The following is a 72,089-nucleotide window of genomic DNA, read 5'->3' as shown; positions in this document are numbered from 1 at the left end:
TTTGTTAATTCAAATTGGCTGCTACCAAAAGCATAACGCTTCAATGCAGGAATACCTCCATTTCTGCCAGTTGCTATCAGATAATCTTTCAGTGTTTGGTGCAATGCCTACATTCAGTAAATGTCTTTTTTCCCCACACACAGGATGTGAGATTCAACTATTTTCCTCAGTGGGTTCTCCCTGCAGTTCTGGATATATAAATTCCCATGATATAAATCTCTGAAGCTTGCTAGTCTCCCAAGTGCTGTGTAAACCCACTGAAAACCTTAACAAATGGAGTAAACGGCTTTCTGTGGCTAGCTGATTTTACTGCCACAGTATTCAAATTATTTCCTTTGCCAAAATAAATAACCCTAACACAATCAAAAATGCCAAAATTTTCATGAACATATTAAAAGTATCTCATGTATTATAAATGTTTTACTTCTACATTCAGTTCAATTTCTCTGATGCTAATTATCCCCAGAATATTTCTGAATTTGTTTTTTAATTCACTCTTTGGAGCAGTGGACTGTAACTACATTCTAATTGCTTAGAATATTCTGCCTATATATCTCTGATTGTGCGTATCCAATTTTTTCAACATTGGTGATTGTGGTCTTTTTATAGTCAGTTCAGCAGAAGGAGATTTAAAAAAATCTGGACTCTATGTAGATAATTTGTAATAAAATTGTTTTTCATAAGAAAGCTTTATAGGTTTTTTGGACTCTTTATGTCTCCTACCTCATATTGAGAAAACTGAGTTCAGGGAAATTTGTGTTCTTTTTCACTTGCTTTTAGCAATATCTGAGTAAGCCGTGTTCAGTATCCCAAATGTCCTCAAGAGGGAAGGACTTTACTGAAGGATTTCACTCTCCAGCTATTGGCAGATATTCTGCCTCCCTTGGATTTCATTACAGCAGTCCCCAACCTTTTTGGCACCAGGGACTGGTTTCATGGAAGACAATTTGTCCATGGACACGGGAAGAGGGGGTGGAGGCAGAGCTCAGGTGGCGATGCCAGGGATGGGGAGAGGCTGTAAATACAGAGGAAGCTTTGCTCACTGGTCCCCCCCTCCTGTCCTGCTGTGTGCCCTGCCCCCAAGTTTCATGGAATACAATTGTTCCGCAGACCTGGGACAGGAGGAGGGGTTGGAAGAAGGGAGGTAGCAGAGCTCTGCAGCCCGGTCCCTAAATGGCCACAGACCGGTACCAGTCTGCAGCCTGGGGAGTTGGGGACTGCAGACAAACATTTATTGAAAGTCACCAATTTTTCAGGCATTGCTTCAGCTTGTGGAACTATAAAGAAATTAAACAATATCCTAGTCCTCATGGAGCTTATATTCTAGAAGGGGAGATAGACAATAAACAAATAAATCAATATGCTACACAGTATCAGTAATGATGAATACTGTAAAAAACTCAAACTACGGTAAGGAGCCAGAGAGTGACTATGAAAGGGCTATTTTAGATGGAGTGGTCAGGAAAGGCTTCTTGAAGAGGGTGGCATTTGAGGAGAGACGTCACTTTGTGCTTCAGTTGATCTGTGGCTCTTTCTGGAATGACTCACTAAATCCCACAGCTCTTATTTATTAGCTGATATTCTTGAGTCCTGCTAATGGCTTGTATGCTTTGTAGTTTCAACAGAATAGTGAACATAAGCCTTATATATTCATAGGGGTCTATTAGGCTACTCCATAAAAGGCTTTCTATTACTGAGATCCTATCAGGTTTGCAGCACTATAGGTGAATTGAGAGAGCAACATTTGGTTCCATGGTAATAATTAATATTATAGGATATGATGATTATCCTGTTATATAATAAAACTCACCCTTAAGATAAATTTTTAAAACCTATATGAACACAATTTGTTCTTCTTTTAGTTATGTTAATATGTGCTAAAATTCCACATATTTCCTTATTGCTATTGCTTCTATGAAAGTAAACATTGATAGTGTCCTCAGAGTTTGTTACATGTTGATTATAGTGGAACATGGTAGACCATGCTCATTAACAGCCTGTAATAAATATGGTGGAGAATTTCGTTTGAACCATTTTAGTACAACCTTATTACTTTTTAATAAGTATATCTTTCTCTGCTGGTTCTTTTGAAAGTAGTATTTAGATTGCAAGTGGTCTTGTGTAGGGTAATGACAGTTTTGGCCACAAAGAATAAACTTCAGGATGTAATCTAGAGGTCAATTGTACTCTTATAAGTTTTCTCTGAAGACTTCCGTGAAGTAATAGGGTACCCTAGTTTACAAAGATGTTGGAAGACAAAAGGTAAATATACTATAAATGGTGTAACAACACTTTTATCATTATCTCTGATTCCCCTCTATGATGTTTGTATTCAAAATATATTTACTTAATTATTTTTTGAGCAGGATTATTGATTTCTCATCTTTATTTTTGATTTACCTTGTCCCATGACTGTTCATAATATTTAAATAACTTCAACTAATTGATACAAGTTTTTTCCCTTTTAATTGTGGTAATTATATTGAATAATTGAGTAGTCTCTTTATAGAAACAATAATACTAAATCTAAATTTGGTCATCCATTTCTTTGTTATTTCAAAAAAGAATGTGTGGATAATACTAACTACTCATTAAAGTTAATTTTACTACCTCTTTTGCTAATAAATGTCCTTTTTACTCACTGATCTTTAAGAAAATTAACTTAGTACTACTACTTCAAGTAGTACAAGACCCCAATTATTTTTACTGTGAAAATTTGGCTTATGTGTCAGATAGAGGAATAATCCTTAAAAGAATATTTTCTACCATAACTTTCTGGGCAAAAGATAGAAGATTTTATATTTATTAATGCCAATGTAATAGTTACTGGGCTGAGAACTTCAGCGAGCATGACTACACAGTCTTTCAAGAAAACTGGAGCTGAAAAATCTAGAATCATCAGGTTATAGTTTATAGGGTTAATGGAACTTTCACCATGGATAACCATACGTTGTCTTTATTTTGTGAAGAGAATGTCTTTGAACAATTTTAGTTATGCCAGAAACTATACTTTTTAAAGGTTTATTACAGATAAATGAACTAAATTCTGCTTGAACAGAATAAAAAACATTAATGACTTTTCAACAAGAATTTATTTTTTGGATCCATGAAATAAGACTGAAAACAAAGAAAAGAACACATTGTGGATGGCTGCCAGTTAAATTAGGTGTTAAAAGAACAACTCAGAAAAAGCTGGGCCAAAAACCGAGAATTGAAATAGAAGTTATCAAGGAGTCATACAGCAATAGAATCTTGACAACTCTGAGTTTAAAGAAACACCTTAAAATCCATGAAATAGACAACTTCCTAATACCTTAATTACTACACCTTAATTACAAAATGCCAGGTAAGCAATGTCTTCTAGCCTGTGATTGAACTTATACAAGAAGCAACTCACTCTCACACTTTCATCTTTTATATTTCTATTAACAAGTTCTTTTATTATAATAAACCTAAACTGGCTGATATACATCCTAGCTTTATCCTTGGGAGGTCAAATGGAACCATTCTTATCAGATAGGAGGTATCAACAAACCCACTATTTGAAGACAGCATTGAGCATTGTGGAGCCCACTGAGGCCATCATTTCCCCCTCATTCTAGAATCTAGAAACCATTTCTAATAAGGTGGCTCAGGATGACATTAACCTTTGCAGGTGAACATCATGCAGTTGACACAAAGTGTACTCAAGGACAATTGTGATGTTAAAGTCAGTTTTAGCAAAGTTGTTGCCAAGTCATGTATCTCAATTAAAATGATTTAGAATTTACTTCTGTCTCCTTTTCAGTTTTTAGTTTATCCTCTGTTTTTTCACAAAATCACATCACATATGTAAATGTGTTGATCATATGTTTATAATTTGGTCCAAATTATTAACAAACATATTGGAAAGAAGATGTATAAAGACCTAGGTATTTGACACATCCTTAGGAATGTCTAGAATTATGTTAACTCTTCAATCTGTGTCATTTGGTACAGTCATTTAACCAGTTTGTAATCCAACTAATTATAGTATTAATAGTATTTAGCTATTTCTCCACTTTGGCAAGAAATGTGCTATTGAGATGCCTTTCATATGCCAGTTGATATCCAGATATCCGGTCTGTCTGCTACACATGCCTTATCTTTGAAATTAATAATGCCATCAAAGAAAGAAATAGGATTATTCACTTTTTATTTATTTTCCTCCCTCCTTCCACAATTCAATCACTAAGTACAGCTGATTTTATGCTAAACATATTTACTTAATAGTTTCTTTTTTCATTCTCCCTCTAGCATCTTTGTCCAAGCATATTTCACCTCAATTTCTTGCCTCTTACCAGAGATGGATCTATGTTTGATAAGATCTGAAGCTTACATAATTTGAGGGGTCCTGTTTGAAAAAAAATGTGATATAAAATTATAAAAACAGAATCATGTATGTTGAAAGTGGCCCATGTAAGGAAGGAGATCGAGGCTTATCTTCATGGTAAATCTGTCACTGCACTCCAAAGACATGTATAGAGTCATAATTTTGCCACAGGTTCACTGAGAATATTATTTAAATTGATGCCCCAGCAAAATTACAAACCACCACATGTCATGGATTTAACAATCATTTGTAAGTGGTCAATTTTAAATCCATAAATGCCAAGAGTCTACTGAACTTGATCTGCCTCTTTACAGTTGAGTGTTAAATTGAAGCTTAACCTTTTTTTTCCAATAAGCAGCACAGATATTCTTTTATCAAATACCTAGACAATACTGTAATTTAGATGATGAAAATCCAATGACAATGGACCAAATGCAAATATCAAGCTTTTTTTCTAAATTTCTAGCAGAATGACTGCTTCTATGTATTAGAAATAAAACAATCATTTGTTTTTAATATGTCATAGTGTGGCTAGAACTGTGTATTAGCAACTTTTGCTAGGTTATTTGCATTAAAAAACACCTCCAAAAATCTCAGTGGTTTGTAACAACAAAATGTGTTTCTTATTTGTGTTGAGTCATCTGTGGAGAGCTGCAGCTCTGCTCTATCTTCTCTTCTGGGACCCAGGTCAAGAAGGAGCAATCCCTATCTAGACATGCCGTTGTCATTGCAAGGGAGGGAGAAGTGGCTGAGGCTCACTATAGCTCTTACGCTTCTACCTGGACAACATGTATGTCACGTCTGCTTGCATTCCATTTGGGAAAATAGTTATATGGTTCATCCAGATGTCAGTTTGTCACATAACCACATGCAGTACTGTTCTGTATAATCCTACAAGTTGGGCATCAAATATTTAGACATAAAAGTACAATATAACATATTAGAAACTAAGCTTGCCATTTAGCTCTAAGTAGTTCAGAGAATATGTCCAGATATTTCAGTGATTGATAGAAGACTCCAAAATAAAGAACAAGTTAACTCTTTTTCAAAAAAAATAAATTTTATTGTGTATATTTCAGGCTTACAACATGATGTTATGGGATACGCATAGTAGTAAAATGGCTACTGTAGTGAAACAGATTAACATACCTATCATCTCACTGGGTTACTTTTTTGTATGCCAAGGGTCACTAAAATCTACTTATTTAACAAAAATCTCTATTACAATAAAATTTTATTAACTTTAGTTCTCATGTTGTATGTTAGATCTTTCATCCTATGTATCTGCTATTTTGTATCCTTTGAACTGCATCTCCCAATTTCCTCTCCCTGCACACTGACCAGTGGCAACAGGTTTCATTCTCTCTGTGTATTTGAGCTCCTTAAAAAAATAATAATATATATATGCATATATATATTCCACATATATATATTCCAATTTTTTTCTGTGTCTGGCTTATTTTAATTAGCATAATGTCCTTCAGTTTCAGTCATGTTGTGGCAAATGGCACAATTTCCTTTGTGAGGGCTGAATAATATTCCATTACACACACACACCACATTTTACTAATCTAAGTTTTTCCATATCTTGGCTATGGTGTATGCTGCTGCAATGAACATGAGAATGCAGATATCTTTACAAGGTGGTGACTCTATCTCCTTTGTGTATAGACCAAGAAGAGGGATTGCTGGGTCACATGGTAGTTCTATTTTTAATTTCTTTAGGTACCTCCATACTGTTTTTCATAATGGCTGCACCAACCTACATTCCCACATTTATCTCTTTGCCAACATTTATCTCTTGTCCTTTTGATAATAGCCATCCTTACTGGTGTGAGGTGATATTTCATAGCAACTTTAGGAACAGTAATTTCTTATCTGCCCACTCTGTGTTAGAAAAAAAAGACAAGGCCAAGTGATGAATAAACTGAAGAGGTAAGAGCATTACTAGAGTCCTATTCAGTCCACAGTCGAAAATAGAAATTATTGACCAAGTTCTTTGGTTTCCCATCTGCAATGCAGAATTAGAAAACATTCCATAACCCGTTAGAAATATAAGGATTCATTTTTTTCCAGAGAAGTTAAGTAATTTCCCTCAATGTATTTTCAAGGTACTGCATTCCCTCAGGGGAAAAAAAATGCTCAAAATTCTACATTTATTTTTATTTTTTATTAATGCCATGACATTGTACTTACTCTGGAAATAATACATGAAAACTTAATTTCTGACCTTTGGTAAAACAATTTAAATTGCTTTAAACTTTTTTTTAAACCTTGATAGATTATGTACCCTCTACTATTAAATAAATAGGGCCAAAGACACTTGGTAATAAAATTAACCTTGATCTTCTTTCTAAATTTAATAGAATTATCTTATATACTAGTTTATAATTAATGCTTTGAATAACACATTTTACTCCTCTGGTGTAGTTTTCTACTAACTTATTTTCTACATGTACAGTCACGTGTCACTTAACAGGGTTAGGCGAGTTTATCACTGCACAATGTGCTTACTCAAACCTAGATGGTATAGCCCACTACATACCTACACTGTATGGGGTAGGCTATTGCTCCTGGGCTACGCACTTGTACAGCGTGTTACTGTACTGAACACTGTAGGAAATAGTAACACAATGGTAAGTATAGGTGTATCTAAACATATAAAAGCATAGAAATGGTACAGTATAAGAGATAAAATATAATGCCCGTTAGGGTACTTACCATGAATAAAGCTTGCAGGACTGGAAGTTGCTCTGAGTGAGTTAGTTTGTGAGTACTGAGTGAATGTGAATGCCTAGGACAGTACTGTACACTACTGTAGACTTTACAAAGACTATACATTTAGGCTATACAAAATTTATTTAAAAAATTTTCTTTCTTCAATAACAAATTAAACTTAACTCACTGTAACTTTTATAGTTTATAAACTTAATTTGTTTTAACTTTTTGATTCTTGTAATAACAGTTTAAAACACATATTGTACAGTTGTACAACAATATTTACTTTCTTTATATCCTTATTCTATTAATATAAGCTATTTTGTATTTTTATAATTTTTTATTTTTACTTTTTAAATTCTTTTTGTTGAAAACTAAGACACAAACACAAACATTAACTTAGGCCTACACAGGGTCAGAATCACCAATATCGCTGTTTTCCACCTCCACATCTTGTCCCACTGGAAGGTTTTCAGGGGCAATAACATGCATGGAGCTGAAATTTCCTATGATAAAAATGCCTTTTTCTGGAATACCTACTGAAGGGCCTGCTTGAAGCTGTTTTACAGTTAACTTTTTTTTATGAGTAGAAGGAATATACTCTAAAATAATGATAAGGAATATAGTATAGTAAATATATAAAATCAGTAACATAGCCATTTATTATCAAGTATTATGTCCTGTCCATAATTCTATGTGTTATACTTTTATATGACTGGAAGTACAATAGGTTTGTTTACAACAGCATCACCGCAAACAGGTGAGTAATGCAGTGTGCTATGACATTACGTTATCACTAGACAATAGGAATTTTTCAGCTCTATTGTAATCTGTCATTGACTGAAACATCATTATGAGGCTCATGACTGAATTTTGAAAAAAGTTTACTTACTTAAATTTTTTATTCTTTAAGGAAGAAATTTTTTTTCTTTTCCAGCTTTATTGAGATATAATTGGCAAATAGGAATTGTGTATATATAGAGTACAACTTGATGTTTTGATACAAATATACATATATAGTGAAATGATTACCAAAAGCAAGCTAATTAACACATCTATCATATCATATAGTTATTATTTTCTTTCTTGCATGCATGCATGTGTGTGGGGGGGGGTGTATGTGAATGGTGAGAATGCTTAAGATCTACACTCTTAGCAAATTTATAGTAAAAAGACAATATTGTTAACCATTGTCACCATGTTGTGTATTAAATCTTCAGAATTCATTCACCTTTTGTAACTGGAACTTTGTTCCCTTTGACCAATATCTCCTCATTTCATACCCCTACCCCTACCCCTGGTAATAACAATTCTACTCTCTGCTTCTTTGAGTTTGACTATGAACAGCTAAGGAAGAAATTCTAATTACACTTTTACAATAGGCAGCAGTTGAGCTATCAAGAGTAGAACTATTTTTACGCCAATTCTCTCAGGGGTGTCTGCTGATGAAAGTGGCTTCCAGGACTTGTCATTGGTGGCTGGCTCTTAAGACAATGCAGAGAATTATGATATTGAATTTTTTAATCTAATAATTCCCAAGTACCGAGAACTATGACATAAAACAGAGGGTGCTGTTTACCAGCTGCCACAATAAACAGGATGACTTGTAACTTCCATACCTACGGAAATCCAACACTAATAGTGGGGTGCCCAGATGAATCCAAGTGACAAGTCGGAACAGCTGGGGTCTGGGGTCTGAGACAAGAACCGTGACAATGATTGCTGATGTGATGGGAACAGGCAGAAATGAACCACTTCTTTGAGTGGTACAACACCTGACTAGCTTCAGAAAACAATAATATGACATAGCTGTGATTTATAGGACCTGTATGTATAGTTTCCTTTTTTCTTAAATTATGGTTTTATCATTTTATTATTAATATATGGTACCTGTACCTTCAAAGCCTTTATACTGTCTCATTCTCTCCTCGTAGCCTTTCTGGTCTTATTCAGTTTTCAGATAAAGAAATTACATTTCAAAGAAATTAAGCAACTTCTCCAAAGTCACACATCTAGTTAATGGAAAAATTAGAACTTGAACCCAGGTTCTGCATTTCATATCCTGATACCCTTTATAATAAAGATGGCAGCTTACTACTGAATCTTGTAAAAAATAATCAAATTGGTCTTTCAGTCAATTCAGTTTCCTCACTAAAAGTGTCAAAAGCACTGGATTGCTTATTTTTAATCTCATGTTCTTTATTACATAAAAATGATCTCTACGCCTATTATACACCAGTATTAGAAGTGTTTAAAAATAGTCAGATTTTCTCTTAGACATAGGACCTGCTTATCAGAGCAGCCTTGGTAAATTTCCAGTGTTATGTAAAGTGTTTCCTATATGAACCTTCAGGTTTGAGTCTGCCAAAACATTTTGTTATATATCTGAACAACATCCCCCACAAGTGAGACACCAAATTTGAGCACAGATGATGTATTTATTGTCATCCCTCCCCCATACCTCTCAAAGTTACCTGAATTAGCAGTGAGAAGTTAATTAGGATAAGCAAAGAGATGCATTTTGGAGAACACAGGAGTTGCTAACTTTTTAGTCTATTACTTTCTTTAGGTTGCCTTGCTAGATGTTATGAATGATTCATGGGAAATATAGGACTTGGTCCTTGCTGTAGAGAATATACAATCTAGATGGGGAGATGGGACACATGCATCAAGGAACATAACTAAAATGTATATTAATTCATTCTTTCATCATGTATTTAACAAGTATTTATTGAACACCAAATCTGTGCCTGGCACCGTGCTATATAGGTGATAGGTATACAAAGGAACACAATAGAGGAGATTGTAGTGTAGACATTAAAGTAACATGAATAACACACATTCTTAAACAACAAAACATAAGACTTCAGTGTTGTTTTAGTTTATTCAAGCTGTTAAAACAAAAAAAAAACATAAACTGGTGGCTTATAAATGACAGAAATTTCTTATAGTTCTGGAAGCTTGGAAGTTCAAGATCGAGATGCTGGGAGATTCAGTATCTGGTGAGGGCCCATCTTCTTGCTATAACCTCACATGGCAGAAGGGGAGAACCCTTGTCTCTTTAGCACCTTCTAAGGGCATTAATCCCATTTATGAGAGCTCCACCCTCATGACTTAGTCACTCCCCAAATGCTCCACCTCCTAATGCCATCACATTGGAGATGAGTTTTCAACATGAATTTTGGGGGGATACAAACATGTAGAGCATAGCAATTACAGATGTTGAAGCAGTACACATGCCACACAGCTCTGATAAATGGAGGATTGTCCTGGTGTTTTTATGGAAGGTTGATTGCTGTCCTAAAGAATGAATAGAACCAAGAGAGAAAATATTTTAAATTAGATATGTGTAAAGTTCTAGAAGACGAAACTGAGCATGACATCTGGAAGAGAGTAATGAGTAAAGTATTCTGTCTATGACAAAGGAAGAAATGGGAGAAAGGAATTGGGATGAATCAATGGAAGGATTTGTATTACAAGCTAATAAATTTAGATATCTTGTTGCAATGGAGCATGACTAACATTACCAAACAGAAGAACAGAATGAACAAAACAGCAGTCTGCGGTGATTAATGTGTCTACAGTGTGCAAAACAGACTGTGGTAAAGGAGTTGGAAGAAAATATAAAAAGTAGATAAGGGTTGAGGGCACTGACTGAGAGGGACATCAAGGGAGCCTCTAGAGTGTGGAAAATTATCTATGTTCTGATCTGGTGGTTGGTTACACAAGCATATAAACATACAACAGCAGTTCCCAAACTTTTTGGCACCAGGGACTAGTTTCATGGAAGACAATTTTTCCATGAAAGGGGTGGGGGATGGGGGGTGCAGAGGAGTTCTGCCACCAGTCTCTAACAGGCCACCAACCAGTACTGGTCCATGGCCCAGGGGTTGGGGACTGCAGATATGCAACATGACAACAAGCTGAGCATTTAATATTTGCTTACTTTACTGAATGTTTTACTTCAAAATAAAAAAAAAAATGAAAAGCAAAGAGTGCTTATGGGGGGTGGGAATGGATATTGATTCTTGTTTCCTCATCTCTCATATCCAATCCATCAGTAAACCTAGGTGATTCTGCCTCAAAAAATATATCTTGCGTCCAACTACTCCTTTCCATCTCTACTACTTCCTTCCTAGTCCAAGCAAAGACTACCGCTCAGCTGGAATATTGCAGTGCCTTCCGGTCTTTCTGCATCTACTCCTCTCCCACTCCAGGATGTTCTTGGTGCAAGGGCCAAAGTCAGATCCTTTAGAAAAGACCATGTCACTCCTGCTGAAAATCCCTCAAGGCTTCCATTTTGCTCGGAGCATAACACAACCTCCCAATCCTGTTCTACTGAGCTCCATGTGGCCTGGCCTTTGTCTCCTTCCACAAAACCCCATCCTGCTGTGCTCTGGACATCCTGTCCTTTCTTTGACTCAAATAAGCCAAACTCTTTCTCAATCTAGGGCTTTTGAATTAGCTATTCTTACTCTGGCTGAAATATTTTTCCCTGATATTTCCTAGATTCCTTCTTAAGCATCAATCTCCATCTAAATGTCACCTCTCCAGAAAGTGGCCATTTTTTGACATGCTAGTAACAGGAGACAATAAATAAACGTGTAAATTAATTAAATAAGAAAAATATCAACAGTGATCAGTGCTGAACAGAGAATGATGTGCAGCAGCATGATGTGATAACGTAACTAGGAAGGCGTTTCCAAAGACCTGCTAAATTATCCCTCTGTTCCTCATGTTTATCATATCCCCATTGGGAACACTGTGATATCATAAAGGAAACAGGGCCCTGGAGATCCACAGCATTGGACTGAAATTCCACTTTTTGCTACTTCTCTGCCATGTAACCATTTACATATCACTTAGCTCCTAAGAATTTCACTGTTTGAATCTTTAAAAAGGAAATAATGATAGTTCCTTCCTCACAGATTTGTTGTGAGGTCGGCATGAGATATTCATGAAAATCGTTCAGCATAGTGACTAGCATTTATTAGCAATTGCTAATAACCTAAGTGAAATGGATTTAATAAACATTAGCTATTGTGATGTTATAAAAAGCACCAATGGGCAATTGTGAGGTATTAACATTTTTAGGGTTCCAAGGATGTTCAACTCACATAGGTAACAAATGAGAATTTTGTCCATATCAAAGGCACCATATATCCAAAGACATATTGTATCTCGTGACCAATCTTATTTTTACATCTCAAAGATGTTAGATACAGCATCTCAGAGTCCTTAGATGTAATACTATCTCTTTCCAAAATCACACAATTTTTAGCTTCCCTAACAAAGTTTGCTAGGTCATCCAAATTACCTTGAAGGAAGTTTTATTAAACACAGCTTGTGTTTGTTCACAGGAGTCTGAGAGATTACACTTTATTTTAAATTGCTAAAGTGATTCTGTTAGACAAATTGCAAACCATTATATCTATCCAAAGACAGTAAAAAGGCAAGCAGACAACTCCTTCGTCTTTTTCTCCATCTGTGGAATGAGGTTAATGAGACATTGTAACTTACCAAAACAGTCTTTGTAAAATGGCTTTGGATATAAGCAGAAAAATGCAATGGTTTTGTCTTAAATATGTGCCACATTTATGCATTTTGAATCATCGTAGGCTTCATGGATTGTCTGGGAAAGTTCTGTAGGTTTGTAATGATTGTAACAAATGAAAGCATATGCCATTGTCTAGATCTAGAAACCTGGCCACCAAAATTCAAGACACTGCCCTTAACACGAATCTCAGAGTAATACTGGATTGTTTACAGTATTTTAAAACAAATTTAAACTCATGTAGAGAAAAATGAAGACATCTTTGAGAAAAGTATTATTTGGAAGTCAAAAGGAGCATCACACAGGAATAGATCTCAATTTCTTATGATCAGTTTTCTGCATTAGGTTGCATCCTACTTTCCTATTCACTCAAGAAAACACATTTTAAGGAAATTCCTTTCCTACCACTGCCAAACAATATTAGTGCTAATTTCATAACATCTAATATAACATATCTGATCAAGAACTGCTTTCCTGGTGCTTAATATTATAATGGATTTTTTTCTTACTTAATGTTGATTGTCTTTGCCATGTGTTTATTTTGTGTATTCATACTGCATTGCTGTTAGAATATTTTAATCTTTAGAAAAAAATTGTTTAAGTTTGATTGGGCTTTTTCAAATTCTTTTTGTTGGGTAATGCCACTAATTTTATGACTGTTGCAGCTATGATTCCTTTTCTGGCTTTCATACTTTCATTAATGGATTACTTGCACTGTAAAGAACAATTTTTTTTTTTTTTTATTTCAGCTCATCATGGGGGTACATAAGTTCAGGTCATATACATTGTCCTTGTCCTGCCCATCCCCCCAAGTCAGAGTCCCAAGCGCGTCCGTTCTCATTCTCCAGACAGTGCACCTGGCACTCATCATGTATTCATACCTCCATCCCCTCCCCCCCCACCTCCCTGGGTCTGCACCTTCAAGCATGACCATTCCCCAGAGGGTGCGCAACACACTCGTCATGTAGGCATACACCCATCCCCTTCCCCCACCCCCCCCCATCCCAGTCTGATATCCAATTGGTATCCTTCCCCGATGTACATTTAGGTGATGATCAGGGAAACCAGTTTTCTGGTGAGTACATGTGATGCTTGTTTTTCCATTCTTTGGATACTTCACTTAGTATAATGGGTTCTAGCTCTCTCCAGGAGAACCAAAGAGATGTCGTATCATCGTTATTTCTTATAGCTGAGTAGTACTCCATGGTATACACATACCACAGTTTACTAATCCATTCATGGATTGATGGGCACTTGGGTTGTTTCCACATCTTTGCGATTGTGAATTGTGCTGCTATAAACATTCGGGTACAGGTGTCTTTGTTAAAGAATGACTTTTGTTCTTCTGGGTATATGCCCAATAATGGGATTGCTGGATCAAATGGTAGGTCTACTTGAATCTGTTTAAGGTATCTCCATAATGCTTTCCACAGGGGTTGCACTAGTTTGCATTCCCACCAGCAGTGTATGAGTGTTCCTGTCTCTCTGCATCCACGCCAACATGTGTTGTTTTGGGATTTTTTTGATAAAGGCCATTCTCACCGGAGTTAAGTGGTATCTCATTGTGGTTTTGATTTGCATTTCCCTGATGATTAGGGATGTTGAGCATTTTTTGATATGTTTTTTGGCCATTCTTATGTCTTCTTTTGAAAAATTTCTATTCATGTCCTTTGCCCATTTTTTGATAGGATTGTTTGATTTTTTCTTGCTGATTTTCCTGAGTTCTAAATAGATTCTTGCTATCAGTCTTTTATCTGATGTGTAGTATGCGAAAATTTTTTCCCATTCTGTAGGCTGTCTGTTTATTTTCGTGACTGTTTCTTTGGCTGTGCAGAAGCTTTTTAATTTAATCAGGTCCCATTCGTTTATTTTTGTTGTTGCTGCGATTGCCTTAGGGGTTTTCTTCATAAATTCTTTGCCTAGACCAATGTCTGTGAGAGTCTTTCCTACATTTTCTTCTAGAATTCTAATCGTTTCCCATTTAAGGTTTAAATCTGTTATCCACCGTGATTTGATTTTTGTGAGAGGTGAAATCTGTGGGTCCTGTTTCAGTCTTCTATATGTGGCTATCCAGTTTTCCCAGCACCATTTGTCCCCAGAGTATGTTTTTGTCTATTTTGTCAAAGATTAGATGGTTATATGAGGATGGTTTTATATTTGGGTTTTCTGTTCTGTTCCACTGGTCTGTGTCCCTGCCCTTGTGCCAATACCAAGCAGTTTTAAGCACCACAGCTTTGTAGTATAGTTTGAAGTCTGGCAAATCAATACCTCCCATTTTGTTTTTATTGCTTAAGATTGCTTTTGCTATACGGGGTCTTCTCTGTTTCCATACAAAGTGTATAATTATTTTTTCTAAATCTGTGAAAAATGATGTTGGTAATTTAATAGGAATTGCATTGAATCTATAGATTACTTTGGGTAGTACAGACATTTTAACGATGTTAATTCTTCCAATCCATGAGCATGGTATGGATTTCCACTTATTTACGTGTTCTGCAATTTCCTTCCTTAGCGTTTCATAGATCTCTTTATAGAGGTCCTTTACCTCTTTAGTTAAATATATTCCTAGATATTTTATTTTCTTTGTTGCTATTTTGAAAGGTATTGAGTCCTTAATTTGGTTCTCCGATTGAATGGTATTGACATATATGAATGCCTCTGATTTGTGTGTATTGACTTTGTAACCTGAGACATTACTGAATTCGTTAATTAATTCCAGGAGTCTCTTGGTTGAGTCCTTGGGGTTTTCCAGATACAACATCATATCATCAGCGAAGAGTGAGAGTTTGATCTCTTCTGTCCCTATTTGGACACCTTTGATTCTGCTCTCTTGTCTGATAGCTCTCGCAAGGACTTCCAATACTATGTTGAAAAGTAATGGGGACAGTGGGCAGCCTTGTCTGGTTCCAGTTCTGAGTGGGAATGCTTTCAATTTTTCCCCATTCAGTATGATGTTGGCTGTGGGTTTGTCATATATATATGGCTTGTATCATTTTTAGGTAGGTCCCATTTATGCCTATGTTGTTAAGTGTTTTTATCATAAAAGGGTGTTGAATCTTGTCAAATGCTTTTTCTGCATCTATTGAGAGGATCATATGGTCTTTATTTTTGCTTCTATTTATGTGGTTAATTACATTTATAGATTTTCGTATGTTGAACCACCCCTGCATCTCTGGGATGAAGCCTACTTGGTCGTGATGAATTATTTTTTTAATCAGCATTTGGATACGATTTGCTAGGATTTTATTGAGAATTTTTGCATCTACGTTCATGAGAGAAATTGGTCTGTAGTTTTCTTTTTTTGTTGCATCCTTTCCTGGTTTTGGTATCAATGTTATATTGGCTTGGTAGAATGTGTTGGGGAGAATTCCATCCTTCTCAATATTGAAGAATAGTTTATGTAGGATGGGCACCAGTTCATCTTTGTATGTATGGTAAAATTCAGGTGTGAACCCATCTGGACCAGGGCTTTTCTTTTTGGGAAGGTTTTTTATTGCTGTTTCAATTTCAGTTCTTGATATTGGTCTATTCAGGAATTCTATTTCTTCCTGATTGAGCTTGGGAAGGCTGTGTGTTTCTAAAAATTTGTCCATTTCCTCCTCATTTTCCAATTTGTGTGCAAAAACACTTTAATAGTTGGAGACTTTAACACCCTACTGACAGCACAGGACAGATCCTCCAACCAGAAAATAAGCAAAGACATAGTAGACTTAAACAGAATGCTAGAACAAATGGGCCTGACTGACATCTACAGGACATTCTACCCGAAATCCACTGAATATACATTCTTCTCATCGGCTCACGGAACATTCTCTAAGATTGACCATATCCTAGGCCATAAAGCAAGTCTTAAAAAAATTAAAAAAATAGAAATCATACCCTGCATCCTCTCAGATCACAATGGAATAAAAGTAATAATGAACCCTAACAGGAACTCTCATTCCTACTCAAAGTCATGGAAGCTAAACAACCTTCTTCTGAATAACAATTTTGTAAAGGAAGAAATTAAGTCAGAAATCAAAACATTCTTTGAATTAAATGACAAAGGTGACACAACTTATCAAAATCTATGGGATGCAGCTAAAGCAGTCCTGAGAGGAAAATTCATTTCCATAAATGCCTATTTCAAAAAGACAGACAACTTACAAATAGACAACTTAATGAATAGACTCAAAGAGCTGGAGAAAGAAGAACAGACTGACCCCAAACCCAGCAGAAGGCGAGAAATTGTTAAGATCAAATCAGAATTAAATGAAAAAGACAACAAAAATACTATAAGGGAAATTAATAAAACAAAAAGTTGGTTCTTTGAAAAGATAAATAAAATAGACACACCACTGGCTAGACTAACCAAGAGCAGAAAAGAAAAATCTTTAATAACTTCCATCAGGAACATAAAAGGAGAAATCACAACCGAAGCCACAGAGATCCATGACATTATCCATGAATATTACAAAAATCTTTAAGAACAATATTTTTATTACACTATTGAGGATTTTAATACAAACTCGGGTGATTATTATTGAAAGTGTCAAACTTTTTAAAAGGGAACTCTGAATAATCGTGCAAATTTTCAGATATCTTCAATTTCTAAAAATCAAAAGGGCAATTAAATAGTTGATTTTCAACTGTCTCATTTATAGCAAAAAATGAAAGATGTATTTGTCTTTCATTACTTAAAATATCAAGACTTTTTTTTTTTTTTTTTTTTGAGACAGAGTCTCACTTTGTTGCCCGGGCTAGAGTGCCATGGCATCCGCCTAGCTCACAGCAACCTCAAACTCCTGGGCTTAAGCGATCCTACTGCCTCAGCCTCCCGAGTACCTGGGACTACAGGCAAGTGCCACCGTGCCCGGCTAATTTTTTCTATATATATATTTTAGTTGGCCAGATAATTTCTTTCTATTTTTAGTAGAGACGGGGTCTCGCTCTTGCTCAGGCTGGTCTCAAACTCCTGAGCTCAAACAATCCACCCGCCTCGGCCTCCCAGAGGGCTAGGATTACAGGCGTGAGCCACCGCGCCCGGCCAACATTTTTTAATAATGGAAAATTGTATTGCTAAACTTCCCTTTTTTCCCAAGCATGTTAAAATATTTCATAAAACACTTTTCAGCAAATGTGCATCTTTTTCCAGGAAAGAGAACGTGCCCTTGGGATGAGATCTTAGCCTTATTCAGAAATGGAGAAAAGCAGCTGCAACAGAATTAATATTTAAATTTTGGAAATTATGCTATGATTAAGTTAATATGCTGGAATATTGCTGTGAAAATCAGGATATCAACAGTTAGATTAATGTCATTTTACAACTGACTCATGGATACATGTGGCATGTTTTGACTCAGAAAATATCAATCTACATCTTTAATTTTTATAATACTCATCATAGCAATGACAAATGATTAAATTAAACTCTATCTGTAATGTTGCCATTTGCTTTATTTTCTATTAAAGATAAACTGCATTTTATACAGTTTTTATATGCCAGATACTATGCCAAATGTGTTACATATCTCAGGAACTACAACCCTGTGATGTAAATATGAACTTTATGAGGCTAAATGAAGTAAATGTAAGTAAGCTCTATGAATTGTCTGTTTTGCTCACTGATATACATCTAGTGCTTAGTATTGTCTGCCACATAGTAGAGGTTCAATCAATGTTTGCTGCATTGAATGAATTTTCCCAATGAGGTAAGTGAAAGTTCTATACATTAATGACATAAATGAAAAGTCATATTCTTATCTTCCACCCCTGTGGTACTATGTAGCAGACATTCCTGGAAAAACTTTCTATTTCTTCTAGACAGAGAAAGAACAACTAATAATTGTGTATAATTTTTGAGCTTTCCTTTGTGGGTTAACAACAGCCAGGCCTCCAAGCTGCCGATCAAATAACAATAGAGGATAAAGGGCACAACTGGCTACGGGTTGCAGTGATATTAAAAGTGTAGTTATTTTAGAAGGCTTTGAACTTAGGAAACTGACGTTCTCTTGGGGTCTCTCATTTGTAGGAGGCCTGGGCTGGACTCTGAGGATCCTGATAAAACTGCATCTCTCTTTTCAGACGTTCCTCTATGTCCCCCGAAAGCATCCATTGCCCTTTCTTTAACACAGGTACCACATGTTTTTGAACCATATTCCAAAAACCGGGTAGCTGATGTCTGACAGAATGACTATTAGCAAACTTAAGGAAGACAAATAAGTTAGTGAAATGCTTTAACACTCCCCTGAAAGTGCAATCCCACACACAGTCGTGTTAGTTTGGGGGTTAAAATTTCTGTTGAGAAGCCCCAGTTCTAAATATGCTCCTTACCCTATTTTTAAAATTATCTTATTTGATCTCATTTTATTTTATTGCAGTAAGAATACTTAACATGAAATCTACCCTCTTTACAAGTGGATAAATCAGTATTGTTGACAAAGTTGTAAGCAGGTTTCTAGAACTTATTCACCTTTCTTAACCAAAACTTTATGCCCATCACTTAGTAACTCCCCATTTCTCCCTCCCCTCCAAACCCTGGCAACCGTCACTCTGAATGTATGAATTTGACTACTTCAGATACTTCAAATAAGTGAAATCATGTAGTATTTGTCTTTCTGTGACTGGCTTACTTTTCTTAGAATAAAGCCCTCTAGGTTCATCCCTGTTGTTGCATATTGCAGAAGTTCCTTCCTTTTTAAGACTGAATAGTATGCCAGTGTATGCACATCCCACATTTTCTTTATCAATTCATTTGTTGATGGACATTTAAGTTGTTTTCACATCTTGGCTATCATGAATAATGCCACAATGAACATGAGAATGCTAATATCTCTTTGAGATCCTGATTTAAATTCTTTGGGGTAAATTCCAGAAGTAGAATTGCTAGTTCATATGGCAGTTCTGTTTTTAATAGGAACCCCCATAGTGGTTTCCATAGCAGCTGCATCATTTTACACTCCCACCAAAAGGAAGGTTCCACCAAAGGTTCCAGTTTCTCCATATCCTTGTCAACATTCGTTGCCTTTTGTTTTTCTGGTAATAGCCATTCTGACAGGTATGAGGTAATATCTCAGTGTGGTTTTGATTTGCATTTCCCTGATGATTAGTGACATTGAGGATTTTTTCATATACCTGTTTGCCATTCTTAGTAGATCTCAAGCCAGGAATTTGAACGCACTGAAAAAAATGCAAGAAATTTCCAGGGGAGTATAAATACAAAGGCTATCCATTGAAAAAGTTGTCTCTAAAGGTAGTTAGTTACATTAATATTAAAATGCTGTATCATTTTACCTTGGGGTGACTGAAAGAGAAAGGCAGAAAGCCTCAAATGTTGGTAATGACTTAAATATTCACAGAGGCTTTAAATGAAAAATCAAGCAGCTCTCTAAATGTATTCTTGTAGCTGTTTAATATGATTTGTTGTAAGTTCTTTAGCTTCTTGTTAGAATGCTGATTAGTTATTGCATACACACAGTATGATATTAATATCATTAGTATTTTTGCAAGTCACTTAAAACATCTACATATTACCTCTCCACCTTGTGATCCTTTCCCCAAACTGGTGACAAATTGCAATTGCTTATGGCACAAAGCTAAAGGGAAACTGTAAAAATTATTAGATGACCTTGTGATAAATCAATGATGTCAAAAACATGGTGGAAAAGAAATCATTACCTTTTTAGAGCTTTAACAATAGGCTCTGACTGTCCTGACCTTCCTATTTGAACCTGAGTCTAGGATAAGTAACCACAACTTCCTCATTTGTAAAATGTTTTTTTTTAATCTAAAGATAAGTTTTAGGTTCACAGAACAATTGAGAGGAAGGTATAGAGAGTTCCCATATAACCCCTGCCTTCGCACATGCATAGCCTCACCTCACCCATTTTTAACATTCTGCACCAAAGTGGTACATTTGATGAACCAACATTGACACATTCTTATCACCTGAAATCCATAGTTTACATTAGGGTTCACTCTTTATGTTGTATGTTCTAGGTGTTTGGACAGATGTATAGTGACATGTATCCACCATTACAGTATTATATAGAGTGTTTCACTGCCCTAAAAGTCCTTTCTGCTCTAGTATCCCTTCCTGCTCCCGACAACCCCTGGCAATCACTGACCTTTTATTGTCTCCATAGTTTTGCCTGTCCCAGAATGTCACATAGTTGGAATCATACAGTAGGTAGTCTTTTCAGATTGGCTTCTTTCGCTTAGTAATATGTATTTAAGATTCCTCCATGTCTTTTCATGGCTTTCCATGACTAGATAGCTCATTTCCTCCTAGCATTGAATAATATTTCCTTGTCTGGATATACCACAGTTTATTTATCCATTCACCTACTGAAGAACATCTTGGTTGCTTCTAAGTTTTGGCAATTATTAATAGAGCTGCTTTAAACACCCATGCACAGGTTTTTCTGTGGACATAACTTTCAACACTTTTAGGTAAATACCAGGAGCATAATTGCTAGATCCTATGATAAAAGTATGTTTAGTTTTATAAAAAATTGTCAAGCTGTCTTCCAAAGTGGATGCACCATTTTGCATTCCCACTGACAATGAATGAGAGCTCCTGTTGCTCTACATCCTTGCCGATGTTTGCCATTGTTTTGGATTCCAACCATGCTAATAGATGTGTAGTAGTACCTCATTGATATTTTAATTTGCATTTCCCTGATGACATATTATACAGGCATCTTTTCATATGCTTATTTTCCATCTGTATATCTTCTTTGGTGAGATGTTGACCTTGGAGCTGGGTGTGGTGGCTTAAGCCTGTAATCCCAGTGATTCTGGAGGCTGTGGTGGGAAAATCACTTGAAGCCAGGAGTTCAAGACCAGCCTGGGCAACATAGTGAGATCCATGTCTTTAAAAAAAAAAGGTCTTTGGCCCATAAGATGTACTTTTTTGGTACTAGCCTTTACCTCCCTTATGGGGATTTCCTGAGGAGTCACTAGATTACTAGTAAAACAAAAATAATGTTGGAGAAATTTCAAGAGGGCAGTTCCATGTAATTATTACAGTCATTCTGAATCATATTGTACTTGTTACATGCAATATGAGAAGCAAAACAAACAGGTATCATCTTTATAATAGTAGAGTTTTTTCTGACTTGTGAAACTAGAAAACCGTTTCTACATCCAATAGATGTGATATTTTATAAGTAGTGAACATCTACAGGTGATTTAAAAAAACATGTGAGACTAGTAGCAGATGAATAGTTACTATTAAATAGGGATTTCTAACGAAAATGGGTCTTTATGAATAAGATACTTAAAGTACAATGTAGTTCTAAAACCTAGAACTATTTCTGACACATCATAAGGGATCAATAAATATTTACATAATTAACTGAATTCTACAGATAGGTAAAATGCTATGTATAGTAAGCAAAAAGTAATAGTCTTCTTAGGCCTTTTACTCCATCACATTGAACAGTGGGATCTTCCAGAAAAACTATCTTATCTATTGAATATTATGATTCCTTTATTTACTCCTAAAACATCACAATAATGTAACTGTACATAAGCAAGCCAATAATTAAGTCTCAAAGATGGCATACATAGTATTGCTTCAAACTAAAAGCTTTATTTGAAATTTTTAAAAGTAGAAGCGAATGGATAGTTCAAACATGGGTAAAACTATAATACAAGTTTTAAAATCCAGGATGTTTAGTAAGGAAATCTGTTTTTTAAAAAGTTTGACCATGAATAAGGCATCTGCTATTTTTATTGCTTTTTAGGTAGTAAGATAAAAGCTTGAGGCAAGTATTGAATCTAATGTCATAACCCCAATGCCAAAGCAAGCTTTAAGTAAAAATTTTATACAACATCCTACTACTTAATTTATTTCAATGGATTTTTCAGATAACTAATATGTAAGAATGGGATTTAAGCCCAACGAATACTTTTTTGTTGTTGTTAGCAGCAGTCTTTAGCATTAGATGGATGATTTCTTTTTGCCATAAAGACCCACAGGATTGCACTGTTAACAGGGATAATCCAGATATCATTAGCTATTTTCAAATATCCTCCTTTCACTATTATTTAATGTTGGCTGCTTCAGTACTTATTTAATTCCTATCTCAGGAAAAGAAAAAAATAGAGAAAGGAGATAAAATTAAGAGAAATAATTATGATGAATAGCTCAATAGAGGTCAAAGATTAGAAAGGAAGATTGAAGCTGGTCCTGAAGCAAGAACTCTTGGGGAATCTGAATTTTAGCCAAAAGAATAAATTACATGAATGCTCTGACATATTAGCCCCTTGTATAACATTGCTTTTAGCACTGGGTCTCTGTCTGCTGTCATCTGAAGAGATAGCTTGGCCTAGATTTGAAGATCATGGAGGTGGTAAGAAGGGCTGAAACTAGAGCTTTTCACAATGACATTTATGAATAAATTGTGCAGTTATAATTTTGTAACATCCAGATTTTCTTGCTCAGTTTCAGTCTTATTTTAAATAGAAACAATATACAGTAGTTCACCCTGCCCCTTATCCACAGGGGATATGTTCCAAGACCCCCAGTGGATGCCTGAGACCACAGATAGAACTGGACCCTCTCCGTACTATGTTTTGTCCTATACATACAAACCTATGATAAAGTTTAACTTATAAATTAGGCACAGTAAGAGATTGCCTAATCTCTTACTAATAATAATAACTAATAATAAAATAGAACAATTATAGCAATATGCTGTAATAAAAGTTATGTGAATGTCGTCTCTCTCTCTCTCAAAATATCATATTGTACTGTATTCATCTTTCTTCTTCTTGTAATGATGTGAGATGATAAAATGCCTACATGATGAGATGAGGTGAATGATGTAGGCATTTAAAACTCATGAATTATTTATTTTTGGAATTTTCCATTTAATATTTTCATGCCATGGTCAACTGCAGATAAGTGAAACATCAGAAAGTGAAACCAAGGTTAAGGAGTGACTACCGTACCTATTTATATTTGAAACATATATAAACGTGGAACTTAATGTAATGCCCAAAGAATTGTCCATTTGGCTTCAGCCTTGCTTCTGTATAAACGTTTTCTTGTTTTAGCAAGTAGTATTCTCTGTTTGCAATCAAGAAGCAACTGCTCTGAGATTCAACTCTTTGGTTAGCGTGGAATATGTGAGACTTACTAAAAGGGCATTATCCCAAAAGATGATTGCAAGTACTGAACCTAGACTTCTCAGGCAAATAAGTCCATAAAATTTAATACAATGCTGGGGTGCAAAGTAAATGAAGTGGAAAACTGTCAGAATTATACTGACTTAAATAGGCTTATGATTTGTATATGAAGTTGATTATTTGTCATTGATTTTCAAATCATTGGTTACACAGCTTGATAGGCATAAATAATAGATATATCTTGGTTTGTTTCAGATATTAAAAAATCTATCTCAAAAGTTACACTCATAAAATACACTGAGATACTGAAATCCTAGTGTATATATATTTTATGATGTGTGCATGAATCTGCATATTTAATTTGAGAATCTTAAGGATTTGTATACCAGTCAGTACCACTGGTTAAAATTAAATAATAATGCTAATGAGCTCAATGTCATGGGCTAGAATCTTATGAGGTATAATTCCCCTGGAATTATGTATAATTTTTTCCATGATTGACAACTGTATCCTTTAACTTGGATCTTCTAAAATGTCTTGCTGATCACAAAGGATGGCATAAGAAAGTGACAGTAATTTTCAGTCATGTAAATACAGTGTAAGTAATAAGTATGGTACCTAGAACATACTAACTATTCCATAAATATTAACAATTATTATTGGTACTACTACTTAATAGCACTACTTTAAAGATAGCCAGAGATCATTTCCTACTTATAGTAAGTAATAATATCTTCATAAATGAAAGATCACAGACAATTATAATAATGACTACATTTATATAGATCACAGACAAATATAATAAATGACTACAATTTTATAGGTATAATAAATGTTTGCAGGTACGAACATATGTTCTTTATGTCTGCTAAAACAACTGCCCTCTTCTTGACATCTATAGGAGATTATTCTATTGGATAGTTACCTTGGAGAGTATATTCCATGAGTAATTTTCTTAAGGAAGTATTTAGAATAACAGAGAGGAAAGAATAGAATGTTTACTATTGTCTGATTTCTTGGTAGATGTGCCCATTATGTACCAAGAGATGCTGGTACTCTTAATGCAAATCACACAATTTTCGACATGCATTTCTTCTGGCAAAGTTATTATGATTGGAGTTATATCTATAATTTTTCATTTTAAAATCTTACAAGGGAACTAAACTTCAATCAGTTTACATTCTATTAGACAATCAAAGTGTGTCTAGAAAAAAAGTAAAGATAGTATCAGTGCATGAAGATTGTCTGGCAGGGCAAATGACATAACTTACATCACCCTTTCACTAGAGTGAATGTAGAACAATGAGAGGGAGTCTTCAGGTCAATAGATTTACATAAATCAAAAGTTGAAAAGGTCTTCTGGCTAAGCACTATGAAATAGTAGCTTGTAATATTGACCCAAAAAAGAGATATCATCTAAATTTTAATGTGACAGTTGTCATAAGAACCATGGCCTCCACAGCCAACCTGGAGTAACATCAAATTTTATTGTGATTCCTTATGAATTTGTATAAAATATGATTTATTGATTGTTTCACTTACCTCTTTTCCATCATTCTAAGCCTGCTTATCCAGGGGCACTAAATTTCAAAGAACTTCTTTTCTAATTTTACTAAAATTAAGAGATCTTAAACAATCATTGGTATTTCTTATACAAATTCATATTCCTTATTTCTTTAAGAGACTTGTCTTAGATGAATCTCAAAATTGTAAATCCATCATTAAACTATATATGCTGGAGGAACTGTGTTTAGGTAGAGTAGCTTTCAAAAAAGAAGGTCCAGATGCAATGGCCACTTGAGGCTGGGGGCTCCCTGGCGGAGCGTTGGACCTTGGGGCAGTTCCCCCCAGGTGGCCAATTAGAGCCTCAATGGTGGGGCCACAGGGCTTGCTGGCAGCAGGGGTGCCTCATAGTTGGTTGTGGGAGCCCAGTGACAGTGCTGGAGTTTTGGGGCTCAAGCTGTGGGTCCTGACACCAGCCTTGGAGCATCAGGGGTGGTGCCCTGATTTCAGTGGCAGCAGTGGTGCCTCAGAGGCAGAGATGTGGGGCCTGGCAGCGCTGCTGGCACGTTAGGGGGAGGTGGGGAGCAGGAACAGCGCTGGAGCCTTAGAGCGAGAGCCGCAGCCCGGAGGCAGGGCAGGAGCTATGTGGATGAGGCCACAGGACTGGACAGCAGTGCAGGAACTGCGGAGGTGGAGCCAGTAGCATGGAGGTCATAGAGGTGGAGGTGCAGAGCTGGGGTCACCTGGTGGCTGGGACTCTCCCCTGCCCGGGGCCTGCAAAGGCAGTCCCTGCAAGGCTTCTCAGGTGGTATCTGTAGTGTCTGTGGTGCCCGTTCTGCACAAATCTGCTGTTGAAGGGATGAGGGGGGCACCTGGCTCCCAGTCACAGGGCACAGCACTGGAGAGTCTGCTCTGCCTGCTCCTTCCCTGGCCCAGGAGGTGCAATGCAGAGGCAGCTGCTGCCAAGCCAAGACCCTTGCAGAACTGGCACTCTGCACCTGAGAGCTCAGAATAGTGTCAGTTACAATAACCCGGAAGTGGTAGCCCCCAGTCCCTGCTGTGCCCGCTCTCTGGTGCAATGTCACCACACAGACTCCAAGCAGATCCCTGATCAGACCTGAGGTCTGTGGTGGCATTGGGACCCTGTCATAGCTCAGGCTGCAGTGACTGTGTGGGGTGAGTGAGGAGACCCAGGGCTCTCATCTCCTGTCCTTCCCCACATGTGGATGCCTCCCCCAGGTACCTGCCAGTCTTGAAGAATGAATCGCCCTGTCACATTTTCCTCACTCCGCATACCCTCTGTTACTTCTCCAGTATTTTTCAATGCTCTTTCCAAGAAGCCCCATCCATAGGTGGACATCCACCTGCAACTTTTGATCCTCTGCTTGGGATCAGAGAACACAGGCTGCTTCTAGTCCTCCATCTTGTCCCTCCCCTCCAAAACCATATCAAAATCACATTCCTCTTTTTATTGTTTCATCACCCAACACGTTATTTCTGCAATGATTTATATTTATTGTTATTGATAATAAAATAGAAGCAGAGTTTATAGCTTCATTTCTAAATCTTGGACAGAGTTGCCTGTGAAAGTAATTTATTTTTTGACCCTTATACTAATTAACTGATATGACAGTTATTTTACAAAGATATTCTATATTGTCCCTGCCACTATACTAGAGAAATATTTTGTCAACCTTTCTTCTAAACTTTCACTTGTCCTTGTCATACGTACAAATGCTTCCTCCTTTTGTCCCCTTCTAACTATGTCCACCATTACTCATTGCTTCTCTTTGTAGTTATGTGACCTGACAAGCAAGGTTTATTTGGATTTCCAGTTCAGGCAAACATTTCAATGTAGATTCAACAACGAAATCCAAGAAAAGTAAAAGAGCACTATGTACATTTCATTTACACCTCACTGCCACCTCTACACACTGATTATATAGACCTAAGCACACTGACATTCCTAATTTCTGTATTTCCAAGGCTCTTGTTTTTAAAACAAAAACTCCACTTTTAATGTCTTTGCACATCACAAGACATTTATTGTGTAAATAAAGATGCATGCTCATGATTAAAATCATAAATTGTATCCAGATCCTAGGTAAACAAACATTACGAGTGTGTCATAATGCTGATAGTAGTCGACGTTTTGTCAAACTAGAGGAGGGGGGTACTGTCACCATCCAGTCCTTCCATCTCCCCCACAAAAAGACCAGCAAGTAAATGTCCAAATGCAAATGTGCCAGTATTTCTTTTTATAAAGAAAAAAAATATTTCTCACTCTTTCCTTCGTTATCATTACCCCTGGGCTGTGTCACTATCATATTGTCTACTTATTTGTGAAAACTCACAAGTTGTGGTGCTGACACTCTCGTGTGAAGTCTCTGCAAGGAGATATTTTGGAAATCTGATCCCCAAGGCAGACAGTGGGACGCTGCAGCGTAAGTTCCCCTAATATCACAATGTCAGTCGAGGTCTTCAATTGTCTGTGAAGCTCCTGCTCCAATTTTCCACTCTTTTACTTTATCTCATGTTTTTCACATTTCCTCAGCAATTCCTCATGGAGGTATCATTTGTATGTGTTCTCTACTCTCTAGGATGTGACTAATCCTGGCCAGGAAACTTGGAACACATTTAGAACTGCCAGGTGTTTTCTTAGATTGTTCTACACAATCTTGGACTTCCTTTCCTTCTTAACAATATTTTTTACACTTTTTAGTGCCAATATTATTCATGATAGAGAAGAAAAATCGGAGTGCTAACTAAAAAGACATTTCAGAAGTAAAAAAACAGAAGATTTTACAGACAAATTACGCGCAATGGTTCAGAAAGGCATGGAGCTGAAGAAAATTTCCAGGACTTTAGTTTGGATGGTATATTACAATTCTCCAGAGAAGCAAACCAAGAGGATGGATGGATGGATAGGTAGACAGGTAGATATATGGATGTATGGATAAATATATAGATAGGTAAAGAGACATTTATTATAAGAAATTGGCTTACATGATTATGGAGGCTGAGAAGTCCCAAGATCTGCAGTCAGTAAGCTGGAGACCCAGAGAGCTGACAATATAATTTCAGCCCAAGTCCAAAGCCTGAGAACCAGGAAAGTTGATGGTATAAATTCCAGTCCAAGTATGGGTTCAAAGGCAGGACAAGACTGATGTCTTAGCTCAAAGACAGACAGAGAGAGAAAATTCTTCCTTTCTCAATGTTTTTGATTTAATGGGCTTTCAGTGCATTGGATGAGGCCAGCTCACACTGGGAGGGAAATCTGCTTTACTCAGCATACCAACTGAAATGTTAATTTAATCCGGAAACACTCTCACAAAGCTAGAACATTGTTTAGTCAAATTGGCACCCTGTGGTACAGTCAAGTTGACACCTAAAATTAACCATCATAGGTGGTCAGGTGAATTGTGCTGTTTTCACAAGCAGCAGTAGAAGAAAGATTTGACTTCTAGACATGCACAATATGAAGTGGCCATGGAATATCCAACTGCAAATATTGATAAGAGCCCAGTAAAGATTTTGAGATTCTAGAATTAAATGTGGTGAGAGTTGAAGTCATAGAAATGGATAAAATTGCCCTAGAATAACAAGTAGATTCATTAACTTCATTATTTATTGAACATCTATTATATTAAGTGTAAGTAGTTACTAGAAATATAATAGTGGACAAAATAAAGACACTTCTCACCATAAAGCAATTTAATTCTAGGGAGGAAGAAAAACAAATTATTCCATCAAAAGCATGGTAAATAACAATAAAAAATTTTTTAGCAATCTATAAGGAGATATAGCAAGGGAATCTGACTTAATCTGGAGTAATTGGGACAACTTCCCCAGAAGAGTGACATTTACACAAAAATCTGAAGTTTGTGTAGGCCAAGCAAAAAAACTATGGCATTAGAGAAACTGAGAGGCAACAGTTAGTGGGACAAAATCCCAAACTCTGTAAAATAGTTTAAACAGGTTTATTCTGAACCGAATGTGTGTGACCGGGCATGGCCTCAAGAGGTCCTGAGAAAACATGCCCGTGGTAACTGGCTTGCAGTTTGGTTTTATACCTTCATGGAGATGGGAGTTACATGTAAGGTCCTAAATCAATACTTGGAGAACATACATTGGTTTGGCCTGAAAAGGCAGGACATCTCGAAGGTAGTGGTGGGGGGACTTACAGATTATAGGTGCATTTAAAGATTCTTTGATTTGTAATTGGTTAAAGAAATGAAGCTTTGTCTAAAGGCTTGGAATGTTTTAACTTAAGGTAAGGATGTCTGTTAATCAGAGACAAGCCACCCCACAGGACATTTACCAAAATTCAAGTGATCTGTTACAGTAAATCGATGGCCTGCAGGTGTGGTTTAAGCTTTGCCTTGCATTGTCTGAGGCCTGTTAATGATTTAGTATCTTATTGTTATAAAGAATATCTCCAAAAACAGAGGGGGTGTGATGAAGCATGTCTGACCTCCCTTCCCATGGCTGGCAACTTGGCTTCAAGGTTTTTGTTGCGGGGTTACCCTTGGCCAAGAGGGGGTCCTTCCAATCAGCTGAGGGACTTAACATTTTATATTAATTAACATAGCTTTGTGTCTGCAACCTTGCAAAGAAGAGGAAAAGTGTCAAGACAGGAGATTACAGAGGTAGCTAGGTAACTAAGGTCAGATCATGCAGGGCCTTCTAGATAATGAGAAGGTTTAGCTCATTAAATTATTGGTCACAATTCCTCACTCCGCCGTAGTAGTCTTAGGCACCACGCCTTGTCATGGCTTCATGATAAGCACAGGTTACTTCTTCATCCCTTGATTTTGGGTTGGACCAGGCAATTTGCTTTGGGAAGTGAGATACTAGCAGCCTTAATGTAGCAACAATTTGAAACACTCATGTCTATTTTTCCTCCACTCTCACCCCACAAGCAACACAGAACACTTCTGTGACCAAATGTGTGGGAGTTTTGCCCTCACACACCAAGTGTCTTAGTCTATTTTCTGTTACTTATAACAGAATACCTGAAACTGGGTAATTTATAAAGAAAAGGAATTTATTTTTTACAGTTATGGAGGCTGAGAAGTCCAAGGTCAAGGGGCCACATCTAGTGAGGACCTTCTTGCTAGTGGGGACTCTGCAGAGCCCTGAGGCAGTGCAGGGCATCACCTGGTGAGGGGCTGGGTGTGCTAGCGCAGGTCTCTCTTCTTTGCCACCAGTTCCATTCTTGAGATAACCCCATGAATGGATTCATCCATTCATGAGAGAAGAGTCCTCACAATCCAGTCACCTCTTAAAAGCCCTACCTCTCAAGATTGCCACACTGGGGATTAAGTTTCAACCTGAGTTTTGGAAGTGACAAACATTCAAACCTAGCACCAAGCAATCAATTCTACAGCAGACATTGGCTGGGTGTCCTCTAATTCGGTTCACTTCTGAAGCTATCTACCTAGAAATAGCAAGCCACAGGTTGTTTTGCCTGTGCTTTTGACTGACCAGCTATAAATCAGATTCTCACAACCTCCTCCTTGGGCTCAGTGAATTTGCTAGAGCAGCTCCCAGAACTCAGGGAAACACTAACTTGACATTTACCAGTTTATTACAAAGGATATTTTAAAGGATGCAAGTAAACAGCCAGCTGAAGAGATACACAAGGAGAGGTCTGGAAGGGTCCCAAGCACAGGAGCTTCTGTCCTTGTGGAGTTGGGGTGCACTACCCTCCTGGCATATGGATATTTAAGCACCCAAGTGTTTGGGTATCTGTAAGCTCTCTGAACCCAGTCCTTTGTGTTTTTATGGAAGCTTCATTACATAGGCATGACTGATTAAATTCATTGGCCATTAGTGATCAACTCAACCTTCAGCCCCCGTACCTTCCTCAGAAATTGGGGTGTGGGGCTGAGTCATCCCTCAATCCTGTCTAAATCTTTTCAGTGACCAGCCCCCATGCTGAAGCTATCTAGGGGCTGTCAGCCATTAGTCAGCTCATTAGCAAAAAAAAAAAAAAGACACATAATTTTGATGATTCCAAAGATTTTAGGAGTTATGGCAGAAAATGGGAAGGAAGACCAAATATATATTTCACAACATCATAGCATGCATGAATGGTTGGGCTTACCCTTTTGCACTCTTGCTACCACCACAAAAATAATATGCCACAGTCAGAGTACTGGTCAAAGGAGGACGAGAAACTTAAGGAACAGATCTGGAGACAACCTGCATCTGGAATGAAACCCAATTGAAGGAACTCTGTCTAGATGACCTCGGCCAACTTGCAGACATGACAACTTGTAGAATAAACCATTGTTGTTCTATATCACTGAGCTTTGGGGTGTGTTTTTTTTTTTTACATGGCAAAAAATAACTAATACAGTGGCTTTGAGGAAAAATAACATTTAAGGGGTGAGCTAAGGAAAAGGAACCAGGGGCAGGGGGGAACTAAGAAGGAAAAATCACAGAGGTAGAAGGAAAATAATGAGGGAACAGTGTTGAGGAAACCAGGATAGGAAAAATTTCCAGGCAGAAATGGTCAAATTCACGGACAGATCATAAAGGATGTGAAGTAAAAATGTTAAACCACTCGCTTTGTAAATTAGGTATACAATCTTTATTGACTGTTTCCAAAGCAGCTTCAGTTAGTTTGGTAAAAGCAGAAATTATATTGCAGTGGGTTAAAGAATAAGTGGAAAGGAAGAAAGCAGGGATTGGACATGTAGACCACATACGTTTGAGTGTTGTAATGAAATGGAAGAAGGCAAGTGTCAAGGAATAATACAAAGACCACCAGAGAGAAATTAGAGTTGAATTTGTTTCCTGGAACAGGCAGAGGAGAACCAAGTCACTCAGGAAGAGTTCAGGGGGTCTCCATAAGCTGAAAGAAGAAGAAGATATGAGGCCAAAGAGGGAGTTCATCCCGTATAAGAAAGGATGCTATGCATTAAATTTTAATTTATTAAGAAAAGGATTATAAATTATTTCTTAGAATTAATCATTATTTTGCTTTATGTCACAAAACTGTGACAAGATGTTTAAGAGTCCCAGAAAGGCTGTGTTAGGCTAAAGATTGTGTAGTGGGCATTTTCATATGCTTGGAACTTGGCACATTTTTCTTTTCCCCTAGGTGCAGAATTGAAGAGAAGGCATCATCAAGGGAACTGCTGTTAGAATGAAGATATTTTGAACAGGTTTCTAGATTTAAAAGAAGCATTTGATAAAGACAGAGTAAAAGAGTGACAGTGCTATGAAATAGAGTTTGACCAAGAGCTTTAGAAAAAAGTAGAGGTCCCTCTTCCTCTGATTCAGTAAGTAATGTGGTATGGAAATGAGGCTGCCAGGTAGGGACTGAAGGCTGAAAGCCTTCACGCCTGTGGACTTCTACTTTCTCCAAGAAGGTGAAGGGACAGTGGATGTATCCCTGCTGTGATCACCTTCCTGTTCCAAATACAATTTTAAGGGCAAAGTTTTTCCCATAGTAACTTTTACATGTCTCAAACTATTTTATGTTTTAACTTTCATGACAGCCCCTCCTAATTTAATCTAAAGTTCATGAATATATACGGAGTATAAATTGATACAAATATGGAAAACAATATGCAGTTGATGTAAAAAATGTTAAATATGCATTCACTTTGATTCAGTAATCCCACTTCTAGGAATTTATGGAAATTGGAAAATGATGCATAAGACTGGTAATTGAAGAATTATTTATATTAGTAAAAAATGGATAAAACCTAAATATATATTAAGAAGAATTTTTCAAAGTAAACTGTAAGTATACACACAGTAAAATTCTATGCAAAAATAAAAATTATAATCCAAATCTGTACTTATGTCTATAACAATGTGTTTGTATTATGTATGTGTGTAGGTATACAAATATGAATACAGACCAAAATGTTAATGGTACTTATCTATGAGTTGAAAGATATGGAGTCATTTTTACTTTCTTCTTTTTATTTTTGTGTTATTTGAATTTTAAATTTTTAAATTTATTTTTTATGTTATTTGAGTTTTATGATAAATGGAAGCCATTTATCATAACTGTTATATAAATGAGCCAAAGATTTCCTCTGTGCATAGGCCAGTTTGTTCGTTTCTTCACTGTAGGCTGAGACCCATCAGCTCAAAAACCCACCAGCACTAAAGTCAAATTCTGACACATGCAATTGTTTTAAAAATAACCCAAGCAAACAGATTTCTAGCTATTTAGAGCCTGGTTGCTTTGCATACTATGTCAAATCTTACCTGGCAGCTGTTACTCATTGACAAGATAGAGCCTTGTGGTAATAAGACCAAAATGCTATGGCCTTTTGAAGCTTTCTGACCCAGGGTCCTCTGCAGGGCTGCTGAGTGACACCACCTACATAAATAAGCCCCTTTTCTGATCTTGCTCTCACCCAGCAGTTCCCTTGCCCTCCTCCTGTCCTAGATGGTGGCTCTTCCCCTTAAGTCTCTGGATGGTCTCATGCTGTGGGGAACGTCTCTGTCGTGCAACCTAGTGGAAGAAGTGCTCAGTAAAGCTTGTTGGGTGTTACTGCCTTTCACATCAGCCCCCAAATCCCTTGAACCTGCTTACAGCAGGCGTTTATAATAGCGCATAAAAATAACAAAGCAGTGTTTTTAAATTAGTTTTCTTAAGAATTTAAATGAGCCCCTAGCCTGTGCCAAAGGAAACTGGGCAGGATCAAGCTTCCAAGAAAAGGCACTTGCAAAGCCTGGACCCAGGGAGGCTTAAGCCTCTGGTCAGAGGTTCTCGGTATTGACAACCAAGATCAGACAGAAACTATCTTGCTAAGTCTCAGTCATAACCATAAAATCACATTGTCCTGGGTTGTGATCTCAAATACTCTTTGTTTTTAATATTACCCAGCCTCCATGATTGGTATGTAGGCAGCGGATATTCTAAGAGTTATTTCAGGCCAGTTTTCCAGTTCTTTGTTCATATGAGTCATCAGGGACCTCCCAAAACTTCCTCTTTCCTTTCCTGTGATACTTGTTCCTTCTGTAGAAGTTAGTTTCATGGATTCATCTGGGTGTTCTCCTTCGTCCTCCCCAGGCAGATTGCAGGGCAGCAAGTTTCCATGCTTCTCCTCTCATGGAATGCTCCTCTTCCTTTGGAAAGTGTTCTCATCTCAGTATCTTCAACTGTGTTTCAGAATCCAAATGCAGTTTATTGATACCATCTGCATTTTTCAGGTCTTTCCCCATTTGGAGGATAGAGAGCTGCTGTTTAATAACAATCTAACTCCACTCCCCAAATGATCTTTACTAATTAGGAAAAGCTTGGTTACTAACTAGGAAATGATCACCAATTAATACTGGACTTTAAGCATACTATATTTATATATCTATATCCATATTTCTATCTTCCAGACTCTGTTGCAAATTTGCAAATTCAGCAGACTATTGTTAATTTGACATACAAAGCTACTAGTACAGCTACTATATATTAAATCTTTATTTACTTTGAATAGATGAGATAGGTAGTGAGAAAGATTCTCATTTTACATTGGGGAACCTGAATCATCTTTGAGAAAGCAGGAGAGACTTAGCCACAGAGTTAGAGGAAGGATAGTTACTTTCCTGAATGCCAATTTCATGTTCTTTAGAGATCTTCCTTGATAATCTTTGTCCCCTTTCTCCTCATCTAAAAAGTACTTAGCATTAGTATTCCTCATGTGAGACACTTTGTGATTTAGCCAATGATGGGAAGTGGAAAATCATACTCAAAGTTCTATTTTTGTATACTTCCAAGAAAACTATAAGAAAAGAAGATCTAAAGAGGGACTTGAAGTGAATTTCAGTCCATGTAAGCTTTCCAATTTCTCTCTGCTAGCCCTATTGCAAAAGTGATTGCTAGGTGAATGTGCCTTTGTAGCATGTCACTATAAATCATTTTGATAGAATTATATGTTCCTTTTCACCTAAGATCCTCCTTTCCCTTAAACCTTTTGTTCCTGTCCTTGTCTCTAATTCTCATTCTTCATTGGAAGTGATTTACTCAGGATACAAAAGTCACTCTGCTTCTTTCCCAATGTCAATCCTCAGAACTTTCTTATGCACTCTTAGAGCCATATCAGGGATAAAAAAAAGACTCCCAAACCAGGCTTTAATTACAATCGCCACCTAGGACACATCAGCCTTTCAATAATGACTAAGTTAACAGTGTTCAAAGTACAATTCAAAGTATAGTACACCCCAGTGCCCCAGAATTTTCAGGAACTAAATGGTCTCATCATTTCCTTAGTTTCCTTTTTTTTTTCCCCCTCAACTAGGAGTGTGTTTCAAAGAATAAATTTAAATACTTCAGTTTTTACACTTGGTTCACTGTTGCATATAATTAACACATTCTTGTTCTCTTGTCCACTTAATTTAGAACAACATTAAATTTCCATGCAGTTCACAAAAGTATATGTGGATTATTGGAATATGGTCAAGAAACCCAATAGGTTGGGTAAAAGCTTCATCCAGAAACATCTGGCACCTAATTTTCCAGGAATGGGTCTATGCCAACTTGTGAAGAAGGCAGTTTAGCACATCTCCCTTCTGGTTTGGTGTATTGGTTCCCCTCTAAGCACTTTCCTTGACACCTCATCACTGTCCTTGGCTCCCCCAGGGATGAGCAGCTTCCCTTACAGGAAGCATGTCTCCCAACACTCACACTGTAAGGGACCACCAGGCAACTTGATAAACTATATACCGTATTAAAGCAGCCCATTTTTGCAATGGCTTCCTGAACATAATGCCTCTCCCTTGTCATCTAGCCCCATTAGTGATTCTCCTGGAAGGAATTTTAGTTTGGGAGACAAGAATATCTTTCTACTAGCTGCCCATTAAATATTGCTCAGTATTAAAAAAAAAAAGGCCAATAAAAATAACAACAATAATAAACAATAGCAATAAAAAACACTCATAGGGCACTTATTTTTTTCCAAAACAGTGTCCTAAGTTCTTTCCACATGTTTTAACTCATTTAATCATCCATCGTAAAACTCCTATGAGGTTGATACCATTATTATCATCATTTTACAGATCATTTTTTGAAGATGTGGAGATTTCCTTACTACTGACCTAGAAGACTTTTCTCCTGCTTAGGATTCTATAATGGCATGGAACTCTTTTTAAAACAGTTAAGTAGTGCATATCTTGGGTATGCATTTCCATATTTCATATTGCTGGTGTCAATATATGCTACAGCAAAATCTCTGACAAGAGAGGATAAAAGGAGTCAGCTCATAGTGGATGAAGAGCAGAACTAGATGGAAGTTCAGATAGACTTTGTTTGGGGGATCGGTGGGTCTAATAGGAAAACGAGATGACTCAGGAAGGATTTCTTTGTTCCTTACAGTTTAGAATGCCATCTAATGGTGGGAATATTCTAAGAGACCCACTAGATATATACTTTGAGAAATAATGAGTGACACAAATTCTAGGAAGGTATAGCATAGATTTCTCATTGCTGTTCAAACATCCATTTACCCTTCCTTTATTAGTAGGAGAGCTCCAATTTTATTCAGGATGCCAATGAACCTAGTTAAAATAATGTATTTCCCAGCTTCTCTTGGTACTAAAGTGGTCATTTAACTGAGCTATGAACAGTGAGATATAAATAAAAGCTATTAGGTGGAGGAGACAGACAGCTTGGATGTGTCACTTTCCCCCTCTACCCCCACCAGCTTTCTGGAATCCAGATTTGATGGATGGCGCTCCAAACACCATATTGGACTATTGTGGTGATCTTGCAGATGAAAGTCAGATATTATTAATAAGAATGGAAGAGCAGAAATAGAAATGGAGGGTGGGTCCTGGATGACCATGAAGCCACCACATTTGTCCCAGACTACACACCTCTGAATTTATTTTATGCAGGATAAAATACATCTTCACAAATTTAACTCATTGTTATCTCTCACATTTTGTTATATGCAGCTGAACATGATTCTAACTGGATGCCTAAAGTTAGCTGGAGGCTTTATGGACAGCAGAACATTTCAATTTTTTATAAGGAGAGAAAACTCAAAAGACACCCATCTATCAATAGACAGCAATGATCCTGTGGAGAGAGGCCAAATGAAGCAAACCAAGCCAGGAATTTCTCAAGTTTTTGAATAAGAGAATTGACTTCTCTGCTTCTCAGTTCTCTCATTTACAAAATAAGAAAGCTGCATTTGATCATTAAGGTTCTCTTCCAGGTAGAAAATTCTGCAATTTTACAATTAAGAGAGAATAAGACACACACCAGAGTTGTTCAAGCCCTGATGAAAGGGTATTAGAATGTACTGTTATTTTCTCCTGCTAGAGAAGGGTAACTGTCAATTAGACTCAACTGAAACCCAGTCTGAGGCTGTGCAGCCATTAGAAGATTTTCCTTGATAGACAGTAGCTACTATTTTTGTTTAGGTCATGGGTGTCATAATCAGGAACAATTTGATTGGAATAAATAGAGGCTCATTTAAACAGGCTTAGCATTCCTTATACAAGTGATACAGGGGTATCTTACTGAATGAAAGAGAAAACCAGGACAGGAAGTCCAACAAGGAAACTGGGAACTGGAAAGTCAAGAATGCCCTCTCTGGTCAAAGAGGTATGTCATCTTGGCTTTCCTCTTCTGTTTCTCATCTCTGTCCAGCTGTCCTGCTGCAGCGCTTGTGTGGTAGAAACAAGAAAATGGCTTTCCCAGATCTACACAATCTCCCTTTCAATCTAGCATATACGTCACACTGATTTAGGCTCCATGTCATTCAAATTTTTAATTGTGTCTGATTGGATTGCCTTTAATTAGCAATGGCCCTGAGTGAGTGTAAGGTCACAGGGTACAGACAGGGCAGGCGGGGCTTGGGGGCTGGCTCTCTGGGAAGGGATGATTTTCATCTTCACAGTAATAGCAAGGATGTCTTCCAGTGTTCCTCTTTAAGAAAGAGGGGATGCATTTCTTTACAGTCTAAGAGCTCCATCCATGGCACTCTGCTGAAGTGGCCAGCAGGAGTATCCAAGGATTACATCAAGATATCAAGTTGTGCCTCCTAATCTACCTGAAGTAGTAAAAATATGTCACTGTTTTGAATTTGTAACACTTACTACAGAAGTGCTATATGATGTGTGTATAGGCACTTGGAATGATTACAGTAATGTGAAATAAAATTGTTGTGAAATATTTTTTGAGAATCTAACAGCATCCCTCAGATAATTAAAGTGTCAGAAACAGGATTGAAAACTGTTAATTTAACTTCTCTTTTATCTGCTGCTCTAGCTTCTGTTATATCTCTTTCCACTTTGTGCAGAACTTGTGTGTGTTATCAGAACTTTCTAATTACCACTTTGACCAGTTTCAAACTCCCTTATTTGTAGATCATCTTAATAATTAACTGAATGTGTTTATATTTTAATTGGATAGAATTCATCATTTTATAGTATATTTACAATTATTTTAGTGTTAAAGTCATTTCAGTAATGGATGTTTTTGATTTTTTAGTATTTTTATTTATTTATGATTTGGCTCAAGATAATAGTTTCTATGACATCTTCCACATTCCACATTAATAATTATTTTGCCCTCAAGAACACAAGAGATTTGGTGTCTTAGTGAAATTTTCTGTTTTCTTAAACTTAATTTTTTTTCAGTCTTAGATGAAATATAGTACAGAAAGAACACACTAATATAGAAATATTGAGCTCTGGATTTAAATTTACTAGCTCTGATACCTTAGGTCATTTAATCCTCTGAACTTCAGTTTTCATTTAGTAAAGTGGCCAAAACAGTATTAGAATCTACTCCATGTAATTTTTAAGTTTATCAAATAAAATAATGGCTATGAAAATAACTTATAAAATGTAAAGATGTGCAACATCATTAGATACTATCAACAAGAAACTTACCCACCCTTCCGTGTCCTGCAAGATGATGAATTACTGTTGTCAGAGTAAAAGTAGCTGAAGCATAAATAAATCAGGTCACCTGGGTTTATATTGTTGAACAGCACAAGAGTAAACAGACCTCTCTGTGTTAAATTTAAGTGAAACATCATGATTAGGGGCAAATTGATCTACTATTTCATCAAGACAGTATTCCTACACAACATAACAGAAGGGCTTTTAGAAGAGAACTTTTATATTTAAATGTGATGCTTGCTAATCACTCACCATTTTTTTTATCATGTAAACTGCCAGACCACTGATTTGACAAGAATCTCATGAATTAGTTTAAATGCATTCCTGATGTGTAATCAATATTTCCAGCAGGATTCAAGAATGCATTTCAGTGTGTTACGTCCTCATTAGACATATCAAAGTGAAACTCACCTGAAGCTAATATCACTAAATCACTCAAGAGCTTAATTCTGGCTCAGTAATCGACTTCTATAAAATTGTCACTGGAGAGGATGAAGGGACAGCCTAATAGAGTATGGAATTGAAGGCTTGCTTTCCTCTTCTTTCTCAAAATGTACTAGAGCAGATCTAGTTAGACATACGAAAAATACCATGAGTATCACATGCCATCTGTAAATGAATTTCATATTCTGAGATCAGAAATTATTTAGGAATGGGCTAGATCAGAAATCAAATCAAATAATATTTGACACACTTTTCTTGAAAGTCTTTTGCTTGTAAGCTTGGTTGTGTTCATCCCTGGCTCGCTGGGATGGATTATGATATATCGTTTTCCTCCTAAACATGACACTGATTTTTTTCAGGATCCCATATAAAATGGTGATCCAGACTGACCCCTCTTTATCAGGAGCCCAGCTCTCACCCTAGTAAGGCAGTCCCATCAGACCAGGAGAGAATTACAGTGAGTTATCCTACAGCAGAGAGTTAAAGAGAAGGAAGTGTTCCTATTCCTGACTTTACACGTGGAAAAGAGAAGACAATGTGATGTCCTCAAAGAATTACTCACAGCAAAAGAGAAATGATAGCAAAGTCCAGTCTAATGTAGATAGACTTTAATAATATATGGTTAAGGGGAGGGAAACAAACCAGCATGTGTAAACTCAGGAAAAAGACCAGAGAGAGAGAGACGCGCACTGAAAAATTGACAATAGTGGCCCCTGCATGCTAGAAAGGGGCAACCTTTTATTTATTTACTTATTCTTTTTTTTTTTTTTTGGCTTACCTATAAGTTTAAAATTCTCTACAGTGAACATGTATTTCTTTTGTAATAAGAAAAAAAATTATAAAAAAAGAGAAAGAAAAAACCTATCCTATGGTTATGACATTGCAAAAAATAATCTATGTTCACAATATTCATGCAGTCAAGTGACATTGTCATTTTCATGTCAAAGGCAAGGATGAGATACGATGGAGGAAGACGCTGGATTTTAAGACTCAGGTCGGCATTGTTTTATTTTTTCAGAACACATTAATCTCTTAAAAATCACTATATACTTATCAACATTTACAATGAATATTACCAAGACAAGTTTTTGTCACATTTGAATAAATCTCGTGGTAGAATGTATTGCTTGTTAGCCTCACATTGAGCAATGTTTCCCCCTACACTTACAGGTTGAAACTTTTAGGGTTATTGGTCAAATGAAGGGGGAAAAAAAGGAAAATATGAGGAGATTTACATGAATATAAATTTATTTATTTATTTTTTACCTAGAAAAAAACTTTATTGAGGTATAATTGACACGCAACAAACAGCTCATATTTAAAATGAACATTTCCATCATATTTTCCAAATTTTCCTTTGTTTTTTAAGAATTATGATGATAAAACACATACATGTGTGGACACACAAAGAGTGTTAATCCTCATTATTCATGGATTTTGTATTTATGAATTCACCTACTCACTAAAATTTATTTCTAACTCCCAAATCAAAAAATCAGTACTTGTTACACTTTTATGGTCATTTGTGGACATGCACAGAGCAGTAAAATATTTGAATCATCTAATGGGCACATTCTCAGCTGAGGTCAAACAAGGCAATGCTCTGCCTTCTTGCTTCAGCTTTCATACTGTTAACAAATGTCCTTTTGGTAGTCCACTTAGTGCCATATTCTTTGCATTTTTGTGGGGGTTTTTGCTGAGGATTTTCCTATTTAAAATTGGCCCCCCAAGCATAGTTTTCAAGTGCTGTCTCGTGTTCTGAAACACAAGAAGACTGTAATACCCCTTATGAAGAAAATGCATGTGTTAGATGAGCTTTGTTCAGGCATGAGTTATAGTGCTGTTGGCCACGAGATCAATGTTAATGAATCAATGATATATGTTTAAAAGGTGTCTTTATATCAAACACACATAAAACAAGATTATGTGGTTTGTTGTCATTTTTATTGGCTTCGAAAGAGGGATGTGGGGAGATGTTTGTCAAAAGGTACAAAGTTACAGTAATGCAGGATGAATAAGCTCTGGAGACCTAATGTACAGCACAGTGACCATCGTTAACTATACTTTAATTATACTTGACACTTGCTAAGAGGTATATCTTAAGTGTTCTCACAAAAAAAGAAAAAGGCAGGAAAGAAGGAAGGAAGGGAGGGAGGGAGGCAGGAAGGAAGGAGAAAATGGTAACAAGTTTATGTATTGATTGACAAAAAATGTTGTGACCAGAGGGCTCACAAGGCATGTAACCGTGTAATTCCCCTAGGAGCAATGGTTCAGTATTTTCTAAGTCAGTGTCCAAGGAAACATTATAGAACATAACTATCACAAATAACTATGTACGTAGGTAATGTGAATATATATATTTATATATATATAGTTTTTAATGTTGCTATCTGATAAATGGCAAAGTCAGTTATACCTTGTTCTTTCTCACAAATTCCTATTTTGAATATCACATCCATAAAAATGTCAAAGCCTGAACTTACCTTTATTCATTCAGAAATTATTTATTGAATATCTTTTTCCTCTACTAGGTTTTGCTGAGGAAATAATAGTGAAGAAGAGAGTGAGTACCTGCTCTTCTGGAACACATATCCTAGGGAAGATGGAGTACCCCCCGCCATGCATATGCGTACACAAAGACAAGTAAATATATGAATAAAATGACTTTACATGGTAATCCATGTTACAAAAGAACCAAAGAGAGGACTAAGGTCAAGAATGAGAATGGAGGAATATATTCTAGGTAGTTTGGTCAGAGCAGATCTCTGTGGGGATCTAATATTCAAGCCTGAGACCCAGAAGGATAAAAGGAATTAGCCATGTGACAAGTGGGGACAAGAACATTCCAGTCAGAGGGGAGCTCTCAGGCTGCAGCCTTGGAATGTTCTTCATAGTTTTCATCATAAAGATAACTGGACAGTATTACTCTTTTCTGGTAAAGTTTTTTTTTTTTAATTAAGAAAGTTCAATTTAATCAAATACAGCTAAACCTCTAAAATTTTGAGAAAAATATAACAGAACAAGTAATGTTTCTTTTCTTCCTAAAAAAAGTTTTTATTTATCTGATTGAATCTGCACAATATTTGTATTTGCTACTCAGGGTAAAGCTGTTGAATGAATAAAAAATTTTTTCCTGCCTGGATCTGGTTAACATGTCATTTTCCCATAAAGAAGCCACTTTTTACTGCAGTAGCACACTATTTTAACATTTGGTCATTAGATGTCTGCAATTGTGCCTGTGTTTTAAGATTAGTTACACAATAGAAGGAATGTTTTTAAAATTGCCACTTGGCATATTGAGACCCCTACTCCCAATACATGTGGGCACACATGCACACACACACGTACACACATACAAATATATTTAAACTTGGAGTTCTATCTTGCCACTCCAGGATAGTAGCTAGCCAAAAGAAGAAAAGAGGGCTTCTTCTTTAAAGAAACCTGTAAACATTCTGAAAACAGTAAAGCAGTCTGAGCATATAGGCTTCTCCTATATAGCTAGCTGATTTCAGCTGCTTAGGAAAGCACAGTATGAGTTAATTAAATCAGCACCCACAGTACAAGTTAGCCATCAGGAAGAACCAGACACTGATTACATGTGGACAAGAGTAGAGAAAATATTTCCCTGATGATTAGAGATGTTGAGCATTTTTGCATGTTTGTTGGCTATTAGTCTGTCTTCTTTTGAAAAGTTTTTGTTCATGTCCTTTGCCCACTTTTTAATGGGGTTGTTTGATTTTTTTCTTGCTGATTTTCCCAAGTTCTATATAGATTCTAGTTATCAGTGCTTTATCAGATGTGTAGCATGTGAATATTTTCTCCCATTCTGTAGGTGTCTATTCGCTCTGATGATAATTTCCTTGGCTGTGCAGAAGCTTTTTAATTTGATCAGGTCCCATTTATTTATTTTTGTTGTTGCTGTGATTACCTTTGAGGTCTTGTGTAGGCCGATGTCTATAAGAATGTTTCCAACATTTTCTTCTAGAATTCTTATGGTTTCATGCCTTACATTTAAGTCATTTATCCATCTTAAATTAATTTTTTGTGAGAGGTGAGAGGTACAGATACTGTTTCAGTCGTCTACATGTGGCTATCTAATTTTCCCAGCACCATTTATTGAATAGAGATTCTTTTCCCCAGTATAGGTATTTATCCAAAGGAAAAAAAAGACATTCTATAAAAAAGACATCTACACTCAGATGTTCACAGCAGCACAATTCACAATTGCAAAGATGTGGAAACAACTCAAGTGCCCATCAATACAGGAGTGGACTAATAAAATGTGATATACCTCAATGATGGCCTATTTTTTGGTTTCTTCTTATATTCTGTCAATTCTTGTTTTATGTATTTTGAATTTTTGTTACTAGGTACATACACATTTCTGGTGAATACGCTTGAAGCTCTGACTCGGGGGGATGGGGGGGCATGGGCAATATATATAACCTGAACTTTTGTACCCCTATAATAAGCTGAAATAAAAATAAATAAATAAAAAATAAATAAATAAATAAATAAATAAAAGAGTAGAGAGAACAATGTATGCGCACATACATTTGTAGCTCTGGGAAAGTTCTATTCTAAGAACCAATTAATGCAAAGTCAATGAGTCCCCTACTATTTTAATGAGTTTAGTTGATATTCATCAGAACTTAAAATACGTAGTAATTGTAATGATTAATTGTTACAGTTATCAAGGCCTGAGTGTGTAATAAACCAGAACTCACCCTACATGCCATAGTACAAAATTTGGGAGAACATTCAGTACAACACAGATTGATTTTAGACTCCTTTAGATTACAGACATATTCATTACGGAGATAGTCATCATTATTTAAGAATTAGTATATAAAATATATTGTATGTGTATATATCAACATAATGTATAATTTTAAGAATTTGAATGTAATAAAATAACAAAATTTCATGAAAAATAATTATATCTTTCTTTGCTATTTCCTGGAACATTTGAACTGTCTCAAGGTTATTCTTTCAAACACCAATTATCTATATACAATACAGCATCAAAAGTTCTGCACTGGTTGGTTTTATGAATATCAGGTAAATGGGTCTTTTCTGTATTCCAGGACAACCCAGACCCATAACCTAGACCTTGAGGATTTTTTTTTGTTAGCCCTGTGGTATGGCAATGATATTTTTAATCTCTCTAGTATTTTACAAGTTCATTTACCAGCTGTCTCACAGTTCCAGAACAGCTTTTTTTCTCATAGTAGAACAGCTTATATCTAGTATTTTCACCCACTAAGAAAAAGGACAAAACAGAAAAACATTACAAGTTACATTAAAATGTAATCTTTAGACTGTAAAATAACCAGGAACACAATTTCCACCCAATTAAGTAGCACAGAATACATTTTAATGACTACATTTACAGAAGACACCAGCAATACTTAGTAAACAAACTGCATGCTAATTCACCAGGTAACTGAAAACACCAGGGTAATAAAGTTCTCCTTAAATGCACCCAGTACAAAAACAAACAGGCAAAAAGTGGGCAGCAATCAAAAAAAGCCTATTTTCTTTGTAAGAAACCTTATAATTTTCAAAAAGGCTAAGGTTAATGGAGATAAAACATTCTCACAGAGCTGAAATTCTCATGGAGTTGAAATCTAGTTAAGTTTTGTTAAAACAATAATGCTATGGAGAAATCAAGCAGAAATACAAAAGAACAACATGTTCTACCTCCTGGGAAAAAAATACAGAATGTGCTGACAGTGGGTGAAAAGGTGGTTTAATTGGGTGGGGGGAAAAAAAGCAACAAACAATAATTGAGTCAACCAGCTAGCATTCTAATTGTTTTATACCAATTCCATCTAATCTAATTAAAGAAGTAATGACAATGAAAAAAGTATTTTGAAATGATCCCTCCATCTCCCCTGCTTTAATAAAATGCCATGGTATTTATAAAAAAGGCAGACCTGAGGCATATACTTTCATACTGAGGGACATTTTCTTGTCAAAGTGTTCTCATTTAATAGCTTCATCTCATAAAACAATTAAACAAAAATGAGCAGCAGGCAAACTAGTTAGCTGACCATCTAGGTGCTTATTTCTACATTTGTGCAGAAATAATGCCAGGAGCATGCGTAACAAAGTGGCCTTCCTTCAGCTGGACCCCTCTCAGTGAGAGTGAGCTATATATGAATTGAGTGTGTCATTAAAACATTCTTAAATATATAGTCCCTTTTCAAGTGTGTTTTTCATTAGATCAGCAACCTATTGGCTGGATTGGGTATTGCTCTTGTGTATAATGCGTTTAGAATATTAGACGTCTTCATATAGACTTTGCAATGAGAACAGGTACATTGGAACAGTCAGGAAGCATTTACTCTGTCCTCCACCAAAGATGAAATACAAAGGGGAAAAAATCACTATGGTTGATTCAGGCCTATATGTGCTACAATGATCTGAAAACACAGCACCCTGCAAACCCAAACCTAGTTTCCCAACCTTCCTTTTCAACTCCTGAGCCTCTTCAAACATGACTCCATCCAGAGCTAAGATACCTGAGGATTCATTCATTTGGATTATCTATGTCATGGCTCCATCACCTAGAACTTATTATCTAGCACTAATTCTAAAAATAAAAAGGTCTATATACCTTTTGAATTGTCTGACAGACTATAAAGTCATGTAGACAAAATTGTGACATTTAAAAATCATTGACATTACCACACAAACAGCACGAAGAAAAAAGTTTGAAATGTTAGCCTATATTTTAACAACTGATACATTGTCATAATTAAGTGAAGAATAAATAGGATTTTTTTATTGTAGTGGTAATAATCTTAAAGACAGTAATAAGAAGCATATAATTCTTTGGGTTAAGTCCCCCCAAAACTACATTTAATCAAATAGGCAAAGGCATCTTCCAGATTAAGAGAGCTGTATGTTCAGGTTTATTTTTACCATTGTTTAAGAATAGCCATGAGTGGTTCCTTTATATTAATGTTTTGACTTTTAAATTTATTTAGAAATTCAATTCAAAGACATTTTGGAAACACACAGAGATCTTATATATTTTGTATTTTCTCAATGGAACTATGACAAATATTTTCACTTTTATGGAAATGATAATGAGTTGCAATTTTCTTTTATCATACTTTTTATTTTATTCTCATTTAAAGATTAAAAGAAAATTTTTAGATAGTTTAGATATGGCTAGATCTCCCTTATTTTGTTTCTTCTCAAGGGGACCATGACAATCCATTTGCCTCACAAAATTAATCATGTGAATGAATCTGTCACTGTTAAAGTATCATTTTATTTTAACAAAAGGGAACTACCTTCATATGTTAAAAAAGCATCAATATTTAGCTAAAGGTTACTTGTACTGAAAGATGTTCAGTATTTGGGTAGAGGTAGGGAAAGAAAGATGCAATGTCTTCTGACACCAACTGCCCAGAGTTTAGCCAAACTTCACGGGCTAAGGGCATCATCCACCACAAGATGGCTCTCACTTCAGATATCAGCTGCAAATTCAGGGGTTCCCAGGCCATTCTCACTTCTGACCAGCAGGATACAACTTTGGGGGTTCTCACTGCTCCCTCAGGTTTGATAATTCACTAGAACAACTCATGGAATTCAGGTAAGTGCTATACTTATAATTACAACTTTATTATAGCAAAATAATATAACTCAGAACCAGCCAAAGGGATAGATGCATAGAGTAAGGTCTGGGAGGGTTCCAAACGGAAAGTTTGTGTTGTCTTTTCCCCATGAGAGTACCTGTTATGCTCCTGCCACAGGGATATGACAATGTCCAGAGCATTGCCAACCAGGGATGCTCACCTGAGCTTTGGTGTCCAGAGTTTTCACTGGGGTTTTATTAGGTAGGCATGACTGATTGAATCTAAATTATTTTACAATCAATTTTGGGCATTTGAGGAGAAGGAGTAATGCAGTTTTAAACCAAACCTACAATTGATCCTTGTCTGTTGGCTTGTACTCAAATTAGGCAAGAAACAGTTAATAGTTTCCAGAAATAAGTACAAAGATTTCTATTAAACAAACTCTTACTACAAAATTCTTACTTCCTATGAATTTTATTTCAAATAATGATGAACATGTTATTTATTTCCCAAGGGAATATATCTATATTCCCAACTAGATGGTATATTGAAGTAATGATAAGAACCAGGTTTTAGAGAGAGTCCCAGATAGAGATTTCAAATCCGTACATAGATCTCAGGTCTGCCATTCATTTTTGAAATAAGCATTTTTGCATGATCGGATAAGATGGTGTAATCCTTAAATATATTAAGTGTTCAATAAATGGAGTGCATTATTATTGCTATTTATAGGTGTGAGATAAAATTATATGTAGACTTTCTGATATATATTACATATAATATATATGTGAGGTGAAATTATTTGGAAATTTTCTGATATATATATCAGAAAAAATATATATACATATATATGTATATATATAAATGTTAATAAAAAAAGAAAGTTCCTAGAAGAAAAAGAACTAAATTTCTTATTGAACTGCAAAACATTTATATATTGACATTCAGGTGTAGCACATAAGACCCATTGGAACAACTGGCATGTGTGAAAACATTTAAATTCACATGCTGTTTTTAAGCTCTTTAAATTTCCTAAAATTCTCCTCTTTTCCACCTTTAACCCTTTTTACTATGTCTACACACAGGTTTATTCACTTCATTGATATTAGACATCAAAAGATGGCATTTTATTTAAGGTAATCGTCTATTCATTCATTAAACATATTTACTGAGCACATATTACGTTCTAGGCACTGAGGATGTTCCAAACATAGGCAATATATCAGTTTACACAATGGATAAAAGCCCTTTTCCTCAAGGAACTTACTAATATATTCTAGTGAGTGAGAAAAGACAGGTAATTAATAAGATGACAAAATAAAATCACTGAGGGATATGGGGATAAGATAGTGTTGTGAATGTTGCAAATTTAAATAGGATTCCCAGGGAAACTACAACCTGAGAACGATGAATAAGAGAAACATGGAATTATCTGGGAGAAAAACATTTCAGGCAGCAGAAATAGCAAGTGCAATGGCTCTGGGGCAGGAGCTTGCCTGGTATGTTCAGAAAGCAGATAGTGAAGTCAGGGTAGCCCAAGTGAAGTAATTTGAAAGGTGGAGGAAGTAGGCAATGAGGTCAGATAGTGTGGGGTATGGGGGTGGGCAAATTTTATAGGGCCTGGTAGGTCATTGTTAAGTTTGGTTGGTTTTTCCTTTGGGAAGCCAATAAAGGTTTTGAGCAGAGGAGTGACTTATATTTTAAAAAGATTCTGGCTGCCACGTTCAGAACACATTGAAGGGGAGAAAGCAAAGAACTAGGAAGCCTACTTAGGACGCTATTGAAATAAACCTGGAGAGAGAAAAGAGTGGTTTGGACCATGATAGTAGTGGGGGAGGGGTATAAAAAGTGGTTTGTTTCCAAATATATTTTGAAAGTAGAATCAATACGATTTCATGACAGATTGTGAGGCTTGCAGAAAAATAATAATCAAGGATTATCCCAAGACATTCGGGAACAGGAAAGATAGAGTTGCCATTAATTGAGACAGAAAGACTGAGAGAGAAGTAGACTCTGCGGGAGGGGACAGGAGGGGAAAGGAAAAACAGCCAGAGCTCTGACCTAGATTGGTCTGACTCCAAACCTGGTTTCCTTTACTACAAGTCAGCACGCTAATTTCCATTTATTTATCAAATACCTGTACTGTGGCAAGGGCTGTAGTTTACATAATTTGCCTTATCAAATTCTTTCAAGAGCCTGTGATGATGAAAATAGCAATAAGACAAACACTGACATAATATTTACTATGGGTCCTGAACTATTATATGCCACACGCACACACATATGCTCAGACTGACACACGCACCCACACGCTCATATAATCTTCACAATTATCATAGGGTTAGGTACTATTACTATCCACATTTTATTAGTGGAAAAAGAGAGGTTAAGTAACTTGCTGCTGGCTACAGTGTCAGTAAAGTGGCAGAGAAGATATTTGAACCTAGGGGAGACAGCTCCTAAGTCTGTCATGTTGTCATCTGGGATGGAGGGAGAAGACTAAGGATTGGAGAGCTCATCACCTCCCAGGGAGCACAGGGTAAGAGCAGCATTTTAACCTTTGTTCTTACTATAGCCCTTTGACCAAGGGATTAGAGAGACTGGCACCTTTCAGCCTCAGGCGGGAAGGATGCCAGAGGAATAATAGTAGAATCAGTGGTCTGCTATTCCTGGGAATTCTGCTTTGGATGGTACAATAATCTAAGAGTAATCTAAGTTTGCACGTGCACACACACATGCGCGTGTGTGTGTGTGTGTGTGTGTGTGTGTGTGTGTGTTTAGTTTTACTGTGTTAGTTTGCTAGGCCTGCATAACAAAGTACTGCAGACTGGATAGCTTAAGCAACAGATATTTATTTTCTCATAGTTCTTGAAGCTAGAAGTCCAAGATCAAGGTGTGCAAGCAGGGTTAGGTATTTTCTGAGGCCTTTCTCCTTGGATCATAGATGGGCACCTTCTCCCTGTGTCTTCACATGGTCTTCTCTCTGTCCCTGTGTCCTCTTCTTATAAGGGAACCAGTCATATTGGACTAGGACCTGTCCTAATGAGACTTCATTCTACTTAATTACTTCTTTAAGACGCTATCTCCAAATATAGTCACATTCCAAGGTACTGAGGGTTAGAATTTCAACACATGAATGATGGAAGTTGGGGGACAATTCAGCTCATAACAGTTTTCTAGCATTGTTACTTAAAATCTCCTCTCCATAGAAGTTGGAAAATCTCTTTCCCACTGAACCTTAAAGGCAGATTCTAAGCTTATGTCGGCTGAGGAGAGCACCGAGGCAGCTGTGTGATGACACCTGGCTCTCTTTTACCCTGATGACATACAGTCTTCCACTCGCACTCTGAGTCTCAGACATGGGGAGAGGAAACAGGTAGCAACAGCCCCTGCTTCACTTCTGGGTATTGCAATAAAGTGTGGGATGAGGAAATTTAGTCAGAAGATTACCAATTTGTTCTGTCTGCAATTCAGGAAAACTACCCTCCACCCTCTACTATATAATGGAAGAGAAAAAAATTGCTTGAAATTTTGAAGCTAAGACTGATTTAAGTTGCTAGACATCTATCAACGCTGAGCTTTGATATCTTTAAGTTGTTTTTATAACATTTTTTGAAGTTGAATTAGATACTTCAATTTTATGTATAGAAAACATGTAGAGAATTTTTCAGAATGCCTATTGATGGAAAGATACTGGAGATCTTTATTAAAAACCTGTATGTAAATGTATTCCCCCAAGATTGTAAAGTATTTTATCTTTTGAAATACAAAGCTGATTAAACCCACACAGAAATAATCTATTTTTTTTCCATAAAATAAAATGAGTACACTTTTGGCTAAGGGGGAAACAGGCATTGTTTAGTTTCCAGGAATTCTGTAGAAACAGTAGACTCTCAAAATGCACTGAGACAAAGATGCGAAAGAGACTTGCAAGTCACATTCAGAAATCCTTTGATGCTCAATAGTAACCTCTGGTAGTAACACTGGAGATGGAATTATATGGCCAGTCTGGATGGGAGAAGAACTACAATTACATAGGGAGATGCACCGAACACAAAGTTGAAAGGAAGACAATAGGGCAGGAACATCATAAAATTGTAAGGTCCTTAAATTCCACTCTAAATAGGAGGCATTATCTCATTAGTAAATAACCAAGATTAATGCAGTTTGAGAAAAGTTCAACTATCTGAAGCTTTTGGTAGTGGAATTAAATGTTTTGGTTTTAACTACAAAAGGCAAGTTAGGTTCTAGAATTTATTAGATTATCTACTTCAAGATAAGAAAAATCATGATAACTACTTATATTTTCAGAATGCTTTATAGCTTATGAAGCTTTTTACATTTATTATTTCATTTAATCAGATTTTTACAATGGAAAGGAAAAATCCCAGGATTCAGATTTGTTTATGTGTTGAGTCTTGGTTTTCTCACCCATGCAAGGGATAATCACAGAAATTCTACTTACCTCAAGGGACAGTTGTGAATGTCAAAGAATATAGTGTTACATAAAAAAATTCATTTCATTGTTACATGTTATTTTTGTAACAGACACTATTAAACCACAACTTCTGAATTAATCTTCTACCAGATTTTTGATGGTGATTGATGGTTAGGGTGGCTCCATTGTCCTTATATTGGAACTGTCGAAGCCTTTAAAAACAATAACTTAATTATTTTATGAAGTTGATGGAATAAAGTTCCTAAATAGTAATTTTATTTACGAAGACTGAGAATTTAATTTATTTAATGATTGTCTTGAAATATGTCTATTCATTAGTGATGGAAAAAGATAAAAAGTTGCCAGTAGAGACAGGCAGTAATTTCTTCTCTCTAGAGATGTGAGAAAATAATTACCACTTATTAAGTACCTATGTAGTACCAAACACTGTTCTAGGTGCTTTGTATAGTTCATCTTCTGATCCTTACACAATGGCATGTTACTATTCCTTGCAATTTAGCAGAGATTTACTCAACCAGGAAGTAGTGGAGCTGGGATTTGAGCCCAGAGATGTTCAACCATAAAGCCTCTTGCCCTTTCTAATCAAGATTTCGCCACATAAACATTAAGATGCTCACTTATCAAGTGTTCTTGTGTCTGAATGCCTAGAGGTCTGGTAGGAGTAAGTGGAAGAAGTATATCTAAGCATGTTAGAATGCCTGTTAGAAAAAGGGCTAGAATGGACATCTCTGCAAAATGCTGCAATTATATTTGACCTTGTCTCAGCTGCTTTATTCAGTCCTCCTCTCCTGTGCTTTCCAAGAGCTTCCTCGTACTAATGTAACATGATGAGGAGAAAAGATAATATTCATCAGAATATTTCTTAGGGAAACTATTGTTTGTCTTAGGAAGAAATACTCTGAGAAGTTATTAAAGAATGAAGCTCCAAGGGTGGGAAACTCTAGGAAATGTGGATTGCTAATATCTCATGCATGAGTCAAAGGGAGGAAATGTTGTTCTTGAGAGGGAGAAAGACAATCAAGGAAAACTGGAATAAAAGAAAGGAAAAGATAGAGACCTAACAAGCCTGGGTTTTGAGCAATGAAAAGCTCAGGTCCTGGAAGTAAGGAAACCAAATGAGTCTCTGGAGAAAACAAATTCATATTGGGTGCTGTCAAGTTGGTGGTTGAGGGGTAAATGAATACGTCCTCTTCTGCTTCCCTACAAAACCTTCAGGAAAGTTAACTATAAAATTCAGCAAGGTTTTGGAGGGAGTAGATTCACTTGAAGGAAACTAGAAGAAGCACTGAATTCTGAGTTAGGATCAACAGAGGATAGAACAGACTGCACATGTGAATGGAGAAGTTGAAGGATGAGGGAAGCCAACTTTTGTGTTAGTAGTATTCAGTGATAAAAAGAAATGAAATATATTCTGCAAAATAGGTGAATCTTAAAAACATTAGGCTATGTGAAAGCAAGTCACAAAATACTACATATGATACATGATTGTATTTACATAAAATGTCCAGAAAAGACCAGTTAACAGAGATAGAAAATAGATGAGGGGTTTCCTGGGGCTGGGGTGGGAACAGGGAATGATTGCCAGTGGTCACCAGGGTTCTTTCTGGAGTCAGATAAATGTTCTAATGCTGGACTGTGGCAATGGTGGCATGACTCTACAAACTTACATAATCAGGAATGTTCACTCAAAAATGAGTGAATTTTATAGTGTGTAAATTATGCCTTAAGTCTTTTAATTTCTTTTTTTTTTCTTTATACTTTTAAAAGAGGATTCATTTGAGAAAATAAAAACATGACAGAACACTTCACAGGCCACTTTACACAATAAAATAGGCAATAATACATAGTTTTGAAAGCATAATATATTCAGGTATACAAACAATAGTCACAGAGTTATGAACACAGGAACCATTAATTTCTTTTAAAAGGTGCTCACAGCAGTTACATTTGAAATGCTACCACTTGCCGAAAAGAGCAGAGTACCTCTGGAAGTACACACAAGAAACTAGCGACAGTGGTTGAAACAGCATTAAACATTTCACTTCCCTTAGTTACTAGGAGATACTTGGCTGCTCTTGGTGGTGAGGAGGTCATTAACGGTGGTGGGTTCATTGGAAAGAATAGCCTAAGAGGGCAATGCTGCATTATCTATTTTCAGAAAAAAATAATTTTTACATCATAGAATAATATTGATTGGAGTGTCAATATCCTAGAATCAAGGGACCTGAAGTGAACAGCATTCAGAAACTGAGATAAAGACACCTGTATGTTTTGTTGTAATGAGAGAGCTGAAAGCTGAGGGCACAACGTCTGAGGCCTTTATGTTTTTGATGCAACAGTGATCACGCAGAAGGTTTTTGAAGAGTAATGTATTGACTACACTTTATTATATGTCAGTCATTTTGCCATCATCCTTTTTTCTAGTAGATACAATTAATGTAGCAATTCAAGAGAAAACCATTGGAAAAACATGCTCAACTCATTTTCTTCAGTTTTTTATTTCTTCAAATTCTCTAATTCACTGAGCTTTTTGGATTTATTTTCTATACGGATGGCTTCCCATACAACTGAAATTGCTGAATAATTGTCAACCTTCTGTTCCACTTAGAGAATTTGCACTAATTAGTTGTAACAGGTTAAATCCCAGTACAATCAATTCCATAATAATGAATATCTTTGTAATCTCAAAGATTTTCAAGTCTTAATCTATGGCTCAATTGTTATGTCTTATGTTGAATGCAACGATCTTCCAAGCAAATGAAAGTGTTTGAGTATCCCCTTAAAACTGCAGTAATGAAATTTCAAAATGCTTGATAAGGGAGAGCATACTGGAAATTACTGATACCTGGAAATTTGTTAAGAATATGTCACTTAGAAATGAATATGCAATGGTTAATGTGATTATCTTCTTTCTGTTACCAGAAATATGTGAATTAAAGCAGGATACAAAGATCTCTTTTCTTTGTTACCAATACCTGCTTCAACTCTTAATGTTCCATTATGACTAACTATCCTCAATGGCCTGTAGGAGTATATTATCATAGTCTGAGAATATGTTAAATGATGCTTTCTAAATGAAATGCTTCATTTAACCTTGGAGACCCACACAAAATTTTATTTCCCACATGATAATTTTTAGTTAAGACTAAGGATGGAAGGTAAAAGAGACAGAGAATCTATGCACGGGTAACTAAGGGGAAAGAATATGGCCATAGTTAGGGTTGGCCTCTACAAACACTGTGATGTATGGTGAGTTAGTTAAGAGTATGGGCTCCGAGTTATATAACCCAAGTTCAAATTCCATCTTGGCCACTGACTAGTTTGTGTAATTAGATTGACCAAGTTACTAAAATTCTTTAAAATTCAGTATTTTATATGTATAATGGGGATAACAATAGTATCTACTGCAAAGGGTCATCATGAGGATTAAATAAAACAATCCATATGAATTACATACCAAACCCTTCATTCATTACTGTTCAGGTCATGGTTTTGATGGAACCTTCAAAATTTATAGCAAGAATAGAATAAGTTTTCCCCCAAACCAGGCTGCTTTCATTTAAACATGATCGAGAATTCAAATGCTACCCAGAGAACCAAAGAGGTACTAAAGAGATGGCCCAAGAGTCATCTGAATAATGATTAAAGGACTCAGAATAACATAATGAGGAAAAATAACTTTGCAATTTTAAAATTAACTAACTTGCAAATTAGTTAACCTTCTGAGCCTTAGCTCTCTGTCTATAAAATGTATATTATAACAATATGTTGTTGTGAGAATTCAGTAAGTCTATGACCATCATGTAGATAGCACAGCACTTGGCACAGTCTGGGTACACAACAAATGATAGTAACTTTTGTTAAGACGACTATTGCAATACTTGTTTTGCAGTATGGCAGACAAGACATAACTAATCATACAAAGTAAATTGTGTATAAGCAGTGTGTAGAAAAAGGATCTGTTCTAAAATCTGAAAGAGTAAATTAAGAGTGAGACAGACAGAGCTTCACAGGAACAACTGAGCAGGTAACATCTGTCCACATGAATTCAAGGAGACCCCTGGGGCACCAAGAAAAGAGGAAGGAGGATAAAATAAATACACCAATTCCAGATGGTGAAGGGGGTGGGAAAAGGAAGAAAGACAGAGGAGTTAGAGATAAACAATAGCTGTAGCAAAAGAAAAAAGAAAAACAGCAGCATGATGAGGCTAGGTAAGCTTGGTCAGAAGAAACTATTCTGTCTGGAACTGCAACCCTCAGATTAGGAACAAAGAAGCAAGAAAGCATCTACAGAAATTGTAAAGAGAAAAGCAGAGTGAAGAGAAAGCAGAGAGCAGCCACAGTGAATAGCAGCAGAGGCAGCCTCCTAAATGTGATACAGCACAGCCGTTTGATGGGGCCCGAGTCTAGTGGAAGAAATGAGTCAAAAGGGAAGGAAATAAAGCACAAATTAAAAACACACGTGGAGGAAATACAATCAACAGGAAGAAAATAACACAAACAACAGCACAAAAAGCTAGAGATGTGGCCTTTGAAACTCTCAAAGAAGGGGAGAAATTAGATGTATTCTTAGTGCAAAATCAAAGGCTAATGGGGGAGAAAAGACAAAAATTTCTTTAAAAAAATTCCAAATAATCTATGTAGATACTCACCTTTCCAGGAGGAGGAGGATCATAATTCCTAGCCCTTCTCCCCCCAGCGTGGGCTGTATTTAGTGGCTTGCTTCCATGACATAGAGCAAGGAAAACTGGTAAACACTACCCAAACCAAGTAATAAAGGTTAACATAGCGAAGACTTCTTGTGGCTATCATGTACTGCCTGATACAATGTGGGAAGGGCACTTAACTCCAAAAATATTCTTTCCAAAAACCCATAACCCCATTCTAATCATGAGAAAAGCATAAGGGAAATCCAGAGTAGGGGAAATTCTACAGGATATCTGGCCAATACTCCTCAATACTGTCAAGGTCATGAAAAACTAGGAAATACTTAGAAATTGTCACAGACCAGAGGAGACTGGAGGGACATGAAAACCAAAGGTAATGCAGTATACTAGACTGGATCCTGAAACAGAAAGAAGAAAATGAAAAAACTGGTAAAATCCAAAAGTCTGGAGCTAATTAATAGTACTGTGCCAATGTTGATTTCTCAGTTTTGACAAATGAGCCCTGGTAATATAAGATCCTAACAATAGGGGAAGTAGAGTGGAGGGTGTCTGTATGGGAACTCACTGTACTATCTTTATAAGTTCCCTGTAAATCTAAAATTATTCCAAATTAAACCTTTCTTAAAGGACGATAGCATGATAAAAGGATACAGGGTCCAACTGAAATAGCTCCCAGTGAACAAATGATGATAGAATTGGATTATAACCCAAAGAATAAAATAAATATCCATGATTTTATACTGTTATGAGTAAATTATTAAATAAATTAATTAATAGAGAAGAGGACAGCTGTTCTTTACAAAATTCTATTCTTCTGTAAAGAAGAAATGAGGGAAACAGAAAACACCATGAGAACACCAGAGTAGCAATCACTAAAGGCACCAACAACCAATGAATGCTAGAGTCAGTGAGAGAAAGTTTATAGAGAAACAGGACATTTGCATAGCTCTGAATTATTTTCCTCAAAATATTCATTAATTACAAAAGGGAGAGCAGTAACTTTCAGTGAAGAAACTCTGCAGACACCATCTTCAACAAGTGATCAAGGTTAACATCACTTCGTGCCATAAGACATGAGCAAACATCGGCTAACCCCCAAATGAAGGACATTCTACAAAACCCCTAAACAGTAATTTTCAGAAATGTCAAGGTCATAAAAGACAACGAAAGACAGAAACAATCACAGATCAGAAGCAACAAAGAAGACATGACAATTAAATGCAATGTGGGCTCCTACATTGAGTACTGGAACAGAATAAGGACATTAGTGGAATTAAGTATGTAGTTTAGTCATTAATATTGTACTAGTGTTGGTTTCTAAATGTTTATAAATGTATCACAGTTATGGTAAAATGTTAATATTGAAGGAAGTTGGGTGAAAAATACATAGGAGCTCTACCCAACTTTTCTGTAAGCCTAAAATAATTTCAAAATTAAAAATTTAAAAATATATGAAAATCATACACACACACACACACACACATAAAAATAAACAAAAAACATAAAGAAGGCCCACTTGGGGTTTGGTGCCCAAATGCCACCAGATGCCTCTCTTCCACTCCAGAATTCTGGCTAATAGCCTATGCTCACAAACAACTGGGATAACCGGCTAGTCCACAGATTTTATTCAGAACAACGATGTTAGTGTTTCTGCAGAACACGGTGGAGTCTCCCATGACCCTCACTAAACCTGGGTCTTGGGACCTATGTCTCCCACACTCAAATCCTAGTCCCATCAGAGAAGCTACAGAATGGCTTGCTTCCCACCACACTGGGAAAATCTGCCCTCTTTTGTTCACCACGCGGAAAAAGGTAAGGCAGCAGCAGCAGCATCTGATTTCAAAGTAAACAAGTCCAAAGTGGTGTTCAAAATGTAAACTGAGCCACAGCAACATTTTAAAGAATTTATTTGCATAAACAGCAATTCAGGCATCTGACAGCTCCAAATCAAAAGTGTTTCGGGAGCTCTACCTAGGGAATGCAAGGGAGGAGGCTTTTTTAGGCAAACACCGAAGCAAAGCAAAAAAAATATTTGATTGGTTACAAATATACAGTTGCCTTATTTGGTCTATTCCATTGGAACGTCTCCAGTTATATAATTATAAGTTAGTTGACTGTTTTTGATTAGTCGAGCTTAAGTTCTGTTTTCCTTCAATATAGACATTTACAAGAAGTAGTTCAAGTTAAGTTTTGCTTATGTTTGGAAATCAAGCAAGTCTAAGGTCACTTACGAAGTTAATTTTGTCTGCTCAGAGCTTCTTCAGGCCGGGTCTCCATTTCAATGTACTTTAAAGGGACGTGCTGAGGCCCTTGATTTCAGTGCTGTGACAGCCCCAGGTTACCGGGGCCCAGTAGTTGTCAAGTTCTTCCCCGTTCCCAGTCTCACCAATCAGATTGATCACTCCTTTTCCCATGGTGAGACTGCGTGAAATTAACATCCAGGAGTGTTTCTTCAGTATATCCTTCTCTTGATGAGCACATTGGAAATTTCATCAAAACAGGAGAATGAGGGGAATAGAGTTTCTTCTAAAATTTAATAAAATAAAAAACCTTTCTCAACGGATGAACCAGGAAAAGATTTATTTTTTTTCTCTCCTCTCCATGAGGAGTATGGTTAAAAGATGCATTAGCTTGTTTGGAAAATATAGAGTTGACAATACAAAGTAGATTGGGGAAGATCAAATTTGTGAAAACTTTATACTTCTCAAAAGATATATTAAAAGGTAAACTTGTTTAAGAATATGGAAACATATCTGCATTTAATAAGATGGCTATGTTGAGTAGAGAATTCGAGCATATTTATAGAAATGAATAGGTTGGGAAGTAATAAAAAACTGACCTATAAGCCCAAATACTTAGAATCTGGCCATAATAAGGCAATACTGAATGAAAATGCTAAGAGTGTGGAATATCCCCTTAGAAATGAGCAACATTTAAAATATGAGAGAGAATCAAGAACAGGTGAGACTTAGACTGCTTTCAAGATGCCAGAGGCCTGTAGGGTAGCTTGTAAAATTTAGAACTTTATAAAGGTATAAAGAGCAAAATTGATGTTCTCAATGCAGATATAATTAATGGAGACATTTAGAGAAAAAGTTAAGAAGCTAAAGCAGAAAGTAAAGATGACTCAGCAAATGAGTGGCATCAATATAGCCATGGTCAGAATCACAAAATACAAGGATAAAAAAAAAAAAACAGGAAAAAAGAAACAGATGTGTCATAGTCTTGGCAAGGAGATGAAACACAAAAATGGATGTTGGTGTAGCAGCAAAATTTACCCTAATGAGCAAGTGTGGGAAAATTAAAATGTTTTTTACAGAATGATTTTAAGAAAAGAAAGGCCTGGAGAGGAGTGTTACCAATATAAGTCCAAAAAAGAATAACTATGTGATTTAACTATGAACATCAGTGTTCATAGAGTGAACACAGTTAATTTGCTAATCTGAAGAAGAAATGCACGAGTGGCTTGAATGATCCCAGAACTGATTTCAGCAAAGCTTTGGAGCATCGCCTGGGCAACTACCTGGTGGTCTTTAGTCACCTGGGAAGAAAGGTGCAGTTGCCAGTCTATGAAACAAGGCTTGCCAGCCATGATGTACTGAGAAGAAGGAAGGGAGGAGAGTGGAAGTGGAGAAAATCCTCTACTGCACAGACTGAGCAATCAAGGCCCAGGTCCAAGACACTGCAATGAACCACAGAGAGGAAAGAATCACCTAAGAGATGGAGGAGGCAGAGGAAGGAGTCTTATAATTAGATCAAGAATAAAAGCTTTCAATGGACAATGATTCTTTCCACAAAAATATACAAAGATATTCCAGGTGAGCTTTGAGGATATTATAAGCCAAGGTGGCTAGCAAAGAGAGAAGAAAATTAAAGTGAATGGGGCAATTTAATATGTGTGGCTTGAAGATCTACCCATTGGAGAAAGCCCACCTCCAATTTAAGAAGTTCAATGTAGAAATAAAAGCAGGAATAGTGATATATAACCAGAGGTAGCACTAAATGAGGGAGATCTTAGTGAAAATTACACATGAGGCAAGGTGAATTTTTCTAAAGTAATCTGTTTTTACCATTTTGCAACATCTGATTCATATCGTTTGCCTTTTTCACCTTCTTTTCCACTCTTTTTTGTAAGGTTGCAATCTTATTAATTTATTGCTAATTAATAGTAATTACTTCCTAGCCATGGGTAAATTGTCTTTTTAATTAATTAATGTGCCTATAAAGTGCTTCATAAGTTATTATTACAGCATATTTGGAGTGTCCATAGTTAGCAAGGACAATCAAGCTGTGTGATAGACTTAGATTGACAAGGACTTTACAGAATTTCTACTGGTTGAAGTTTTCTTGACTTAACTGTCCCAAATGTGACTCAAGAACTCTCAGTCACAAGAATACAAGCTATAGTGAATGATTTTTCAGTGAAGTAATAATAATAGCTAATGATTTTTAAGTACTTGCTACATACCAGGCACTCTGTTAAGTGTCAAATGTATCATCTGAATGTCTCTTCAATGCAAATCTATGCTAGCATAGTACTAATTTTATAAAATAATTAATTTTACAAAAATTGGGTTCAGAAAAGTTAAACAATCTGCAGTAGGTCACTGTGTTAATCTGCTCTGGCTACCATAACAAGATACCACAGACGGGGTGGCTTAAACAACCGAAACTGAACTTTCTCACAGTTCTGGAGACTAGAAGTCCAAGATCAAAGGACCAGAAGGGTTGGTTTCTGATGAAGTCTCTCTTCTTGGCTTACCAATGACCACCTTTTTGCTGTGTCTTCACATGGCCTTTCCTCTGTGCAAGCACAGGAAGAGATCTCAGTGTTTCTTCCTCTTCTTAATAGGATACCAGTGCTACCAGATTAGGCCCCTACCCTATGGCCTCAATTAACCATAATTACCTCCTTAAAGGTCCCATCGCCATATACAGTCACATTGAGGGTTAGGACTCTAACATATGAACTTTGGGGGGACTCAATTCAGTCCATAACAGCTAATAGAGGAAGGAGTAAGGATTGGAACCCAGAAATCCAATTCCAGATCCTAACCTATTTACATTTTTCTGTCTCTGTATGCCATACAGACGAAAGAACGTACACAATACATAATTGTTCTATTAATTTTAAGTAAAATATCTATTCATCCATTTTACTGTCACAGATCAAACATTTAAAACCTGTCTCATAAAAACATGGCTAAATATATGTGAAAATTCTTATTTTATAGTTTGTAGAAACTAAATTCATGTGAATAAATGGTAACATGATTGTCATCTGCACAATAGAGGCTTCTGCATCACAAAATTATACCAGATGGCATTCACTGAGGTTTACTAGACAGTGAATGGGGTAGGAAAGTGTTAGGTGTTTGCCTGAATTAACCTAAGGTAAATTTGAATCTATTATAAGCTAAGCCTGGCTGAGGATGAGAACATTTGTGCATCCATTCAGTAAGCAAGCACTGTCTCTTATGTGCTAGCCACTGTGCCATTAGGGAGGTCATTAGAGTAGAAAAGCCAATGAGAACAATGCTTACTCTGCATGAGAAAGTATAATAGGTGCTGGAGGTCTATACCGTGTGACATGGGGACTCAAAAGAGGGCATGGCAATTCAGGTATAATGATACAATATGGATGGGTGGATATCTACAGAGTGGCACGTGCATGCCAGGGAATTCAGAGGAAAGGAAATAAAGTGTAAATCCAGAAGAAGGAGAAACCAAGGGAAATTCAATTGTGCTGATAATTTTAAAATAGAAGATGAAGTGATCATATGTCTTTGGTATTCTTTAATGGGGAAGAAGATGATAAAATTAGAATAATGGCAAATTTATCCTCCCCAAGTTATGTACAATGAATCAAGCTAGTGGTGTTTTCTTTCAGTTGTTCTTACATATCTCAGTTATAAGTACATGGAGCAGGAGAAGTACTCTAATGCGTGTGCGTGCACACACACACACACATACACACACACACACATACAAGTCAAAACTTCAAAGGAGAACATATCAGTAGAATGAACTTAAGCATATTGCAATGTGGAGGATATGGCTCAAAAAGACATACACAGAGGCAGGCTATAGTGAACTTGAGGAGAAAGATTTTTTTTTACAGTTCCCAAGAGGTTATCAGAAATAGAAGAATCAGGGTAAAGCAGAGTCACTGCATACATGCTTTACATAACAAAGAGCCAGCTAAAATGAATATAAACTCCTGGTTCCAGAATGACTGATGGCACCAGCACCAGAGAACAGCAGAAAAAAGAGGAGACGGGTACCAATGGGTCTATGAACTGCTATCGAAACTGCAAAGGTACATAAGACATATTCCCTGGCATTTCTTGAAAAGGCTCCTATTAAAGGATATGGTTGTTCACATCTGGCTCTATCATTTGTGAGCTGATTACAGAAAGAGAGATTCAATTTCAGTGCTTAAGTGTTTTATGCATATTCGTCTTCTGGCAGGTGTTCAGCCAGGAGAAAAGAGACTTAACACTGGTTCAGGATGTTTTCCCAGTTTCCTAGGACTTAAATCCAGAGAGTGAGATAAAACATCTATACCCAATATCAGATTTTAAAAAGACTATTTTAAAAACTAGGGCTTTATAAGTGCCAAGTATAAAACAGTTATTAAGAGGAGGGTGAAATTGCAGGGAATTCCCAAAGGCGGAATGCACCCTTGGAAAGAATCAACTATGCAAAAAAAAAATAAGAAATTCCTGAAACCTTCTTTGAATTTTCATATTTCAATGGAACAAAATTTTGGGGACAGTCCCATAGGTTATGTGGCAGTGGAAGCCAGGTTCATTGTAAATCTACTGAAGTAGTTAAACTATTATCTAATTAATTTTGGTTCTACTTAGTTGCCACAATGCCTGGAAAATATATATAAACCACAATATCATGGTGACAATTTATTGTTAGAAAGACACAGCACTTAATGAATTTACTATAAATAGTCCATGTTAAAAATTGTTCCTAGCCTTCTTTATAATGCTTTCTAAAGATTTTCCAGTCATTTTTTATCAAAAAATTAACTGGGTTTAACAGAAGATGGGCTAGCCTATAATTTTGTCAGTTGAGCAAGATTACCAGTAAAAGAGATACTTTTAGAATTTATTTTACTTTTGGGTGGATTAATTGCCATAGTGGACCTAGTCCTAGTTTCTTACCTAATTTTAAATAAACATACACAACATGTAAGACTTCTTAGAACTTAGCAGAACTTAGCTATTGTTTCAAGATGGAGAGTGTGGCATCCTTCCAGATAATTCTCCATTTCTGACAATGAAGTTCATTCTCTCTACTACCTGAAATGCTTCCCTTGCAGTTTTATATTTTTAGACTTCGTAGTCAGAGTCACTTTTCTCTTCCTTGCTCTTCCTCTCCTCTTCATCATCTTGTCCTTCCCTCTCCCCTTCTTGACCCACACAATAGCATTGAAGATGCATAAATAGTACAGTCCTTTGTCTAAAGGATTGGGTCTAACTCACAAAGGGGCTGCCTGAAATGAATCTGGAGTGGGTTCTCAAGGGCAGTTTGCAGAGAGCACTCCATTCAGTGACTCTTTTTTTTTTTTTTTATTTCAGCTCATCATGGGGGTACATAAGTTCAGGTTATATACATTGTCCATGTCCCACCCATCCCCCTGAGTCAGTGACTCTTGAAAGACCTGCACAGCATCATTCTCAGTATTTCTCCCTTAGACCCTATATTATAAGCCTATAGAACTAATCCACAGTTCCTTAAATTTAATCCTCCTCCTTGCTCTCCTGACTGTGCACAGGGTGCTCTTCTGCTTGGAGCAACCCATTTCCCACTTCTACATGTATCTCCAGGCTGAGCCCAGAAGGCTTCCCTCATTTGTCCCATCTCCATCCCCATCCTCAATTAGGCACCACCTTCTCTGTGTTCCCCTAGATCCCTGTGCATCTTTCAGTCACAGCATTGACCATGATACTCTGTGCTTTTCCATAAACTCATCTAAGAGTCCCTCCCCCTACCTGCATCAACATGGCACCTGGCCCAGGGAAAATGCTTAATAAATTCTGCTGGATGAATGAGGACAAAGAGGGCATGCAGATAACATTTACAGAAGACAAGGTTGGACTTGAGAGCAGTCATGCTGGATGATAAAAGCAGCTTCTGAAAAACAACAAACCACATTTGACAGGAAGGAATTTCATAAGAGAAAAATGTCAAGTTTTGTGCTTAGCTTCTAAACAATCAATTGAAGATGTGTAGGGTTGTGGAATATTAGTTTAGGTAAATATGACCTCAGGGTTTATTTGACTCTAGCTCAAGCTCATAGAATCCAAAAGTTGGAAAGCATGTTACATTACAGCTCACCAAGTTTAACCCTCTCTGTGATTCATGACTGTTGGGTCCCCTCAACTATGAGCCTGATAAGGGACATTCTGTTTTCTCTGTGAACCCTTCCACGACTTTGTCAGCCATGCGCTAGTTGGCACACACACAAAAATCAAACTAAATTAAAACTGAAATCTTTAGCTTTATCAGTGAAAGTAGAGTGCCTGAAGTGATAATGATGTGACCACTCTCACTTCTATTATGACAATTACCACATAGCATTTTTGACAACCATTTATGTCCTTAGATAACTCCTCCATTATACAGTAAGTTCTTTGAAGACAGACTCCCTACCCTATTAACCGTCTTACCCTTGATATCTAAAGTGATGCATTCTATAAACAAATGCTAAATGCAAGAGTAAATGATGGCTTCATGGTCACAACACGCACAGGCTAGCACATTAGACTGAGAATGCAGGTTTGAGTTAGAATATTGGCCCCATCATGTACTAGTGGTGTGACCTGTGGCTTGGCATCTCACTTCTTCAAGCCTCGGTTTCTTGGTCTAAAATAATAATAAATATTTTGAGAATTAAATGAGAAAATAAATGTAAACATCAAGCACTGGCATCCTTCTGGAAATCATATTAATAGAAATACTGACAAGCCAAAGAGAATCTAGAATCATAAAGAAACCTAAATCCATGTCATATAGTGAATAGTTAAGGGTACTTGGAATGCTTGTCCTAAAGAAGGAAAGACTTAGAGGTAACTGTGATAGTTGAATAACTATTAATGCAAAAATAATAACCTACTTGCTTGACATTTTATTTCATAAAGAACTTCAATATGTTATTTTATTCGATTTTCACAGTAGTTGTATAATGTAGGGAGGGAGAGTAGGCATGCATCATTATTCTTAGTCTATAGATGGAGACAGTAAAGCACACTTAGTTGCCTTATGCTTAATGTCCTACAGCTGAGCATGATGAAATTGAGGCTGACCCCAGGTGTGCTGGTTTGTGATCCATTTGTCATTCTACCAGAGTACATAGTCTTTAGAGGGGCATATAGAAGGTGAATATTCTTTTGTGTGGAAGTCAAAGTAAAGATTAATGGGTGAAAAATCATAAAGAGGTATATAATGTATCAATATAGAGAGGAGTTTTTGAAATAATTACAGTCACCCCAAATCACAACTGAAATGAATGAACAGCCTTATGAAGATGTAAGCCCCCTGTCATTCTTTGTGCCTAAGCCGAGAGTGAATGCCCATCCACTGGAGATGTTGAGGGAGAATATTGGACATGATGATGTCTAAACTTCCTATGAACACTAGCTATGATTCTAAGTCACTTATCCACAAAATATGGAATTCCACACATCTACAAATTCCTTATCTACTCCTCACAAGAACATTATAAAACAATAACAATGACGAATTTGAGTTCTTGAAAAGAAAAATGTCATATTAATTCAAAATGGTTTTACATTTATCAGTGAAAAAAGAAAAATTCTTCCACATAAATATATCTAAGAGGTGATGCTTTGCTAAGATCTAGGAAAATCTCTTAATTCTCATATTGTTTATGGATGTTCTGATATATTTCCTCTCTAAACAAGGCTAGTTAGTGTATATGGTCTATGTAAGAAGAACTATTATAGCCTAAACTTTTTAAAATTCTAGATATTACTTTAAATAGTGTTACTCTATCCCAATTGAGATCATCTTGACAATGTTTATAGGCAACATACAAATTAGACATAATTAAAGAAGATGCACTTACATGGTTTAATTACTGCTCTCTCATGCAATAGTTTGACTAAATGTGAAAATCATTTCAGGGCTCAGTATTCCAAGATGCAGAGCAATAAAAAAAGGTCTGCAATTTTAATTTGCTATACTGCTCCACTCTGTGAATGTCATTATGTCATTCTATTAATATGTGAATGTCAACAGAATTTTTCTGAATTATTTTAAATATGATTAATTATATTTTTCCAAAATCCATCTCATGCAAAATTATCTGAAGCAAAATCCATAAGGTAGATAGATAAATAAATTTTGATTCCTAGTAGAGTGAAATCTCAATAAACTCACAATGAAAAAAGTTTATCATTTCTTTCTAAGGAATTTTTAAATCATCCACTAATCTTCCTTCAATTAAGTTTTAAACCAAGGAAAAGACACTAATAAATAAGAAAATACTATATCAACATAGGCAAAATATAATACTATAAGTACATAAGACAGTAATAGGTTTTATAACATTTTACATGTATATGTGAACACAAAGATTGCAGAACTAATATGAGATTATCTAAATTACTTCCTAAGATCAATCTAAAATTTTCCCCAAAAGATACTAAAAAACTCAATTTAATTTTTTAAAGATATATTTTTATATATTTAGGAATATGGAAAAATTGGGTTACTGGTGGAAATTGATCATTAAATATTTCAATAAAGCCAAGTCATTTGAATTCAAGCTAAGTTAAATGCTCTTCAATTTTTATTTAACCTTTAATAGGTGAATGTTCTCATAAAAGGGAATAGATTTCTTTTCATTTCAAACTACATTTCATTCAATTATGTGCTGAATATAGAATGAAATCTGAGGTGATAAAACATTCTGACGAATGAAACAAAGAAGGTAGCGGTATTCTGTGTCAATTTCCACTGATTACCTGGCAAAACTCAACCATAGGTTTTTGTGCTCTCAAGATGGAACAGCTATTTAAACGGTAATTATTGTATTTATGTATTTCCATAATCCTTGGAAAGCATCAAAGCAAATAATAAAGACCTTTCTCCTGAATGACATTAGCTCAAATGTAAGACCAGTAGCTGATTTTTCTGGTATTTTATTGATTGTGCAACTTAATGTATTCTGTAATTTCCTTTTGTAAAGTTTAAGATATTTTGCTTACAGTTTGGGTGATTGCATAATTGAGAAAGCAAGTGAACAACACATTTTAAAAATCATGAGGACTTAAAAATTCTGTAATCAAATGAAGTAGGGGACTCATAGTGGTCATGGGAAATTTTACAAGGTGAAAAGGAGACACAGCTGCCAAGAGCATCACAGAGGCCAATACAAGAAACCTCTGTCCTGACAGTGGATGAAAATGGACACATTTGGGCAAATGGTTTTGATTTTTAAAAATCAGCTCAAATATCGCCCTGAAAATCAGAATGTGTGCCACATTCAACCAGGCAGTATTGTGAATTATTATCTCTAAGTTCTGGAAGTTGTTAGAAAATGTTGTTCTGTTTGTGAAATTGTGACAGCGGTGGGAAAACTAGCCTGGTCTACTACATATTTCACAGCCTAGTTCACATTTACTACATTTTTACTAACATAAAGTTTCAACAACTGTGCTTCCATCAAAAAATTAAAAAGGTTCAAAAGTTCCTTATCACTGAGAGCATCTTTTTTTCCATAAGGTCATTTCTAATGATATAGAACCCAAAGTATACTGAGTTAATATTTAGGAGTTTGCTAGAATAGCCATCTGTGAAATTTCCTAAAAGATTACTGAGAAGAGTACATTTCTGTTATGCATATAAAGGAATTATTATAATTTGGGAATTTCTAAACACTTTCATAAATACTATATCATTTGACCCTTTCTAAGGAAAACACTAACATTCTCTTTTCTGAGATGAAGATGAGGTTGGCATTCTGCAGCGGGCAAAAATTAATTGGTAAGTATGGGTGATACCTGTTGTGTCTCTTAGAGATTTAATATCACTCTTTTATTTTAAGAATAATGCATTGTATTAACTGTATTATGTAAAATTTAATTTTTACTTTAAATACAGCAAATGTGATCATTTTGTCAGACGTGAAGGCCTGAGAAAAATATAAGCATAAAATATTTTGCAGACAAAAGGAGAAACAATTTTATTTTGCTCAAGCAGAATGAGTCAGACAAATTAGAAACCTTGACATTGCACAAATGTCATTATATGAAGCAACTGAATTGAGAAGCAGCAGAACAATTTACTACGAAATACAACATAGGCTTTCTGTCTCCCCTCTCTACTCCCTTTCCCTTTCTTTTCTTTTTCTTTTTACTTTTTCTTAGCTGTTTAAGGAAATTGTTTCCCAGTTCTACACTGTTATTGTTTTAAAATATTGAATGACTATTAAATGTCTATTCATTTAATATTTTAAAACAGCTTAAAAGTAGAAATGATGGTGACTTTACATCAGGTATCTGTAAATCTTACAAAGCAAATGTGGATCCAGCAGGTGCAAACAAAGAAGCTATGAATTTGCTTGTATTTATACACGTGATTGCAAATATGTTACAGGAAGTAACAAAACATTCTTTTTTTAATTATATGCCCTACTGAACAGCCTCCTGGTTATGAAATATTCTTGACTCCCAAAAGCCATTTTCCCTTGGTAACACTGAGAGATGAAACCTCAACTAAAGAGTTGGGCATTGGCAATTAGACCACCTGGAAAGTGGACTATTTTTGTGTTAAGGTCATCAGAAGAGCCAAGCCAATAACCAAGCTGACATTCCGGGGGACAGAGCAATGAAAAGAGTTAGACTGCAGGAGAGTGGCTGGTTAAAAAATGTGAAAATATTGAATTGACTCTTGGATTTTATTCTTCCCTGATGTTTTATTTAATTTTTTTTATTTCAGCATATTATGGGGTACAAATGTTTATGTTACATATATTGCCCTTGCCCCACCTAAGTCAGAGCTTCAAGCCTGTCCATCCCCCAGGCGGTGCACACCACACCCATTAGGTGTGAATATACCCATCCCCTCCTCCCCCTCCCACCTGCCCAACACCCGATGAATGTTATTACAGGAAACACAAACAGAATGTTACCAAATCAACCTGATAGGGAAATCCTAGAACTCTCTAAAATCTCATTGAGAACACATTGTACAGAAAAGTAATGTGAAAATTCAAGATATAGGTTATCTGTGAGAGGAAGCCAGAAGGAAGGGAGAGGGGGACAGCACACTGGTTTGCACAATTTTTCTGATGCTCTGGTACTTTGGTCTGAGGGGTGTATCTTTGGTTATTCATTTCATTATTGTACTTTATAATTCACATACATGTGAGATATGTGTGTAGACATACAAGTTCTTTTGAGTGCAACAATTATTGCATTAAAAAAGATACTGTGAAAAATCATTTTTAAAAGAAACAAATGCAATTATTACTTGGAAAGGATATCATACATGGTTCATAAAGATACAAAAACTTAATTTTTTTCTGGGGGAAAATAAGGTCAAACTTGTTACTCTTGTTAATATTTTTATTGCTTCTATTAATAACAAAGTTCTGTATTTTGCTTTGTTTTTGCTTTTTGTCTTTTTCATTGATTATTTGTTCTGCCTTCGTACTAGCTTTGAGTAGCTATTTGCATCTTGCTGCTGTCTTTGACCGCTCCTCAGCTCAGTCCACTAAGACCTTTGCTCTCTTTTACTCGCCTGCAGGACTCTGCAATCGCCTTGCCTTTATAAACACTGCTGAATGGCTCTTACATCCTGTGTCTTTCCCTCCGTCCCTCTCTTCCCATCAATGTACCTCTCTTGTGGTTTTCTGAGTCTCTGCCTTTGTCATGCTTCACCTTGTCCTTTCCTTCATCAGTCCTCTCAAGTGATTGCAGAGCACATTTTGACCCTTTTGATGTTTTCCTTCTGCACAGATAAGTTGTTTTGCTGCCTGCGTTTAGTCTTGAGAGAATGAAAGCTTATGGGTTGTCTCTATCCTAAAAATCAGGTACTTTTCTTTCTTTCCTGCCTACATATTGTTGATTGTCAATAGGTGCTTTTCAATTTATTGTACATTCTTGTTTGCCTCTGCAACCGGGGGTCCCCAGGACTATTTTTTAAATTGTGTTGAACTTTGTGTATATGCTCCTGTTAAAAATCAATCTATCTATCCCCTCTTTTTCTCTCCCACACATATTTTTCTATAGTGCCCAAAAGACAGGGAAGTCCTTTCAGGTTTTATTCATTACACTTGCATGTGTGTCTTCTTTGAAGATTGTGTCTGCCCTGAAATTGGAATGGTCAGATCACCCATGAAGATTCCTCTGAGCCTGGGACACAGCTTTGCGGTTTGCAAAGATGGACTACATGGTTTTGTATCTTCATAGGAAAATACAATAGAATGTGCATGTCTTACACATACAGATGCTTTCATGCTGCTTTTGAACATACTAAACAACTAAGAGATCTCAGAAGGTGTCATGTAACTACTTGCTCTTAAATGAAAATGAATACTTAACACGATGGCATGGTGAAAATGTCTTTATCACATGCTAAAAAGCTTTTTTATCTGCTTGACCTATATATCATATCTGACAGGGATTTCTGTCAAAATGAACCTCAGGAAGATAATCTTGTCTTCCGTGTTTTTCATCTGAACCAGTCAGCTATCGTCACCACAACACTGTCATAAACCACCCTCTAAACACAGTGGCAGACAACAATAAGCAAATGTAGTCACACTTGCTGGTCGGCAGGTCACTGGGGTACTGAATCATATTTTCTCATTGCTCTAGGACCAGCAGACTGTCTGGGGCATGTTCTTCTTATGACAATGGCAGAAATGCTAGAAGGGTGAATAAAAACGTGCTTCCTCTTAAGACCTAGCTCAAACTAGCATGCTGTTGTTCCCCCTCATGTTGTACTGGTTAAAGCAATTCACAGCAATGGAGTGGATTCCTCTAGTGGGAGGAATCTCAAAATCATAGAGCAAAGAGCAAGAATGTCAGAAAGGATGAAGGACTGAGAACAAATACGCAATGTATTTTAATGTCACTCTCTTCAATCCAAGGAGGGCTTCACACTAATTATTTCATACACGAAGTTCTACATCCATACTTAAATATTTCCCAGAACAATTTTTATTGATCTTTTCTATATTTTGAAAAATTCTTAATGAAAAAGGCTAAGTAAAGTCTATATTTATAAAAAACACAGCATTTAGCAGGAAATGTCAGTTAATCAAATAGTTAATGGCTACCTGTGGGATGCAAGCCACTGGTTAGTATCTATGAGAAAAGTTGAGTATATGATAAAGTCTCCACCCTATGAAATTAGCCAACCTGTCACAAGACATGCAGCAGGAGGGGATGAAGTTTCACATGAGTGGAATAAGTCATCCTTAGTCATAGTCAAAGCTTCAGAGCAGATGCCCAAATGTCACAGAATGTGCTTTTGTCTGACAAAGAGGCTCCCACGAAAAGTCTTCTGAATATTTTGTAAAGGATTTGAAGGTGAGCCCTGAAAAATTAGTCCTCTCCAGGAAGGGAGAACTATGATCCTCTCATTTTATCTCACAATTGCCTTCACAATTAATAAACATGACCATCCTCTAATGCTTAGATATTTTTAAATGAGGTCCTAATGATCATAATAAAAATTATTTCTGAACTGGATAGAAACTTCTCTGTTGGATCAACATGAGATTTGGGATGGTGATTCCAATTTCTTGCCTTGT

This window comes from Lemur catta, chromosome 1, assembly GCF_020740605.2.
Source record: "Lemur catta isolate mLemCat1 chromosome 1, mLemCat1.pri, whole genome shotgun sequence".
Lineage (NCBI taxonomy): Eukaryota > Metazoa > Chordata > Mammalia > Primates > Lemuridae > Lemur > Lemur catta.
This window is presented reverse-complemented; position numbering follows the sequence as displayed.